The sequence below is a fragment of the Drosophila melanogaster genome, chromosome 3L (assembly GCF_000001215.4).
Source record: "Drosophila melanogaster chromosome 3L".
NCBI classification, from domain to species: Eukaryota; Metazoa; Arthropoda; class Insecta; order Diptera; family Drosophilidae; genus Drosophila; species Drosophila melanogaster.
In genome coordinates this window covers 23,129,014-23,193,133 of record NT_037436.4, presented here as the reverse complement: position 1 = coordinate 23,193,133, position 64,120 = coordinate 23,129,014, and the positions used below count along the sequence as shown (strand labels likewise).

At 36.7% G+C, this 64,120-nt stretch overlaps 3 protein-coding genes, 2 long non-coding RNA genes, 1 other non-coding gene and 1 pseudogene across 6 annotated transcripts in view, besides 42 other annotated features; 2 read left to right on the top strand and 5 right to left on the bottom strand.

Moving 5' to 3' along the window:
* Nucleotides 1-1,117: part of a mobile genetic element that runs on past the window's edge.
* Nucleotides 649-693: a mobile genetic element.
* A 196-nt stretch (nucleotides 1,118-1,313) lies between the features above and the next one.
* Nucleotides 1,314-1,796: a mobile genetic element.
* A 1,460-nt stretch (nucleotides 1,797-3,256) lies between these two features.
* Nucleotides 3,257-3,419: a mobile genetic element.
* An 822-nt stretch (nucleotides 3,420-4,241) lies between these two features.
* Nucleotides 4,242-5,031, bottom strand: lncRNA:CR45735 (long non-coding RNA:CR45735). Its single transcript, NR_125055.1, has one exon. It is a non-coding gene; the product is annotated as a long non-coding RNA:CR45735 (long non-coding RNA).
* A 138-nt stretch (nucleotides 5,032-5,169) lies between these two features.
* Nucleotides 5,170-5,627: a mobile genetic element.
* A 694-nt stretch (nucleotides 5,628-6,321) lies between these two features.
* Nucleotides 6,322-6,497: a mobile genetic element.
* A 26-nt stretch (nucleotides 6,498-6,523) lies between these two features.
* Nucleotides 6,524-6,638: a mobile genetic element.
* Nucleotides 6,639-6,755: 117 nt separating this feature from the next.
* Nucleotides 6,756-6,818: a mobile genetic element.
* A 145-nt stretch (nucleotides 6,819-6,963) lies between these two features.
* Nucleotides 6,964-7,046: a mobile genetic element.
* Nucleotides 7,047-7,383: 337 nt separating this feature from the next.
* On the bottom strand, nucleotides 7,384-18,688 carry CG34031 (uncharacterized protein). Its single transcript, NM_001259965.2, has 3 exons — nucleotides 18,493-18,688; nucleotides 7,803-7,997; nucleotides 7,384-7,732 (listed from the first exon to the last, which is right to left on the bottom strand). The coding sequence occupies exons 1-3, from the start codon at nucleotides 18,665-18,667 to the stop codon at nucleotides 7,443-7,445; spliced, it is 660 nt and encodes a 219-aa protein (NP_001246894.1). The 5' UTR covers nucleotides 18,668-18,688; the 3' UTR covers nucleotides 7,384-7,442.
* Nucleotides 8,716-8,790: a mobile genetic element.
* lncRNA:CR43967 (long non-coding RNA:CR43967) lies at nucleotides 9,221-9,535 on the top strand. Its single transcript, NR_073974.1, has 2 exons — nucleotides 9,221-9,250; nucleotides 9,321-9,535. It is a non-coding gene; the product is annotated as a long non-coding RNA:CR43967 (long non-coding RNA).
* Nucleotides 11,467-13,995: a mobile genetic element.
* Nucleotides 12,492-13,919: a mobile genetic element.
* Nucleotides 14,011-16,728: a mobile genetic element.
* Nucleotides 14,182-16,518: a mobile genetic element.
* Nucleotides 17,433-17,680: a mobile genetic element.
* Nucleotides 17,786-18,109: a mobile genetic element.
* Nucleotides 18,689-19,040: 352 nt separating the features above from the next.
* Nucleotides 19,041-19,114: a mobile genetic element.
* Nucleotides 19,115-19,782: 668 nt separating this feature from the next.
* Nucleotides 19,783-27,169: a mobile genetic element.
* Nucleotides 27,170-27,265: 96 nt separating this feature from the next.
* Nucleotides 27,266-28,416: a mobile genetic element.
* Nucleotides 28,417-28,443: 27 nt separating this feature from the next.
* Nucleotides 28,444-28,544: a mobile genetic element.
* A 6-nt stretch (nucleotides 28,545-28,550) lies between these two features.
* Nucleotides 28,551-35,937: a mobile genetic element.
* A 565-nt stretch (nucleotides 35,938-36,502) lies between these two features.
* Nucleotides 36,503-37,279: a mobile genetic element.
* Nucleotides 37,280-37,816: 537 nt separating this feature from the next.
* Nucleotides 37,817-42,024: a mobile genetic element.
* Nucleotides 39,952-40,417: a mobile genetic element.
* Nucleotides 40,418-40,622: a mobile genetic element.
* Nucleotides 42,025-42,465: 441 nt separating the features above from the next.
* asRNA:CR45164 (antisense RNA:CR45164) lies at nucleotides 42,466-43,604 on the bottom strand. The gene is made up of 3 exons (NR_125054.1): nucleotides 42,930-43,604; nucleotides 42,805-42,870; nucleotides 42,466-42,681 (listed from the first exon to the last, which is right to left on the bottom strand).
* Vps11 (Vacuolar protein sorting 11) lies at nucleotides 42,635-45,478 on the top strand. Its single transcript, NM_168987.2, has one exon. It carries the CDS (start codon nucleotides 42,747-42,749, stop codon nucleotides 45,237-45,239), a length of 2,493 nt encoding a protein of 830 aa, NP_730776.1. The 5' UTR covers nucleotides 42,635-42,746; the 3' UTR covers nucleotides 45,240-45,478.
* A 71-nt stretch (nucleotides 45,479-45,549) lies between these two features.
* Nucleotides 45,550-46,585: a mobile genetic element.
* A 1,006-nt stretch (nucleotides 46,586-47,591) lies between these two features.
* Nucleotides 47,592-48,123: a mobile genetic element.
* Nucleotides 48,124-48,646: 523 nt separating this feature from the next.
* Nucleotides 48,647-48,719: a mobile genetic element.
* A 1,103-nt stretch (nucleotides 48,720-49,822) lies between these two features.
* Nucleotides 49,823-50,250: a mobile genetic element.
* A 336-nt stretch (nucleotides 50,251-50,586) lies between these two features.
* Nucleotides 50,587-51,692: a mobile genetic element.
* A 494-nt stretch (nucleotides 51,693-52,186) lies between these two features.
* Nucleotides 52,187-52,314: a mobile genetic element.
* Nucleotides 52,315-52,550: 236 nt separating this feature from the next.
* Nucleotides 52,551-52,958: a mobile genetic element.
* Nucleotides 52,959-53,542: 584 nt separating this feature from the next.
* Nucleotides 53,543-54,652: a mobile genetic element.
* Nucleotides 54,653-54,862: 210 nt separating this feature from the next.
* On the bottom strand, nucleotides 54,863-56,511 carry CR41454 (annotated as a pseudogene).
* Nucleotides 56,512-56,629: 118 nt separating this feature from the next.
* Nucleotides 56,630-56,662: a mobile genetic element.
* A 5-nt stretch (nucleotides 56,663-56,667) lies between these two features.
* Nucleotides 56,668-57,793: a mobile genetic element.
* Nucleotides 57,794-58,287: 494 nt separating this feature from the next.
* Nucleotides 58,288-58,415: a mobile genetic element.
* Nucleotides 58,416-58,651: 236 nt separating this feature from the next.
* Nucleotides 58,652-59,059: a mobile genetic element.
* A 584-nt stretch (nucleotides 59,060-59,643) lies between these two features.
* Nucleotides 59,644-60,753: a mobile genetic element.
* Nucleotides 60,754-60,924: 171 nt separating this feature from the next.
* CG33217 (uncharacterized protein) overlaps nucleotides 60,925-64,120 on the bottom strand; it is a 6,185-nt gene continuing 2,989 nt past the window's right edge. Inside the window, 3 exon segments of the mRNA NM_206425.3 lie at nucleotides 60,925-61,726; nucleotides 61,784-61,945; nucleotides 62,480-62,624. Of these exon segments, the coding sequence (NP_996147.1) occupies nucleotides 60,950-61,726; nucleotides 61,784-61,945; nucleotides 62,480-62,624 (1,084 nt within the window). The 3' untranslated portion in view covers nucleotides 60,925-60,949.
* Nucleotides 62,731-62,763: a mobile genetic element.
* Nucleotides 62,769-63,032: a mobile genetic element.
* Nucleotides 63,407-63,547: a mobile genetic element.
* Nucleotides 63,551-64,120: part of a mobile genetic element that runs on past the window's edge.

The following is a 64,120-nucleotide window of genomic DNA, read 5'->3' as shown; positions in this document are numbered from 1 at the left end:
AATTGTAAATGACGAAGTACGAGAAATGTCTACAAGAAAATGTAAAAAAAAATTATAGCAAGAATTCTCGACTTAGGTCACTTCTTTCAAAGGCATGAAAAATATGCCAGTATATGAGTATTAGTATATCAGCAAGCTCAAATTGGCATCGAGTGAAAAGATTTTTGACACCATAACATATTTCTCAAGCCAGTCCCCTTATTAAATAATAAAAAGGGTAAAGAAGCAATACTCTTTACATAGTAACGAACTATTTTCAAGTTGCAACGCCTAGCTCAGAGAGTTTGTGTGTTCGTCCCACAAAATTTATGATTTGTATGATTGCCTGACCAAGGAGAAGACAGAGGTTTTGGTTGAAGTCGCTTTATTGTAGTATTTTATAGCTGACTCCTCCGGTGATCGCCTTCTGCTGCGCGGCGTTGCTCCTGCGACGCCTTGACTTCTTTGTCGTGTGTGTCCTTGACAACGGACCACTTGCTCGAATGGGACTAGGATGTTATGAGGGCAGGGTGGCCACGTGTTAAGGCAACGCTTGGCCGAGGACCCCTTTGCCAACTACTGACTCCACTGTCCCTTTTAAGCATGCCATGTCCTTGTCGTCTCCAAGAAGAAGACAGAGTTTCAGAACAAAGTCGCTTTATTGTAGTATTTTATAGCTGAGATCCCGTAATTTCCTCTTTTGCGCACGGCCCGTACTACTACTAGTACGGTTCAACGAAGACGTTCATCACGGATATGGGAACAGAACACAAAAATTCAATCTTTGAAGATTTATATAAAAACTTGAATATACAATAAACACAACATCTACTGCACACCATCACCAGACCTTAGAACTGTAGAAAGTCCTGTATTTCAATAGACAAAACCGACTGGGACACTTGATTCCATATTTCACATACTGTTTCACAAGTACGCCCTCTATAGCTAGTATTCGGTAAAGCATTGAGTATATATATAATAGAATCCCTTACCATGTGGATGACTACACTGAGAATTCAAAGTACAGGTTAGAACTAGCTTATAAAAGAGCTAGGATAATGATAGAAGATAATAAAGTAAAAAATAAGGAATTATATGATAGAACTAAAAATAGGAGACCAAGTCTTACTAAAAATCCATTTACTCTACGAATAACGGGTATTAAAATAGGAAATTTAGATAGGTGGAAACTAATCCAAAAGATGCAACAAAATTTTTGGGTTAAATGTAAAGAGGAGGCCAGTGGCCTATAGGGAAGGTGCGACAAATCCACAAAGGCAGAAATAAAAAAAATTGAAAATTCGTCCTCTACGCAAAAAATTTAAAGAGTATTTTATAGTGTGGGCTTGGCGGCTTTAGGCGTAAGAGTGGGCGTGGCAAAAAGTTTTTCGGCAAATCAATAGAAATATAAGCGACTAATAAAAGTATGAAAAATATTCAAAAATTTTTCAAAAGTGTTGGTGTGGCAGTTTTGGGACGTTGTAGGGCGTTAGAGAGATCGTGGCAATAATTTACAAGACTAATGAAGCTGTGAAAAAATATCTAATAGTTTTTCAAAAATGTTGGCGGTTTTAGGGCGTTAAAGTGGGTCAACAAACTTGAGCTGCGTCTATGTCTCTAGAATCTGCATGCTGAATCTCAACCCTTCAGCTTTTATAGTTCTTGAGATCTTGATGTTCATACGGACAGACAGATAAACGGACAGACGGACATGGATAGATCGACTCGGCTCTTGATCCTGATCAAGAATATATTTACTTCGTATAGTCGGAATAGTCTTTCTGCCTGTTACATACTTTTCAAAGAATCTAGTATACCCTTATACCCTTCGATTAACGGGTATAATTATATATATTTTTAAGATATTAGATACCTAAAATTTCGTTATCCTTTAGATTGTGCACGGGAATTTGGAACAACAAAGTAATTCGTAGTGTTTACAATTAAAAGTGACTCAATCGGTATCCGCCCAAGAACCTGTGCGTCCTTATAATATTAAATACCTTAATTAAAATCCCGCTTCGCAAAGTGAGACCGCGACTTAGGTGTACGATAAAATATCAAAGTGCACAGTGTAGTTTACCTAAAACATACGACTCTACATAAACAATAACAGTAACCTGCTTAAACAAATACAAGAGTGACCGTTACATAACCAACTCCCTGATAGATTTTTCATGACCTTAGCAAGGCATAACTTTTCAACTGTTCAAAAATTAAGACAAATTGCCCAGCAGAAGGGGTTTATAAAGACCCAATTTCCAAAAAATCAGATATTCCAAAGCTATATACGAACTCACTAAACTCATATACTAATACAAATAAAAACAAAACTCTTACCCAATCATAAATTCGTAACCCCTTTAATCCTTTCATAAGTCCCATGCAGATTCAAGGGTCAAATATAAGCAACCCTTATAAACAAATATTTCCGTCCAGACAACAGAAATTCAATCAAAACAGATTATATTTGTATAATGAATTCAGAACAGGCTTAAAGCGCAACCGACAAAACGACACCCGAAACTATTATCAAACCCCTCAGCAACCAAGAGTGCCGACTAAGCGTTTTAAAGAAGACAGCGGACAAACACGTATGCAGAAGAAAGTCACCATTAAGATTACAATAACATAGCTGACCAAGACATCGAGAATTACATTATAAACAAAACTAGACGTATACAAATAAGCAGGTTCACCATGCTGAAAATTTTCCAATACCAGCCTGGTAAACCACCATCACAAATACCGAAAAATTATGAACTCAAACTTTTTCATTTTTCCAGCTAAATCTTCCAGCTAATGGGATATTTCAACATACGCAGAAATTCTATACTCCTTCGTTTTCACCATTTTATGATATTGTATTAGGAAGAAAAGTATTAATGGAAAATACATACAAATAAAAACTGTCCATAAAAATCCAGTATACAAAACACCCTTCTCATTTTAAATATACTTAGATGTCCATTTTATTTTAATTCGCATTCATCACCCTATTAAAACAGTTTTTCCTTCTTTTATACTATACTTTTTACGGCACTATTACCAAACAAAAAAAAAAAACTACTTAGATACTAAGAATATTATTAATTAATGAAGCCTCTTTATTTTTGTATGGTGTTAAGATGAAGTTAATGAAGATATTCATTTAAAAACAAGATACAAAATTCTGTATCAAGATGCCAGGAAAATATTCCATATGCACAGACTCCCTCTTCTCCTTCGGTAACGGTAAACGGTAAAAATTTACAAGACCAGATATAAATTTTAAAAAATATCAAAACATTTTTTAATAGTATTTGCTTGGCAGTTTCGTCCGGTTCGTGGGCGTTAGAGTGGGCGTGGCAACATTTAGAAAAATACTTGCGCTGCGTCAATGTCTCTAGCTGCATGCTTTATCTCAACATTCTAGCTTTTATAGACGGACAGACGGACGGACAGGGCCAGTCATGGTGAGTGGTGCTGCAAAGAAGACATACAAAAAATACACATAAATACTGGTCTTACTATTGAGGGTATTTAACTAAATATTCAAATCGTCATATAAATGTTCAATATTAACAAATCGTAAGTTTGTGAAGGTATTTATATAAGACTCAAAATTTTCAAAAAAAAAAAAACCAAATAAAGATTAACGCATTAAATAAAAATAGTCAAAATAGTGATTCAATAAATAAAAAATGTATTTTATAATTTTTAAAACTTTCCTTGGCAAAACCATGTATGTATCTAAAAAAAACAATTTTTTTTTTGCAAATACTATTAAACCCCTTTAATTTATTTCGAAAGGAAAACTGTTTATTTTACACAAATTTAATTAATTGTCTTTAATCAACAACTTTTTTTACTTCAAGAATCATTGCATTGCCCTTGCTTGCTAGGGGGTAAAACTTAAGTCACAGTTCATAACCGTTAAAAAGTATTTATACACTTTGCGAAGGTAATGTTAAATTTTGTTAGAAGACTTAAACGCAGTAAATGCGATAGCTTCGACCTCATAACGTAATTGTATTTCTGATCATCGTGAACACTGTAGTTGATTTACGCAACCCCGCCTCTATAAAGTATAAATACCCTTGATCACGATTAAAAGACGAGTCGATTTGCTTTAGTATTGCAGACATAAGATGCATTGGTTATACATAATGACATAAATACATAAATGAAATTTAAATTTAAATAAATTTGAGTGAGAAATTTTAAATCCTCAGTTCGTGTGGAGATTTCAAAGCGCGCCTCGCAAATGAATTCCAATTCAAGTTTTGTTGAAGGCATTTCTCCGTGTGATTGTGACCATCAAATTCGTTTTAGGCTATGCTAACTAGATGGACTTTAATTCCATGTTTCCGACGCTAATAGATAGATAGATTAGATAGATTAGATTAGATCGATTTTTTTTGTCACTGAGATTCTACTGCTAAGGGCAGTCCAGGATGCCAGGGTGGTGTGTTGCTCAAGTCAAGCTTCGGCCGGGATGGTCTCTAATTTAAAAAGACTCGCATAGGCTGGGTTGTTTCCGGAGGCTGCGGTCGCTCCAATGCCAAGGCTTTAATGAGAAAACCCAACTAAATCGTCTTGATGTGCTGCTTTGTCGGTGTTGTGGGGTGGGGGTTTCCCCGAGTCCTAACAGTATGCTCTGCGAGCATTCTTATCTCTTGAAAGAAAAAATTAGGGAATCGTCCAGCAGTCAGGGTTTAATACAAGGCTTTCATTAAGGAGTACGTGCAGACGGTACATATGTCAGAAGTTCCGATAGAAAAATCACCACTAAATTTCGTTCAAATGTACCAGCCGATTTGGTAGGATTTTCGGAAGATGATTTTTGAAGTTTGACGATGAAGGCGGTTTTACAAAAAGGTCTCGCCTGAAATCCGGTATCTGATCAGTGTTTTTCTCAATTTCAACCCTTCAGTCAACATCAAGGACTTGCAGGCGTTTAGTTTTATCCGCAATCCCACGGTTCCATGATCCTCTTGGTTTTGTTGGCCCAGTAATCACAAAGTCCAATTTTTTTCAGCCTTCCTTTACCGAAAAATAAAGAATGGCAAGATATCCTGTAGTTTTGCTCAAATTTGGATCTGATGGTTTTTGCCATGCCAGCATTAAAGCTTATGAAGCCTGTGTATATGTCGTTTTTAAGTGGCAATCGCACAGCAGCCACTTACTTTGTTCAAAGTACTTCAGCAGAAAGCCTGCCGATCTCAATTTTCTAACTTGAGAACATTTTTTAATTAGTGGCCCGGCTTTATAATTTATCGAGCCAGATGTGACAAACTTACACTTCATTCGCAAATCGATAGCTGCCGGCGCATCGCCTACCTGGCGCATCGCCTACCTGGCGCAGATTTCCCGGTCCTATGGAAGAAATAGTATTTAATCTAACTGCAGCAGCTAATGAAGTGGCGCACTCCCAAGCCTAGGTTAGTTGTGGTCCTCGGTAAGGATGAAAACTTGCCGCTCTTGAAGTGGCCGTTAGCGAGAGTCACTGAGCTGCTGCCTAGAAGAGATGGAGTCACCTGAGTTTTTGGACTGAGGAAACAAAAGGACTAACGAAGCGGGCGGTGAATAAGCTGTGTCTGCTTAAGGATGCTGTTTAAGGCCACGCTTCCCACGGGAGAAGTATGTCGGTCTCGCAGACTCCAGCAGCACCTTAAACTTATGTCTTCAATTATGGCCAATATGGAAGACACAAGGATGCGGCACCTTAGCTTTCTTTATGTATGCAGATCAGCTGCTTGAGTATCTAAGATCTTCCCTCTCGCGAGCTCTCTCTTGTATCCTCTATCCTACCCCTTTGGCTTAGCGTTCTGCTGTTCGCAATGCAATTATTCTATTTCAACTAAACAACGTTATAATTAATTTATGTTCCTGTAAATAATGTGCAGGTGTAAATATGTTGTCTTATCACAGATATCATCGAAGTCCTTTGAGAGTGTACACTAAAACATCTGCACAGCTTCACTTACAACGTACTGTAGTATAAATGCATACGAATCGAATTAAATGAAAAGAGTTTATTCTACAAAATGAAGCATAGTTGTAGAAGTAAGAGGGGTCTAAAGTTTTATGGAATAATATATTGATTAGAACTAGTAAACATAATCTATATATTCTTTCGTTTTGCGTATTCCTTTTTGACTTTTGATGCGAACGAACTAATTCGGACAAATAAAATCATATTTTGTTATTTGTTTTGATGGTGTTTTAGTGAACTCGTCCTTATACTGTGTATACTGCAATATAAATATATCAAGAATATTTATTCGGTTCGTTCTTATATTATTTTTTGTGACCTGTCCATTCCTTTTCATACCAATTACTCTTAGAGTAAAGGGTTTACCAGATTTGATAAAAAGTATGTAACAGGCAGAAGGAAGCGTTTCCGACCATATAAAGTATAAATATTCTTGATCAGGATCAAAAGCCAAATCGATCTGGCCATATCAAACAAACCGCCCAAAACTAACACGACCTCATTTTTGAAAAATTGTTGGATATTTTTCATAATTTTAAAAGTCTTGTAAATTTCTACCGATTTGCCCTAAAACCGTTAAAAACTGCCGCGCCACATTTTAGAAAAATGTTGGGATATTCTTCATAATTTTATTAGTCTTATCAGTCTAATTTTATTGGTCTCTGTATCGATTTGCCAAAAAACTTTTTGCCAATAAAATTCCATTTTTAAGCCCTGGTTATTACTCGTAAAGAATAAAGCTATACTAGTTTTGTTGAAAAGGATGTAACAGATAAATGGATGCTTTTCCGATCAACAGGATCAATAGCTTAGTCGATCTGGCCATGTCAAACCGTGTGAACGTTGAGATCTGAGGAACACTGCACAAGTTTGTATATTGATGTTATTACAACTGTGAGGGCGCACCGTGAACGTTTGTGGACCTTTGACCCGAGCGTAACAGGCGTCAACGAGAGGAGTCGGGGCAGCCAGGTCAAATAGGAAATAATGGACATTAAACCCGTGCAAAGCGGAGAGACCGTGAACTAAAAGTACCGCGGTGGACCTTGGACTCGAGCCGGCACAGGGGTCGAACGGTAATAGTGCGAACTTTGAACGAGCACAAAGGGAGCCCGGATAGATAAGGTGCCAGTGAGCGGGAAACGGTAGTATGTGGTTGATCACTGCAAGTGACAAGGACCTCGCGTTGAACGAAGGACGACAACGAAACGACGGCGCGCTGCAGACGGGGATGACCGTGGGAGTCCAGAGCGAGTATTCTAACAACAAAGCTGACTTTAACTTGAAACCCTGTCGGGCAATCACACGAATCAAACAAATTTGGTGGGACGAACTAATAAACCTCTCTGAGCTAGCCGTTGCAACGCATAGCGAGCAGAACCAAGAAAAACAGTTTGATACCACTATAAAAAGTAGATAACTATATGCTTAACTTGTTTTATTAATGATTTAATAATTTCTTAATGTGTTATTCAGTAGTATCTTATTTTGTATTTGGAATAATAGTTGTTATGGGAAGGGTAGGTATCCATAGTCCATGTCTGTGCGCTATTTTCAACCGCGAAGTCAACTGTTTCTTCCATTTCGTGCGACGATTTTGAAACCATGTTTTTACCTGAACTTCCGTCAGAGATAATGATTTTGACAGTTCAACACGCTTGCTAACGCTAAGATATTTGTCTAAATTAAACTCATTTTCAAGACGTTCCAGCTGTGAGGCACTATAGGCCTGACGAGGTTTTCTGTCAGTAAATCTCTTTCTCAGTTGTTTTTCTTGAAAACAAAAACGTTAGTTTCAATATTTAATTTTAGGATTTTAATTATTTAAATTGAAAAAAATTACCTTGTAAGTTTGTCGAGTTGGTTATATAAGAGGGAAGAATACTTTCTGTTCGCCATACAAAGCGTGAAACTGTGCTGCCATCAAATGTGATGGGTAACCGGCGGGGGTGTCCTTGACATAAATCAAAATTTGTAAGTGGGGTTTTATTATTTCCTTCCTGAGTAAAGCTAAATGCATACAGTTTTGAAATATCGCCTGAAATATACAAATTCGTTAGTATTTTTATTACTTATTAAGCATTTTTGTATTAATTTCACCGCCTAATTATCTTCGAAAGTATTGAGTTGTCCGATTCGGTGACAAGAAAGATGTTATTGACAGAAAGAGACCGCTTAATTACAACTCTTGACCTGTTAATGGATGATATGCCATTTGTTTAATACCTTGACGGGCAGACAGGAAAACTTCAACATCTCTTACTCCCATAGAATATTTATTAATTCAACCAATTATGGGTGCGTAATAAGGTAAAGATCTAAGATCCATATGTTTTATGATTGTCTTATCAAAACTCTTCCATTATTTTCTTTCAACCGGCACGATACGCTCTCACTGCTCTTACCATCTCACTCTACCTCAAGCGGTCCATCCGGTCTCTCACAGCTTATTCTTCCCGCTTTCTCTTAACTCTTGTCCGTATCCAAACTTTAGTACACCTTACAATCCAAAAAGGTTTTTAGGAAATCGATACAAATTTACAAGACTCATAAAATTTAGAAAAAAAATTAAATGTGTTTGCAAAAGTCGGCGTTCGAGTGCGCGTGGCAACATTTGGAAATAAACTTGCGTTGCACGATTTAGCTGCATGATTTCTCTCAGCAGTAATTTTGCAAAGAAGACATAAAAAATACAGAAAAATACAATTTATAAACGAGAAATACACACAAAAACTGGTCTTACTATTGATAAAACTCGAGTCGATCTGGATAAGTCCGTGTCCGTCGTGTCCGTATGAGAGCAGTGATTTCGGTAAATATGAAAGCCAAAATATTGATACTAAATGTGTAAATTCTTGAGACACCATGTTGGTCTGTTTATAAAGATTTCAAATAAAATACTAGCGTCGCAAAACTACCACGCCCACAAGTTTGAAAATGCCTCTAATTTGCATGGGAGTGTATATGACGTCCTGCTTTGAAAACAGAAGCAAGAAGAGGTGGTCCTACAATGTAATATTTTAGTATATATACCCTGTTAATATAACATCGCGTTGCACTTGAAATAGAAAGAAAAGATTTTATATTAATGATCGGTATGTACGCTGTCGCGGAACGGATACGTTGGCTATCGATAAGTAGTTAAGTAATTTGTCACCGATTGAGGGCACTCGGGCACATTAAATACTAAATGTATGCATTTTTATCGCTATGGTAATTGGTCACATCGATTTAACTAAGAATTAAGCTACTTCGTCTGACGATACCAAGAGTGAGGGAAGAGAAACTGCGGTACGTAAAATTCAGAATAGATATAAGGTCAAATTTGTAATGCCTTTCAAACTGTATTATTTCCCTATAGAATAAAACGATCTTCATTTGTCTAAGCCAATGAGCGTTGTTGTTTATGTTGTTTATGTACAAAGTAGCGCGCCCACTCAGTATCGACATCTGATCACCGATGGAAGATCGGCAGCCGAGTACTCAGCGCTCCAAGCGACTAATCACCGCGCAACAAGCAGCGGAGTATAATTACCTTCCCATCTTGTAACTAGTGCATATAATAAACCACCGATTAATATTAAAGCGTGGTAGAGTTAATATTGGCGACGCGGATGGGTTCATTAAAAATTAATGAAATTGACAAAGATCCCATCACATGGAAGATAAGGACAGCGATAACGTTTCGTGTGGATCGAGAAAGGAAGAGCACAAGTATACTGCGTCGGAAGCGATTAAAGACACTCGCAATTCTGAGCAATTATCACATAGGAAAAAAGTAAGCAGAAATCAAAAACTTACATGGACTTGAAAGTTTAGAAATTTTTGACTTGGCGTATCCAGACAAATGGACATCGTACTTAGAGCGATTAAACTTGTTACTGATAAAAAATAGGTAGGTTGAGGACGAAGGCGGCTTTCTTAACGCTAGCTGGCGCGCCGATATACGACTTATTAACATCATTGGCGTCACCAAGTATAGTGAGTGAGCTGAAGTTAAGCGCAATTCAAAAATTGCTGGCAGATCATTTCACCCCACGCACCTACGAAATTACCGCATTTTACTATGGCAGCACTGCGCACATTGGCACGGTTTCTATTTGCTACAATCAACAACATACCGGAAACATGCCAGTGGTTATTGTCTCAGGTGGGGGCTCAGATGTAACTGGCTTAAGGAACTCGGTATTCGAATCAAGGGAATATTCTCCATAACGAGCAATACAGACATTCAGCCAGTTCAAAGAACTTTTTAGCTCAGAATTAAGAAAACTTACTAGACCACCAGTTTCGTTACATGTAGACGGAATAATTAGACCCGTAATTGGACCTGAAACCGCCGACATCAGTAAGAGCCCTGAATGATCTAATTACTTCCGACCATCTGTTAGTCCACTATGATTGCCAGTTTCCGGTTATACTAGCATGTGACGCATCACCATAGGGCCTGGGAGCAGTTCTTAGCCACAGACTTCAAGACGGATCTGAAAAACCAATTGCCTTTTATTCACGAACGCTTTCAAAAGCAGAGCGAAACTATGCTCAATTCTACAGAGAAGCAGTCGCGCTAGCTGCCGGTTCCACAAAAATTTCTTAACTATGTGTATGGACGATTTTTCACGCTCGTCACCGATCATAGCCCGCTGTTGCGCATATTTACAACGGCAAAACCAGTACCAAACTATGCGACGTCGTTCCATATTCATTACTGCATATAACGTCGATACTGTTTACCTGAAGGGAACAAAACCGAGAAATGCTTACTTCCTGAGCCGCTGCCCAATAGCAGTCCTAATGATTGAATTAGCAGCCAAGTCTATTATCAGTGCTCAACTCATCGCATCACAAACTTCAAAGTTTTAAGGGGGTGGCCTGACATGACGATCAAAAGATCAAATATCCACACCTCTACACCAGAGGAGCCTTAGTCTGAGGTAACAGAGCAGTTATACCTCCAAGAGCGAGGACATCCATTTTAGTAGCGTTACATTCCGGAATTTGTAAAAATCAAGGATACAGCACGCAGCTATGTTTGGTGGCCCGATGCTATAATCGAGTAAACTACAAGAATTGTATATCATGCCAGGAAATCATGAATCAACCACCACAGGCAATACATCATTGGGAATCGTCAAGGTGCCCTTGTACGCGTTTGACTCTGCTATACCGTTTCAGGGTAGAACTTTCTTTTTGGTCGTTGACACATACTCTAAATGACTCGAAGTTGCGGAGTCCCCTCAACATCTGCGCACGGCGCAATTAAGTTTCTTCGTCAACTATTTGCCACGGCTTACCCGACGAACTTCTTTCCGATAATGGCACAGCGTTTACATCGGAAGCATTCGAATTGTTTATAAATAACAAACCCGTCTACAAACAGGCAAGCCTTTCTAAAGAAGTTTGACCGTAGTGCAGACATCAACCTGAACTTAGCCAGATACTTCTTATATACTACTACTTATTACTGCTAAATCGAGAACTAAAAACATATTTCGACAAGATTCAACCAAAGACACTAGAATAACAAGATGCGTAACGGCCATACATTGGTTTGGCACTATGCAGCCACTTTTTTGGTGACGGCCAAAATTACTCCCTTTCGGCTCACTCCCGCTGAGAGCGTAAGAAATCTAAAAATATAATTTGCTTGCTTGTGTGAGTAAAAACAATAGACGAGAACGCGTATAAGTGTGCGTGTTGTGCTAGAAGACGATTTTCGGGCCGAAATCAATTCTGATCGAAGAAACGAATTTACATGATACATATTAGGGTAGTTTTTGCCAATTTCGTAGCAATGTGATAAAATAAAATAATTATTAAAAATTCACGCCCTGACTATTATAATTTTAAAGCTTTTTAAATTTGTTTGTTAAAATCGCCGCTCGAATTAGCTACCGTTTACACATTTATATTTATGTTTAATTCTAATTTGTCTCTCATCTGACATTTTTTTAAAAGCGAAATATTTTTTTTGAAACACTTTTAATGTTAATGTTACATCATATTAAGTCAAATGACTTAATAAATATACTTAATAATTAAATATGATAACTGTTTATTGCAAAAGTAATATCAAAGACACTAGAATTATTCTAGTGTCTTTGTTTTGTTCATATCTTGAGGCACGAAGTGCGGACACAAGCACTCAACAATCATTGCCTTATTAATTTTTCACACGCCGCAAGATGAATACTCTAATGACAAATATTCTTATATAAAGTCATTTTTGAAATTTATTTTTGTGATAATATGTACATAGATTTGGCTATTTCTAATCTATTTTCAAATAATAATAACGTTAAGGCAATGCAAAACAAGAATTTTTCGCATGGTGCCAATTGATCAAAAATTATATAGATTGAAAGTCTAAGAACTTCTGAGGTGAAGGGCATATTTTGTCAAATTTACAATGCATGAGCATACGTGTGCACACATACTCCAGTTGTCTGCTATCACTTTGTGCGTTAAAAAGAGCTGTTCTCTGTAGCGCACTTCGCTCTCTCGCTCTCTAACAAAAATTCGAGAGAGCCTGCACTATGGGGCATTTGGCCTGTTTTTTTTTTACAAAAATTAATACCTCCTAAACTATTGGAGATATTTGGATGAATTTTTTTTTATGCGTTACACCAGGAATATTTTGGAAAAGTGGGCGTGCCCCAACTCCGCCCCAAATTTTTTTTTTTTCTTTTTAATAATATATTTTTAAGGTTTATTTTTGATTTCAATATTGTATAATTCATAACCGTCTTCCTCTTCACAATCAGTAGAGTCTGAAGAATTTTTATCAAGTTCAAATTCGCAAGCTAACATTTCAATGACTTCTGGTGGAAGAGATAGTCGCTTATGTTTTCGCCTCTTTAAATTTATTGATGATATTATGGGATCCGAAGTATCCATTGCTCTGTAAAAGACATCTGCGAAGCTACTAATATTTTTTGCCGTGGCTGGGTTCAACAAAAGAATTTTAAGTATGGCTGCAAGATCCCGCAGGCAGCACTTCCGTGCAGCTTGAACCAAAAGACGTTCGTTGTGATTCTGCGCCCTTACGACTTCATCTGCTTGCTGTCTTCGGCCACTCAAATTTTTTTAATAATATGACGTTTTCGGGAGTCCAACTAATTTCCTTTCCTATTTATTTTTCTCCTTTACCTTCAGGACTAGGTGTTCTTCTAACCAATTTGAAAAAAATTTTAAAAATTCATTTATTTTTCGATTGCATTTTCTCCAATTTCGCAAAAGATTGACTGAAATCATTCGTTATTATTATTATTAGTTAATCGTTTATTAAAGTCTAGCTTGCTATCAGAAAAATGCCCACTGATAAAAGTGCAAATAGAATTTTCCTTTTGACGAACACCCTTTTGCGTGCGCCACACTTCCAGCAGGGCAGCATTGGAAATCGAGATATTACTCCCTAAAAAATGAAAATTCTCAAAAAACCGCAAAAAACGCACATAGAGACTACCTGATATGAGTTAGGAATTGAACACACTACAACATGGATATAAACACATACTGAACAAATTTGAACAAATTGTTGTAGCTCTATTCAAAGTTGAAAATTTTTTCAAACAACTACATGTTGACACCACTTGCTAAATGTACAAATTGTTAGAAATAGGCGCACACAATAAACAATATATTAATAACAACACATAATAAGAACCTAAAGATTGATTATCCATTTTAAATTATACTCTCCTTCTTCTTCTTTTTAAATTTTAACACTTTGAAAGTTAAGCTAAATTTTGCGCGCAAAGCAGCCACGTGGTATATGCTCGCAACAGCCGACTTTAACAGCTGTTATTATTGCATTGTTATGCATTGTTAAATTAACTTATGCGGGCTATATCATAACAGTTTAACGTATTTCCAATGTATTACTACTAAAATACTTCAAATTTGCATACTTGTGAAAAACACATTATTGTAAAAAAAACAGGCCAAATGCCCCATAGTGGCCTGGAGCCACCTCTAGAGCCACGGCCAAAAAATCGTGTGCCAAAAAATCGTATCTTGTTATTCTAGGGTCTTTGATTCAACCCACCGCAATAACATATACATACATAACATAAACATAGGAATCAATAGCCGAGTCGATCTACCCATGTCCGTCTGTCCGTCGTCCGTATGAACGTCGAGATCTCAGGAATTATAAAAGCTAGAAGGAGAATATTTAGCATACAGATTATAGAGACAAAGAAGCAGCGCAACTTCGTCTATTAGCTTTTAAAGCGAACGGTTGTGTTTTTTTCTGCGCCCCGATTTTTATTTTGTGTTTGTCAAACCAGCCGTGGTTTTTAATAATCTTCTTTAATTATCATATATTTTAAACATAATTATTAAAGATCCGTTCGCTTCGCGAGTGGTTCTGTTGTGATTTGTGCAGTAGTTTAAACAAATCTACAAAGAATTTTGCATTTTTCGTCTTTGTGTTTTGTTTACTCTCCTTTTTGTGCAGACTGCTCTCGTGCGGTTCTTTTAACAGCTCGCTTGAAAGTTTTGATCTTGTGTTTTCGTGCACAGTGGTCTGATGTCAGATAAACATGGAAACCGTTTATGTTGTCTGCTTTTATAAAAATTGTTGCCAGGTTATAAAACCTGAGCAGCCAAAAAGGGTAAAAATCCAAATTACTTTTGTGATGCTTGGCTTGTGGTTGCGAACGAGATGAAATCGTTTATGCGCCAAACTAAAGGTGGCGTGAAAGAACTGATCAACAGTTTTGGCGCAAAAAAACCGCTGGTGGTAGGCTGTAAAGATCAACAGGACTCCACAACTGATCAGCTGTCAATCGCAGCACAGCCGCATATGTTTCTTAGATCGGCAGCTAAAAAAGATTCGGAGCAATCCGATCAATCCGCTGTGGAGGGACCCCACGCTGTGATTGCTAAAAATTCCGAATTGTCTGCACTGGTTTCTCAACCAGTGATTCCATCTGCCCCGATTAGTTTACCACCGCAAGGGAACATTGAACTACCGGCACAAGTTGGCACTTCAGAAATACAATCTGCAGGGCCAAGCCACAATTTGCAGGGACCAATTGGTAGTTCTAGGTGATTTAAATATACCTGGCACAACGTGGTCCCCAGAAGAACAATCGAATATCCTTCTCCCTTTAGCACAACATGACTTTATTGACGGTTTGCTCGACTTATCGTTGTCGCAAGTTAATTATACTCGAAACTCTCTTGGTCGACTGTTGGATCTATGTTTTGTAACAAGTCCTGAAAGTGTGTTTCTGTCCAGGGTAGCACCTCTTACTCAACCTGAAGATCCATATCATCCTACTTTCGAGGTGGCAATCGACATAGGTACTGTATTAAAAGTAAATTCAGAGAAGTCAACAAAGCGAATTCCCTGTTTTCGCAAGGCAAATTTTCGAAGGCTAAACAACTTTATAGCTGGCTTTAATTGGTCCGATCCTTACTCCTGCAACATAATGGCGGATGCAATTAATATGTTTTATACCGCAATTAAATCATTTTTGACTCTTGTGTTCCAATGTACTATCCGTCAATCTCTAAACCTCCTTGGTTTAATAAAGAGTTAACACACATAATAAAAAAGGTAGCAAACTGGATGCAATCAATTACAGAGGAATCTCTAAATTGTCGGCTATCCCAAAACTTTTTGAAAATGTTATAACTCCTCATTTGCAGCACCTTTGTAGATCAATCACCGTGTCAGCAGGGTTTTATGAAACGCAGATCAACAACCACTAACCTCTTGGAGCTAACTTCTTTCGTACTACAGTGTTTCAAAAATAATCTTTAAACAGATGTCATCTACACTGATTTTAATAAAGCATTTGACTCTGTTGACTCTCTTTGGACAGAATAACACGGGTTGATGATCTTGGTGTTCTTCTGGACCCTAAACTAAAATTTTCTGACCATATTCCGTCATTGTCAATAAGGCCAGGGGTGTGCTTTTTTTTATAAAAAGGTGGTCTAAGGAATTTGATGATCCTTACTTGACTAAAACCTTATTTATTTCGTTAGTCCGTCCGATTCTCGAGTACGGATCACCTGTTTGGAATCCACAATAAGTAGTCCACTCGGAATTGGGATGCAAACCGTATATAACCTCCTTATTCCAGTAGACTACTTGTAATTAATTTACCGTCCCTAGCTAACCGTAGAACTGTGCTTGGAACAGTCTTTATTTTTAAGCTTATTCGTGGTGCAGTTGAGAGTCCCGACTTGATTAGTCGGCTTAACTTCTCGGTTCCAAGTAGATTCACTAGAAACTATATACCCCTTCTCTTAAATCATTGTAGATCTAACTATGATTTGCATGACCCTTACAGAGTTTTATGTTCTGACTATAATAGACTTTATCCTATTATCTGTAATCTTGACTCTCTGCAGCTCTTAAAGCAATCGATTTTAACTTTTTTATTTAATATAGTTATTTTACATTATATTCATTTCTTCGTTCCTGTTCTCTTTTTTATATTGCGTCTATATCTTCTCGCGAATCGAGCCGTACGATACACGGCAGCGCCCCTCGGTTGGTTGGGCGGGAGGTGAGGCCGTGGGACCCGAGCCAAAAAAAAAACTTTGTTGAAAAGTGAGTTGACATTTTTCATATTTTTATTAGTCTTATAAATTTAAAAAAATAAAAATTTTGCCGCTCCCACTCTAACGCCCTAAAGCCGACGAACCGGTCACACCCACACTTTAGAACCATTTTTAATTTTTTTTTTGTATCTATCGATATCCCAGAAAAAAGATGAAATTTCGCGTTTGCCGGGTACCGGGTATCTTGCATTATTTATTATACCCGTTACTCGTAGAGTAGAGTTTAAGTGCTAGGAGGAACAGGTATAAGGAAGTGTGTTAAAAATAAAAAATTTGTATTCAAGATGTTTATGTTGAAAAATATGTAAAAGGCAGAAGGAAGCTTTTCCGACTATAGCGGATTCAAAATTCTCCTATAATTATTAATTAATTCTCCTAATTAATAATTGTTGTGTGGTCTGCCGCCCAGAAACAAGTGACCAGAATTCTTATTTCTCCCTTGCTAAAAACTATGTGACAAACTAAAACATGTCAATTTAATCTTATCTTCTCTCGCTGTAAATAATTATACCCGTTACTCGTAGAGTAAAAGCAAAGACCCTAGAATAAACTATTCAAATGAACTATTCTAATGCGAAAGGGCTCATAAGTCATTGCCAAGTCTCCTTCTCCAACCCACTTTCTTTCATAACTCTACCTATCTTTCTAATTTTTCATAGACCCTAACCTGCACCAATTTTAGAGCACTCATCAGATTATATTTGTTATATGAACAAACACCAAATGCACTTGATAATCTCGAAGAAAGAAAAGCAAAGAAAACGGGAAGAAAATAAACTCCCATAACAAACATTAGACATTTAATTTTGATGGTCTTATCAGAGGGGCAAGAAACTACTATATACCAAAGACCCTAGACCCTTATTCTAGTGTCTTTGGTAAAAGGGTATACTAGATTCGTTGAAAAGTATGAACAGTCAGAAGGACTATATAAAGTATAAATATTCTTGATCAGGATCAATATCCAAGTCAACCTGGCCAAGTCCGTCCGTCCGTCTGTCCGTATTATTTCTCATTTTATTATCCCCAATATCTATCGATATGCCAGGAAAAATTATGGAATTTTGCCTTCGCATTCACACTAATTGAGAAACGGGTATCTGATAGTCGGGTAACTCGACTGTAACATTCTCTCTTATTTTATTATCTGTTTGTACACATACTATATGCTATACATACTTCACGAAATCGTTACTCAGCTAGTTTGAATATATGATTAAGATATTTTAAATCTTATTTTTAAGTTTTGGCGGTTTTAGGGCGTCAGAATGGGCGTGCCAAAAAGTTTTTTGCACATCTATATAAATATACACGACCAATAAAGGTATGATAAAATATCAGCACATTTTTCAAAAGTGTGGGCGTGGCAGTTTTGTGCGGGTTGTGGGCGTGGCAACATGGGTCAACAAACTTGCGCTGCGTCTATGTTTCTAAAATCTGTTTGCTTAATATCAACCTTCTAGATTTTACAGTTCCTGAGATGTTCTTACGACCAGACGGACATGGCCAGATCGACTCTCGTTTTGATCCTGATCAAGTATATATATACTTTATATGGACGAAAACCCATTTATTCTTCGAGTAACTGGTATAAAAAGGTCGTATGTTGACATATACGACCTGTAACCAATAATAAGAGTTTTAAGGGGTCAAGCGGACGAACAGCTGTATAGAGGGATATGACTGAATCGTCTGAGCCGTTAATGAAGATTATGAGGCTAAAAATTTCCTTTTCACTGTACATCAATGTGTTAAAAATAAAAAAAATATTTATATCTATGATTTACTTATATAAGAATTTGGATGGCTTAAATTTTTTATGTTAGACACGTTTTTGTGAGTTATTTGTATTTTTGTACTCACACAAATAAAAAAATATTTAGCTTGAAACAATAAATGGCACAATATACTTCACTATAATGTTTCTATTGTCAACTTCGTTTTCTTACTTGATGTAACATTTGTATTGTCTTTGGGTAGACTATTTTGAGATGAGTGAGCCTCTGAAGTGCTCAAAATACTGTCAATGCTAAACGCTCCTAATTTTCCCTTTTTTTTTGTTTGTATACTTTTTTCAATACACGAATTTAATCGCGACTTATCTTGTTCGAGATGCGGATTCATCTTTATCTTCCGTGTGACTACAACTGGAGTTTAAAATGTTGACTGTAAAAATACAAATGCTCCTACATATACAATTAAGCTGTTTAAAGCTCGTGCCCCGCCCAGAATTCACACATCGTTATTTCATTCCTGAAATGTACTAATGAGAATTACCATCAAGATTGGCCAGTCAACAACCAATCAATATGCTTGCTTAGTATCTTGAAGTATGTATAGTGTCAATATATGCACATAAACACACAAAGTATAAATCCAATTTAAAATGTGTTAATTTATCACCTAATTTCTAATAAGGGAGAAATATGATCTAGGAAAGACACATCTTTTTCAATTACAATTGCTTACTACAACTGGCGTTGAAACTATTACAAAACAAACAGGAGAGATCGCTATAGTCGAGTTCTTCGACTATCCCGTTACCCGTTACTCAGCTAGTTGGAGTGCAAACGAGAAATTTTAGAAACTTGTTGTCATATCCAATAAAAAATTAAACAAAATACGCTGAGGACAAACAAAATAAGATCTGGGGAGTCAACGAATTTCGTCGCATTCCATAACTGATGGCATGCTTTATCAAAATAATTACTTGCCCGTTTAACCGGATATCCTTAATATGTACCGGATAAGTAAATTAAGGATATTTTATTTTCTTAGTTGACTAGTTGTTTCTCAGTCATTTTTTATAGCCGCTATTCGTAGAGTGAACGGGTATACTAGATTCGTTGAAATGTACGTAATAGGCAGAAGGAAGCGTTTCCGACCATATAAGTTATAAATATTTGTAAACTCTTGTTGTTTAATTAAAAAGGGGAATCCGTTAGAGGTTGGCTTGTATTTAGATTTATTCGTAAGAAACCCAAAACTGCCACGCCCACATATTTTACAAATATTTTTTATATTTTTATTTTTTGTTAGTTTAGTGAATTTCGATTTGCTTCTCCAAAAACCTTCTGCAACGCCCAAAGCAACCTAATACTGCCCACACTCTTGAAAATTGTTTTGATTGTAAAAAGTACATTTTTTATGACAATATTTTTATACTCATTACATTAGAACAAGTAGGTTTTCAATATTTAGAAAGAACCTTTTCCGACTATATAATAATATATATATATAGTAGCATATGTGCCATAGTATAAGACCACATATACTTACACACACACACACATACATAACCACATAGGAACAGCCATACACAAAATCATAGAATGCCTTAGGATATAAGTCATAAAATCATGTATCCAATAAGAACCCAAATTCTGGTGACAATAACAAATCCAGCCTACCCTAATGTAAACATTAACATCCGCTGCCGAATCAGTTATTCCCACCAAAGGGTCAAAACCGCTTACGCAGCTCAAGTTCTCGGCTGATCAGTACCCATGAGTGATCCACTCAAGAAGGCACCCAATCCAACAGACATAAACATCCGCAGCCGCATTCGCGACTCCCACCAGAGGGTCAAAACTGCTAACACAGCTTTAAGGGTCAAAACTTTCCACGTAGCTCAAACTCGGCTGATCTATATCCATGCGCAATCCACTCAAGAGAGCGCCTAATTAACGTAAACATAAATGAGAGCCTATGTACGCTCAATATGAAGAAGTAAATAAGCTCAGCCAAGGGTTTGCTAAGCGTTCGCTTTGCAAATTAGATTTAGATTTTATTCATACTTCAATTGTGTAAGACGTGAATTTGTCTCCGACATTCGCTTAAGTTTTTGATCAATAAAAATACTTTTTTTTATAAACCAACAAACCGCGAAGTTGTAATTGGCGCAGTCGGTAGGATCCGCGTGTGAACATAATCTCTTAGAGCTAATAGATTAGTTCGAGATTAATAAAGCGCAACTCGTGACGAACAAAGTTTCGCTTGTGCTTCAGTTCATACAAAGCAGATCCGCAAAAGAACTTATGTGACAAAATATTTGTGAACAGTTATCTAACTCTCGATGTTGGATACTATTAATACAAATATAAATTAAAAAACTGCAAGTGACCATTAAAGTGTGACCCACCAAAATAAAAGGTGTGACTGTTACCAGGTCAGTGTTGTGTAGCCCATCTAGCATTGATTGGACTGCTACAAAGGTGTGCGAATTTTAAATAAAAAAAAAAAAATAAATAAAATAAAACCCCGGTATCAATCTACCAAGTGATTCAAAGAAAAATCAACTATAGCCAACAACATGGCACAACCCAGCGAACAAATTATGATTCTATCTGAATTACATTTGAATCAGGCTTTGGGCCAGATTCGTCACATCTCAACATTTGACGGTTCCACAAGAGAACTGGCATCATTTGTGAGACGTGTGGACTTCGTGATGTCCCTATACCCGACAACAGACAAGAGGCAACATAGTGTACTCTACAGTGCCATCGAGAGGCAGCTGTCCCAACATGCACAAGAAGTATCCCAGCTACAACAGTGCAACACTTGGGCTGAACTACGATCAGTCCTCATTGATGAATTTAAAACCCAAATCCCATACGAAGAGTTGCTAAGAAGACTTTACAACACCTACTGGAGTGGTAGTATTCGTAAGTTTGTAGAAGAACTAGAAAATAAGATGTTCGAAATTTCAAGTAAATTATCATTAGAAAATAATTACACAAATACAACTCTTTATACCGCCGCAATGGCTAATACTATTAAAGATGTAATTTATAAAAGAATTCCAGACAGAATGTTCATGACATTAGCAAGATATGATATTACAACAACAACATTATTAAGACAAGTAGCACAAAGGGAAGGCCTTTACGATACAATTGTATTAAATACAGAAAAAGCTAAAGCCAAATTAAACAGTCCATCTACACTACAAAGCAGTAGTAAAAATAATGGTTCTCAGAAGAATAAAGGAAATAATAATGACCAAGGTATAAAACCTTATTATATTCAAGCACAGCAAAGTCAAAATCGAAATAATTATGCAAGTAATAATTCAAAAAAAGTTGAAAGCAACCAAGCGACATACAATGAGTTCAAACAAAAGTTAGAACAAGGTAGAGCGCAAAACGCTCTAAATTTTCAAAAACCCACATCTTATTCTACTACTAACCAGCCCCAAAAAAGGCAGCGTGAAAGTTCCAGTGGTCAGTCTAAAATGGATACCAGTGAAAATTTTCATCAACTTGCCTCGGGATCGGAATCAGAAGTAGAAGAAGAACATACCCCTTCATACAAATAACTATGAACGATATCAAACTTAAATGTTTGATTGACACAGGTTCATCAATAAATTTGATGAGCAAAAATTTTTTCAATTGTCCGATCAACTCAAAAGCTCCATTAGATGTACACACAATAAACGGTCAAATTATTTTAAAATCAAAAATTACATTAAAACCTAGTAAATTATGTCCGACAAAGCAAACATTTTATTTACATAAATTCTCAGAAAAATACGACATTTTGTTAGGCAGGGAATATTTGGAAGATTCCAAAGCAACTATATGCTATACATCCAATACAGTCACTTTAAATAAATACACATTTAAATTGCGACTTGAAGATATTAACGAAGAAGAGGAAACACCTAAAGAGAGTTTAAAAGAAAACTTATTAGATTCCCCAAATACTGAGTATGTCAATTATGTAATTGACAATGAACTCAATGAAACAAATGAATTTCGGCTTGATCATCTAAACGATGAAGAGAGGAAAGCCCTCACCAGTGTCTTATACGAGTTTAGTGACATACAGTACAAAGAAGGTGAAAATTTGACCTTCACAAGTACAACTAAACATGTCATAACAACTAAACACGAAGACCCAATTTACAGACGTCCATATAAATACCCACAAAGCTTCGACGAAGAAGTCGAAAACCAAATGAAAGACATGATTCGACAAGGAATCATAAGAAAATCGAATTCTCCATATTGCTCTCCTGTTTGGGTAGTACCCAAAAAGCCAGATGCATCGGGAAAATCGAAATTTCGCATAGTCATTGACTATCGCAACCTCAACGAAATAACCGTTGATGACAAATACCCAATACCAGTAATGGATGAAATATTGGATAAGCTTGGAAATTGCCAATACTTTACAACCATTGACCTCGCAAAAGGTTTTCATCAAATACAAATGGATGAAAATTCTATAGCGAAGACAGCTTTTTCAACCAAAAATGGTCATTTTGAATATACTCGAATGCCATTTGGTTTAAAAAATGCACCCGCAACTTTTCAACGTTGCATGAATAATCTCTTAGCAGATTTAATATACAAAAACTGTCTCGTATATATGGATGACATAATTGTGTATTCCACTTCATTGGAAGAACACATAATGTCTTTGCGAAAGGTATTCTTAAAGCTCAGAGAAGCAAATTTAAAATTACAGCTAGATAAATGCGAATTCCTAAAAAAGGAAACTGAATTCCTAGGGCACATAATTACAACAGATGGTATTAAACCAAATCCCGCAAAAATTAAAGCCGTAGTGAATTTCCCTATACCAAAGTCCACTAAGGAAATAAAATCATTTCTTGGTCTTTGCGGTTTTTACCGCAAATTTATTCCAAACTTCGCTAAAATAGCAAAACCAATGACATTACGACTAAAAAAGGGCTCAATTATAAATATCAAAGATTCAGACTATTACTTAGCTTTTGAAAAATTAAAAGTGTTAATAACGTCCGATCCCATATTAATACACCCAGATTTTAAAAAGTCTTTTTCACTAACTACTGATGCTAGCAATTTTGCTATAGGCGCGGTATTATCGCAAGAGCATAAACCTATATGCTATGCTAGCAGAACTCTGAACGAACATGAAGTTAATTATTCCGCAATAGAAAAGGAACTCCTTGCTATTGTTTGGGCCACTAAATACTTCAGGTCCTATTTATTTGGTAGAAAATTCGAGATCCATAGTGATCACAGGCCATTAGTTTGGCTTGATTCAATTAAAGAGCCAAACATGAAACTTCAGAGATGGAAAATCAAATTAAATGAATTTGACTATCATATCAAATATCTCCCTGGTAAAGAAAACCATGTAGCAGATGCTCTATCGAGAGTAAAAATTGAAGAAAACTTCCTAGGAGAAACCTCCAGTAACATTTCGTTACCAACACAAGCTACTATTCACAGTGCTCAAGAAGATAACCAATCTTATATTTCCTTAACGGAAAGACCAATTAATTACTACAACAGGCAGATAGAATTTATAAAAGACGATAATAATAACGTAGAAACTAAAAGATACTTTCATAAAACAAAAATTAAAATTCATTACATAGAAATGACAAATGTCCATGCCAAGGAATTAATTAAAGAATACTTATGTACCAAAAGAAGCGTAATTTTCTTTCATAACGAAATAGATTTCCTTACATTTCAAAACGCTTACATAGAAATTGTCAGTCCGAATAACATAACTAAAGTTATGAAATCAAACATCAAATTAAAAGACATTGAAACATATTCCGAATTTAAAGAAATAATTATAAAAAGTCACAGAGAACTTTTACACCCAGGAATAGAGAAACAAACTAACCTTTTTAAAGAAAAATATTATTACCCAGACTACCAAAAGTTAATACAGAACATTATTAATGAATGCGAAGTATGTAACATATCCAAAACAGAACATAGAGATACTAAACTAAGATATGAGTTAACACCAGAAACTTTTAATCCCAGAGAAAAATATGTTATAGATTTTTATTTAATCAATAATAAAACGTTCCTGTCATGCATTGACATTTATTCAAAATATGCCGCTTTGATTGAAGTCAGTAGTAGAGACTGGCTGGAAGCAAAAAGAGCTCTTCTTAAAATTTTCAATGAAATGGGAAAACCGTCCGAAATAAAGGCCGATAAAGATTCAGCTTTTATATGTTCCGCGTTACATTTATGGCTTAGGTCCGAGAATGTGAATATAAATATCACAACAAGTAAAAATGGAATTTCTGACATTGAAAGATTCCATAAAACAGTCAATGAAAAGTTAAGAATCATTAATAGTGAGTCCGACCCAGAAAATAAGATAACACAATTCGAAACTATTCTCTATGTATATAACCACAAAACTAAACACAATACAACTGGGAGAACACCAGCTGATATTTTCCTTTACGCAGGAACACCTGCATATGACACCCAAAAAGAGAAACAATCAAAAATAGATAAGTTGAATAAAGATAGACATAGCTATGAAGTAGATACTAGATATAAACAAGCACCATTGGTAAAAAGTAAAACAACTAACCCATTTAAGAAAACAGGACACGTAGAACAAATAGATGAGAAACATTACGAAGAAACAAATAGAGGAAGAAAAGTTGAACATTATAAATCTAAATTTAAAAAACAAAAAAGAATTAATAAAAGTAAATACAATTCCAGCTCAACTCCCGAAAATCAAGTGGGGTCCGATTAAACAGTTATTCATAATAACACTTATAATATGTTTCATCCGTGCCGTCCGTGGTCAAAGCCTAGAGGTGAACCCGATACAAGCTAAAAATGGATATCTTATATTTAAAACAGGATCAATTAATATACCTATAAACTATGAATATCACTATTTGTCCGTAAACTTAACAAAGACCGAACAAACTTTTGCAAATTTAATTAAACAAGCTGAAGAATATGGTACTATAGCCCAAATCCAATATTTAACTGAAAAATTAGACAGAGAAATGAATGGAATAAGAATAATAAAACGCAATAAACGTGGTTTAATAAATATTATAGGTACCGCATATAAATACCTTTTTGGCACTTTAGATCAAAATGACAAAGAAGAATTAGAACAAAAAATATACGATCTTTCTCAACATAGTATTCAAATTAATGAATTGAATGAAGTTATAGAAGTAGTCAATAGAGGCATTGAAGTAATCAACCATTTAAGCGCAATAAGTGAAGGTGACAGAAGACTAGAACTTTTAGTATTTAACTTACAACAGTTTACCGAATACATTGAAGATATAGAACTTGGTATGCAATTAACAAGACTTGGTATTTTTAATCCCAAATTATTAAGACATGATCCATTATCACATGTAAATTCCGAAAAATTGCTAAATATAAAAACTTCTACTTGGTTAAAATCAGATGCAAATGAAATACTTATTATTTCCCATATTCCTAGAGACATTATAAAAACTGCACTTTTTAACATCGTACCATATCCAGACAAAGATAATAATATACTTATAGAAAATGTAAATGATAAATATTATATTCAAGATAATCAAGTTTACAAACAAAACTCAGGAAAACCAATAATAAACAAATGTATTACAGGAATATTAAATCAAATACCAACAGAATGCAGATATTCAAAAACACATAACAATATTGGAATAACTTATGTAGAACCAAACATAATTTTAACTTGGAAATTATCAAAAATTGTATTAAATCAAAACTGTATAATTAATAGAGAAATTATAATAGAAGGAGACAATATAATAAAAGCTTTTAATTGTTCTGTTCAAATAGAAAACATATTAATTACAAGCACAACACTAGACTACACACAAACGGTCTATATCAATAACAATGTAACAAAATTAGAACCATTATCATATCTAAATGCTAAAGAAATAATTAAAGAACACACTAATACATACAACACATTACAAATTATTACATTAACTATACTTGCTATTATAATACTTACACTTATACTATATTTTATTTATAAATATAAAGGCATTCCCAAAAAACTAATTGTTAAATATAAAAAAGAGAATCCACAACAAATAGAACAACAAAATAACACAACAACAGAAAATATAAATACAGTATTTGATACTAATCCTGTATTGTATCCTAGAATATCCGCCTGAGGACAGGCTAAATTTAAAGGATGGGGAAGTAGCATATGTGCCATAGTATAAGACCACATATACTTACACACACACACACATACATAACCACATAGGAACAGCCATACACAAAATCATAGAATGCCTTAGGATATAAGTCATAAAATCATGTATCCAATAAGAACCCAAATTCTGGTGACAATAACAAATCCAGCCTACCCTAATGTAAACATTAACATCCGCTGCCGAATCAGTTATTCCCACCAAAGGGTCAAAACCGCTTACGCAGCTCAAGTTCTCGGCTGATCAGTACCCATGAGTGATCCACTCAAGAAGGCACCCAATCCAACAGACATAAACATCCGCAGCCGCATTCGCGACTCCCACCAGAGGGTCAAAACTGCTAACACAGCTTTAAGGGTCAAAACTTTCCACGTAGCTCAAACTCGGCTGATCTATATCCATGCGCAATCCACTCAAGAGAGCGCCTAATTAACGTAAACATAAATGAGAGCCTATGTACGCTCAATATGAAGAAGTAAATAAGCTCAGCCAAGGGTTTGCTAAGCGTTCGCTTTGCAAATTAGATTTAGATTTTATTCATACTTCAATTGTGTAAGACGTGAATTTGTCTCCGACATTCGCTTAAGTTTTTGATCAATAAAAATACTTTTTTTTATAAACCAACAAACCGCGAAGTTGTAATTATATATATATTCTTGATCAGGAATAATAGTCGAGTTTGCCATCAATACCACCATTAACCAGAGAACAACCAACATGCTGGATAAGTTTCGTGAAGAAAAGAACTGCACCACGCCACTGGCACTCTAAGTACACCCGCTAAACACTGGCACCCTAGGCACCCATGTGTTTTTTGCTACTATATCCTAAAATATCCGAGTGTTTTGCGAACGTGGTGTTATTGGTATGAGTAAAATACCCACACGGTGCCTGCTGTGCAATAACGTTTTTGGGTGGGTGACGCACAAGCAACGATCGGCCGCAGGTAATTTTTTGTACTCATAAAATTTGAATGGTGAAAGGGAACACGCAAAAAAAGGTCATGCACAAGTTTTTGCTTTTTGATGTACTCAATTGGTGCCACCCATTTCGAACACAAAAAGTATTTGAAATTAAATACGGCATTTGATGATTTTTTAATAAAAACAAAGTGGGCTTAAAAAGTATATATCAAATATTCTAAAACGCATTAAAAAGGAAATTCATTTTTCTCACATTATTAGGATTTTGCAACCTTTGCATCTAATGTCTTAACAAATAACAATCTTATATTTTATACTATATTTATTTTTATACTTATACTTAATTATTTAATCGTTTTTTTGCTTGCTTTTTTTATTATTTTAAAAATAAAAATTATACATTTATAAAAAAAAAAAAAAAAAAAAAAAGGAAGCAAATTTTAAGAACTAATAATATAACATTTATAAGAAGGAAAGTCTGTTGCGAGTTGTTTAGTAAAAATCAAAGAAGACGCAATTAACAGCCGAGACACTCGACCACAGACACAAGCACTCAACAATAACAAAAAAAAGATTGGCGTTACGCTTCTTGACTTTGACACGACTGTCTACGAGACACCCAAGTATTTTTTGCAGCACTCATGTGTTTAACGGGAAACCAATGAGTGTTTTGCCACTCATCCCTTTTTAGGCACATGCCTTTTTGTGATTCTTTGTCTTCTCTATCCTCCGTTATGGGTGCCGAGTGTGATCGGCACCGGCGACGCAGAGTGGTGAGTATGATCGGCACCCGCGACGCAGAGTGCCGTATTGATTCGGATGCGCGCACAACCGGGTGCTTGCCTGCACATGCATGTTTTTTACTGGGTGTTTGTAAGTACCCGCAATGTGAGTGGTGAGTGGCAACTCCACTCAAAATTGTTGAGTGTGAGTCCAGTGGCATAAAATGCCACCCTTGCAGTTCTCTGGTATGTATAGTATTGTATGTGTAATAAAAAAAGAGAGAATGTTATAGTCGAGTTCTCCGACTATCAGATACCCGTTACTCAGCTAGTGTGAATGTTAAGGCAAAGTTCCATAATTTCTTCTGGGATATATATATAGTAGCATATGTGCCATAGTATAAGACCACATATACTTACACACACACACACATACATAACCACATAGGAACAGCCATACACAAAATCATAGAATGCCTTAGGATATAAGTCATAAAACCATGTATCCAATAAGAACCCAAATTCTGGTGACAATAACAAATCCAGCCTACCCTAATGTAAACATTAACATCCGCTGCCGAATCAGTTATTCCCACCAAAGGGTCAAAACCGCTTACGCAGCTCAAGTTCTCGGCTGATCAGTACCCATGAGTGATCCACTCAAGAAGGCACCCAATCCAACAGACATAAACATCCGCAGCCGCATTCGCGACTCCCACCAGAGGGTCAAAACTGCTAACACAGCTTTAAGGGTCAAAACTTTCCACGTAGCTCAAACTCGGCTGATCTATATCCATGCGCAATCCACTCAAGAGAGCGCCTAATTAACGTAAACATAAATGAGAGCCTATGTACGCTCAATATGAAGAAGTAAATAAGCTCAGCCAAGGGTTTGCTAAGCGTTCGCTTTGCAAATTAGATTTAGATTTTATTCATACTTCAATTGTGTAAGACGTGAATTTGTCTCCGACATTCGCTTAAGTTTTTGATCAATAAAAATACTTTTTTTTATAAACCAACAAACCGCGAAGTTGTAATTGGCGCAGTCGGTAGGATCCGCGTGTGAACATAATCTCTTAGAGCTAATAGATTAGTTCGAGATTAATAAAGCGCAACTCGTGACGAACAAAGTTTCGCTTGTGCTTCAGTTCATACAAAGCAGATCCGCAAAAGAACTTATGTGACAAAATATTTGTGAACAGTTATCTAACTCTCGATGTTGGATACTATTAATACAAATATAAATTAAAAAACTGCAAGTGACCATTAAAGTGTGACCCACCAAAATAAAAGGTGTGACTGTTACCAGGTCAGTGTTGTGTAGCCCATCTAGCATTGATTGGACTGCTACAAAGGTGTGCGAATTTTAAATAAAAAAAAAAAAATAAATAAAATAAAACCCCGGTATCAATCTACCAAGTGATTCAAAGAAAAATCAACTATAGCCAACAACATGGCACAACCCAGCGAACAAATTATGATTCTATCTGAATTACATTTGAATCAGGCTTTGGGCCAGATTCGTCACATCTCAACATTTGACGGTTCCACAAGAGAACTGGCATCATTTGTGAGACGTGTGGACTTCGTGATGTCCCTATACCCGACAACAGACAAGAGGCAACATAGTGTACTCTACAGTGCCATCGAGAGGCAGCTGTCCCAACATGCACAAGAAGTATCCCAGCTACAACAGTGCAACACTTGGGCTGAACTACGATCAGTCCTCATTGATGAATTTAAAACCCAAATCCCATACGAAGAGTTGCTAAGAAGACTTTACAACACCTACTGGAGTGGTAGTATTCGTAAGTTTGTAGAAGAACTAGAAAATAAGATGTTCGAAATTTCAAGTAAATTATCATTAGAAAATAATTACACAAATACAACTCTTTATACCGCCGCAATGGCTAATACTATTAAAGATGTAATTTATAAAAGAATTCCAGACAGAATGTTCATGACATTAGCAAGATATGATATTACAACAACAACATTATTAAGACAAGTAGCACAAAGGGAAGGCCTTTACGATACAATTGTATTAAATACAGAAAAAGCTAAAGCCAAATTAAACAGTCCATCTACACTACAAAGCAGTAGTAAAAATAATGGTTCTCAGAAGAATAAAGGAAATAATAATGACCAAGGTATAAAACCTTATTATATTCAAGCACAGCAAAGTCAAAATCGAAATAATTATGCAAGTAATAATTCAAAAAAAGTTGAAAGCAACCAAGCGACATACAATGAGTTCAAACAAAAGTTAGAACAAGGTAGAGCGCAAAACGCTCTAAATTTTCAAAAACCCACATCTTATTCTACTACTAACCAGCCCCAAAAAAGGCAGCGTGAAAGTTCCAGTGGTCAGTCTAAAATGGATACCAGTGAAAATTTTCATCAACTTGCCTCGGGATCGGAATCAGAAGTAGAAGAAGAACATACCCCTTCATACAAATAACTATGAACGATATCAAACTTAAATGTTTGATTGACACAGGTTCATCAATAAATTTGATGAGCAAAAATTTTTTCAATTGTCCGATCAACTCAAAAGCTCCATTAGATGTACACACAATAAACGGTCAAATTATTTTAAAATCAAAAATTACATTAAAACCTAGTAAATTATGTCCGACAAAGCAAACATTTTATTTACATAAATTCTCAGAAAAATACGACATTTTGTTAGGCAGGGAATATTTGGAAGATTCCAAAGCAACTATATGCTATACATCCAATACAGTCACTTTAAATAAATACACATTTAAATTGCGACTTGAAGATATTAACGAAGAAGAGGAAACACCTAAAGAGAGTTTAAAAGAAAACTTATTAGATTCCCCAAATACTGAGTATGTCAATTATGTAATTGACAATGAACTCAATGAAACAAATGAATTTCGGCTTGATCATCTAAACGATGAAGAGAGGAAAGCCCTCACCAGTGTCTTATACGAGTTTAGTGACATACAGTACAAAGAAGGTGAAAATTTGACCTTCACAAGTACAACTAAACATGTCATAACAACTAAACACGAAGACCCAATTTACAGACGTCCATATAAATACCCACAAAGCTTCGACGAAGAAGTCGAAAACCAAATGAAAGACATGATTCGACAAGGAATCATAAGAAAATCGAATTCTCCATATTGCTCTCCTGTTTGGGTAGTACCCAAAAAGCCAGATGCATCGGGAAAATCGAAATTTCGCATAGTCATTGACTATCGCAACCTCAACGAAATAACCGTTGATGACAAATACCCAATACCAGTAATGGATGAAATATTGGATAAGCTTGGAAATTGCCAATACTTTACAACCATTGACCTCGCAAAAGGTTTTCATCAAATACAAATGGATGAAAATTCTATAGCGAAGACAGCTTTTTCAACCAAAAATGGTCATTTTGAATATACTCGAATGCCATTTGGTTTAAAAAATGCACCCGCAACTTTTCAACGTTGCATGAATAATCTCTTAGCAGATTTAATATACAAAAACTGTCTCGTATATATGGATGACATAATTGTGTATTCCACTTCATTGGAAGAACACATAATGTCTTTGCGAAAGGTATTCTTAAAGCTCAGAGAAGCAAATTTAAAATTACAGCTAGATAAATGCGAATTCCTAAAAAAGGAAACTGAATTCCTAGGGCACATAATTACAACAGATGGTATTAAACCAAATCCCGCAAAAATTAAAGCCGTAGTGAATTTCCCTATACCAAAGTCCACTAAGGAAATAAAATCATTTCTTGGTCTTTGCGGTTTTTACCGCAAATTTATTCCAAACTTCGCTAAAATAGCAAAACCAATGACATTACGACTAAAAAAGGGCTCAATTATAAATATCAAAGATTCAGACTATTACTTAGCTTTTGAAAAATTAAAAGTGTTAATAACGTCCGATCCCATATTAATACACCCAGATTTTAAAAAGTCTTTTTCACTAACTACTGATGCTAGCAATTTTGCTATAGGCGCGGTATTATCGCAAGAGCATAAACCTATATGCTATGCTAGCAGAACTCTGAACGAACATGAAGTTAATTATTCCGCAATAGAAAAGGAACTCCTTGCTATTGTTTGGGCCACTAAATACTTCAGGTCCTATTTATTTGGTAGAAAATTCGAGATCCATAGTGATCACAGGCCATTAGTTTGGCTTGATTCAATTAAAGAGCCAAACATGAAACTTCAGAGATGGAAAATCAAATTAAATGAATTTGACTATCATATCAAATATCTCCCTGGTAAAGAAAACCATGTAGCAGATGCTCTATCGAGAGTAAAAATTGAAGAAAACTTCCTAGGAGAAACCTCCAGTAACATTTCGTTACCAACACAAGCTACTATTCACAGTGCTCAAGAAGATAACCAATCTTATATTTCCTTAACGGAAAGACCAATTAATTACTACAACAGGCAGATAGAATTTATAAAAGACGATAATAATAACGTAGAAACTAAAAGATACTTTCATAAAACAAAAATTAAAATTCATTACATAGAAATGACAAATGTCCATGCCAAGGAATTAATTAAAGAATACTTATGTACCAAAAGAAGCGTAATTTTCTTTCATAACGAAATAGATTTCCTTACATTTCAAAACGCTTACATAGAAATTGTCAGTCCGAATAACATAACTAAAGTTATGAAATCAAACATCAAATTAAAAGACATTGAAACATATTCCGAATTTAAAGAAATAATTATAAAAAGTCACAGAGAACTTTTACACCCAGGAATAGAGAAACAAACTAACCTTTTTAAAGAAAAATATTATTACCCAGACTACCAAAAGTTAATACAGAACATTATTAATGAATGCGAAGTATGTAACATATCCAAAACAGAACATAGAGATACTAAACTAAGATATGAGTTAACACCAGAAACTTTTAATCCCAGAGAAAAATATGTTATAGATTTTTATTTAATCAATAATAAAACGTTCCTGTCATGCATTGACATTTATTCAAAATATGCCGCTTTGATTGAAGTCAGTAGTAGAGACTGGCTGGAAGCAAAAAGAGCTCTTCTTAAAATTTTCAATGAAATGGGAAAACCGTCCGAAATAAAGGCCGATAAAGATTCAGCTTTTATATGTTCCGCGTTACATTTATGGCTTAGGTCCGAGAATGTGAATATAAATATCACAACAAGTAAAAATGGAATTTCTGACATTGAAAGATTCCATAAAACAGTCAATGAAAAGTTAAGAATCATTAATAGTGAGTCCGACCCAGAAAATAAGATAACACAATTCGAAACTATTCTCTATGTATATAACCACAAAACTAAACACAATACAACTGGGAGAACACCAGCTGATATTTTCCTTTACGCAGGAACACCTGCATATGACACCCAAAAAGAGAAACAATCAAAAATAGATAAGTTGAATAAAGATAGACATAGCTATGAAGTAGATACTAGATATAAACAAGCACCATTGGTAAAAAGTAAAACAACTAACCCATTTAAGAAAACAGGACACGTAGAACAAATAGATGAGAAACATTACGAAGAAACAAATAGAGGAAGAAAAGTTGAACATTATAAATCTAAATTTAAAAAACAAAAAAGAATTAATAAAAGTAAATACAATTCCAGCTCAACTCCCGAAAATCAAGTGGGGTCCGATTAAACAGTTATTCATAATAACACTTATAATATGTTTCATCCGTGCCGTCCGTGGTCAAAGCCTAGAGGTGAACCCGATACAAGCTAAAAATGGATATCTTATATTTAAAACAGGATCAATTAATATACCTATAAACTATGAATATCACTATTTGTCCGTAAACTTAACAAAGACCGAACAAACTTTTGCAAATTTAATTAAACAAGCTGAAGAATATGGTACTATAGCCCAAATCCAATATTTAACTGAAAAATTAGACAGAGAAATGAATGGAATAAGAATAATAAAACGCAATAAACGTGGTTTAATAAATATTATAGGTACCGCATATAAATACCTTTTTGGCACTTTAGATCAAAATGACAAAGAAGAATTAGAACAAAAAATATACGATCTTTCTCAACATAGTATTCAAATTAATGAATTGAATGAAGTTATAGAAGTAGTCAATAGAGGCATTGAAGTAATCAACCATTTAAGCGCAATAAGTGAAGGTGACAGAAGACTAGAACTTTTAGTATTTAACTTACAACAGTTTACCGAATACATTGAAGATATAGAACTTGGTATGCAATTAACAAGACTTGGTATTTTTAATCCCAAATTATTAAGACATGATCCATTATCACATGTAAATTCCGAAAAATTGCTAAATATAAAAACTTCTACTTGGTTAAAATCAGATGCAAATGAAATACTTATTATTTCCCATATTCCTAGAGACATTATAAAAACTGCACTTTTTAACATCGTACCATATCCAGACAAAGATAATAATATACTTATAGAAAATGTAAATGATAAATATTATATTCAAGATAATCAAGTTTACAAACAAAACTCAGGAAAACCAATAATAAACAAATGTATTACAGGAATATTAAATCAAATACCAACAGAATGCAGATATTCAAAAACACATAACAATATTGGAATAACTTATGTAGAACCAAACATAATTTTAACTTGGAAATTATCAAAAATTGTATTAAATCAAAACTGTATAATTAATAGAGAAATTATAATAGAAGGAGACAATATAATAAAAGCTTTTAATTGTTCTGTTCAAATAGAAAACATATTAATTACAAGCACAACACTAGACTACACACAAACGGTCTATATCAATAACAATGTAACAAAATTAGAACCATTATCATATCTAAATGCTAAAGAAATAATTAAAGAACACACTAATACATACAACACATTACAAATTATTACATTAACTATACTTGCTATTATAATACTTACACTTATACTATATTTTATTTATAAATATAAAGGCATTCCCAAAAAACTAATTGTTAAATATAAAAAAGAGAATCCACAACAAATAGAACAACAAAATAACACAACAACAGAAAATATAAATACAGTATTTGATACTAATCCTGTATTGTATCCTAGAATATCCGCCTGAGGACAGGCTAAATTTAAAGGATGGGGAAGTAGCATATGTGCCATAGTATAAGACCACATATACTTACACACACACACACATACATAACCACATAGGAACAGCCATACACAAAATCATAGAATGCCTTAGGATATAAGTCATAAAATCATGTATCCAATAAGAACCCAAATTCTGGTGACAATAACAAATCCAGCCTACCCTAATGTAAACATTAACATCCGCTGCCGAATCAGTTATTCCCACCAAAGGGTCAAAACCGCTTACGCAGCTCAAGTTCTCGGCTGATCAGTACCCATGAGTGATCCACTCAAGAAGGCACCCAATCCAACAGACATAAACATCCGCAGCCGCATTCGCGACTCCCACCAGAGGGTCAAAACTGCTAACACAGCTTTAAGGGTCAAAACTTTCCACGTAGCTCAAACTCGGCTGATCTATATCCATGCGCAATCCACTCAAGAGAGCGCCTAATTAACGTAAACATAAATGAGAGCCTATGTACGCTCAATATGAAGAAGTAAATAAGCTCAGCCAAGGGTTTGCTAAGCGTTCGCTTTGCAAATTAGATTTAGATTTTATTCATACTTCAATTGTGTAAGACGTGAATTTGTCTCCGACATTCGCTTAAGTTTTTGATCAATAAAAATACTTTTTTTTATAAACCAACAAACCGCGAAGTTGTAATTATATATATATTGGGGATAATAAAATAAGAGAAAATTTAAAAATTGTTCCAAAGTGTGGGTGTGACCGGTTCGTCGGCTTAAGGGCGTTAGGCTGGGCGTGGCAAAAAGGATTTTTTACTTTATATGGTCCTTCTGCCTTTTGCATACTTTTTAACGAATCTAGTATACCCTTTTACTCTACGAGTAACGGGTATAATTATTTACAGCGTGAGAAGTTAAGATTAAATTGACATGTTTCAGTTTGTCACATAGTTTTTAGCAAGGGAGAAATAAGAATTCTGGTCACTATCCACTATCTGCTAGAACCGCCGCAGAGTGGCGACTTATGCCTGCATGAACCTCCTCGCATCCTCCGGGTCCTCGGTCGGCTACAAGACTCCCCTGTCCCTGGGTCGCCCACCACACCCTGCGGCACACCATCCGGGCTTTGGTCACCCGCACGGCCTCGTCCTCGTCCGAAGACACCTCCGGGGTGACCGTCTCACCCCCGTCGTCCTCCTCACTCTACGAAGAGAGTGTGACAACCTCGACCACGCCTTCGGTCTCCATTACCGGTTCTTTGACATCCGGAATCTCCTCTGGGTCCTCGACATTCCCCGGGGATAGTGATCGCGATACCAGGGGTGACGCCAGGAGCTGGAGATTGGAATCGGAGTCTCTGCTCCATATCGCTCTGGGCTATTCCCCGACGACGGTCTCTCGAACCTCGTCGACGTTAAAGATGCGTGCTTTCTGTTCCTTGTGCCGGTATTCCGTGGGCCCGTACCGGTAACGGGGCTTTTCCTGACCGCGTACTCGCCTCCCACGGAATTCGCAGCTATGAGTGTGTGTTAACCGTTAACGGTTCTTGGCTGCTTGCCCTTTCTGTCCCGATGTGTGCCGTCTTCACTCTGCTGGTTGCGTTGTGCTCTAGGATGCAGATAACCGGTGATGTGAAATTTCTTAATTGTGAACGGCCTTCAGCTGCCTTCGACAGGTGGTGCTTTTTGGCCCATACTGTGTCCCCCACCCTGGGTTTCCGCGGCCGTCTGCGGAGACACTAGAGTATAGATTATAGTGTCTGCTCGTCGAATACTGCGTTCGGCAGCCTCGGCTCTCTTCCCTGAGTTATGAATGCCAGCGAGTCTCTGGTGGTCTCCGAAACACTTGAGTTCATCGACAACTCCGGCTAGTTCTCGTCCCATGTCCTCTAATCGGCACCTGTGAACTGCGCGATCATTGTTTTGACGGTCCCGTTGGCCCTGCCCGTGAGGTTCTGTTGCGGGGTATGTAAAGCCTTGATCTGGTGGCGCACCCCCAGCTCCCCCAGATACCTCATGAACGCCCTGCTTGTGAACTGCACACCGTTGTCCGTTATCATCACCTTGGGCACCCCGTCTTATGGTTAGTGCAAATAGGTATAGTTAAATTCCAATATTGTAAGGGATCTATATTTTCATCCGAAGTCTTTAAAGTAATACTGTATCAAATTTTTCTTATAGAACATACATACGTCCTCTACTGTAGCTTTTAATTGTTCATTACTCATTGGCACGTTGATAGCTCTTCATTTTAGGATTTATATGGTAGATCCTCTTGTTCCTTTTTTTATTTATATTTTTATATTTTTGACTTTATAAGAATTTTTCTATGCTACTAGTGCCTATAGTTTTCCAGTATACACACACTATTTTTTGATTCACTTCTGTAATTCAAATATGATTTCTTATGACATACATTTGTAGTAACCGTCGAATTGCAGACGAGACCATAACTGTTGTCGCCGACTCGAGCTGACTCAGCATCACCCAGGGAAGTTGACTTTGCATTTCTGACCCGCTAACGAGGCACGATCGTTTTGGCAACTAGAACAGTTGGCTCAGTGTATGAAACATAATATCAAAGTGCTGAACCAGCATTGGGAAACCCGTGCGCAGCCAGCAAGCACATCATATTTGCGTGGCCGCTTCGAGTCTTTGTTAGCTATAAGAATCATTTTTAAGTTTCAGTTTGAATTTGCATTAACCATATTAAGAAGCGGCAGCTTGTCAACTCCGACTAAGCGTTGTAAAACATATTTCTATTACTTACTCTGCCAGACCAAAAGGCTGGGAAAGTTCCTCTCAACGTAAATAATAATCTTTTGCTCCCCGGACTCCCCGAAGCAGCCAGCAAGGAAGCCCTTCACCTCTGGAGGAATCCTGACGACGACAGTATCGCAAGACGGTGCGATCATCAATCTTTATATAATTGGCGCTCAACTAGTGGTAAAAACAACCAGCCACCACCACCAACACAGCCCACACAGCTTATAAATTTGCGGCAAAGCAGAAGACAGCGGCGCGGGAAAAGTGAAGGGAATAAGTGACGAAATAACACACACACCGAAAAAAATTATGTGAGTGAATACCTATGCTAAACGCATTTTAAGTCTGTTAATATCTTATGTACCACAAACCGCTAAACAGAAGTTAAAAAAATACATTGTTAATCAACGCCAATGTTACAGTGAAAAAAATTATTTTAAACAAAAAATGAATTCTCGGGGTCACAGGAATCATATGTTTCGTGGCGACAAGCGGCGATAGCCCCATATCGCATATTTCAAAATTTCAACGGCACCTCTCGCCATTACAAGGCAGTGACAATTATATAAACAAAGTTAGGGGCGCGGCCGATCCCCGTTTGGCACTGTACTGAATTTTGATGCCATTATAAATCGGCTCGATTTCACTTGCAGTGACAAGCGTACATGCATGTCATTGAAAAAGACATGAGCACTTAAAGACAGGAACACAATATGACCCTGTTACAATATTATGATGAGGTCGAAAAAAAACTCACCTTAATCACAAATAAAGCTCATATGTCTCACAAGCGAAGGACGGCAAAAATATTGTGCGAAAAATTTAGAGAGGACGCCTTGCGTATTTTCATCTCGGAACTTCAACGCAACCTTACTGAAGTGCTTTTCGCGGCTAAGCCGAAAGACATGCCGTCAGCTCTGGCTTTAGCGCAAGAAATGGAAAGTTTTGCAAAAAGTCAGAAAGACAAAAATCGCAAACCTACTGCAAAAGAGCAGGGTCGTCAACTTGACAAGTATGATCACAATGACCCTCAACCTAATAATACGTATACGTATAATAAATACGCAGCATAAGGCACAGGCTCACGCCGACCCGCAAAATGACAAAAATTACAAAAACAACGGCACACCAGAGCCTATGGAGGTCGATCCCTCATTTTCTAAATTGCTGCAGCCGACCCATGCAAATGGCTACCAGAATAGAAGACCAGCCACCTCTGAGCGCGGTGAGGAAACAGCAAAAAATTAACTTCATTACGCAGAATGCGGAAGAAAAGACAGGATGATTCTGACTTCGTCAATTTTTTAGGGGAAAATCCCTGTTACCCGTCATCAGACGAAGAGTAGCCGGGGTACCAATGAATTTCCTTCTAGACACCGGCGCGTCAAAAAATTTCATCCGACCTCGCAAAGAGCTAAAGGGTATCCGCCCGGTGGACTCTCCTTTCGAAATTCACTCAAGTTATGGCGCCACCACTGTTACAAAAAAATGCTTAGTTTCGATTTTTAATTTGAAATCGACTTTTTTCTATCTACCAGATTTTACAATATTCGACGGGATAATCGGGGACGATCTGTTAACACAGGCCGGCGCATCACTTTGCCTCGCTTCCGCCCAACTAAAATGGGTTAAAGAGGTTGAGAAGATTTCATTCCATAAATGCACTGACGTCAACTTCACTAACGTGGAGTGCGCAGATGCACCACCTTTGGTGAAAAAGGCATTTCTGGGGATGATCAAAAGCCGAAAAAACGGCTTCGCAGATCCCAACGAGGCCCTGCCATATAACACAGCGGTAGTGGCCACGATTAGAACGACTAGCGAAGAGACCGTTTACGCCAAATTATATCCATACCTCATGGGGGCAGCAGATTTCGTCAACAACGAGATCCAAGACCTGCTTAAAAATGGTATAATTCAGAAGTCGGTGTCTCCTTATAACAACAACGGCAATCAAAATAGACGATTAGTCATAGACTTTCGTAAGCTAAACGAAATGACTATCCCGGACAAATACCCGATGCCAGATATCTCCATGATACTGGGCAAGTTGGACAAGGCCAAATTCTTTACGACACTGGACCTCAAGTCCGGGTATCACCAGATCGTCTTAGCGGAAAATAACCTCGAAAAAACGTACTTCTCCGTAATCAGAGAGAAGTATGAATTCAAGAGGCTTCCCTTTGGCTTGAGAAATGCTGCCAGCATCTTCCAGAGAGCCATTGATGACATTCTCAAGACTTGCAAGACTCAACAAGACTTGCTATGTCTACGTTGATGATGTAATAATCTCCTTAGAAAATGAGAATGCTCATATCAAGCAGGTGAATTGGGTTTTAAAACCATAAGCGATGCATATATGAGAGTCTCAGTAAAAAAAAATAAAGTTTTTTCAAAAAAAGCGTTAACTTTCTTTCTAGGCGCAAAAAATTCTTTCGAGAAACTGCGCAACATTTTGGCATCCGAAGATGTTATGCTCAGATACCCGGATTACAAGAAGCCATTCCATCTAACGACGGATGATTCAGCCTACGGTATTGGAGCAGTGCTTTCACAAGAGAACCGTCTTATTACAATGATCTCGAGGACATTAAAGAATAGGGAAATGAACTACGCCACGCAGAATCATGTGTTGCGACCATTCACAATGAGATTTCTCTCACCCACACCATAGAATCAACGGATAAGCCCCTAAACTCCTTCCAGAACCAACTAATTCTAGAAGAGGCCCGCTTTCCGCTCTTTCGTTCTCTTTAAAAATAAGAAACGACACGCAATCAATTTCACCGACAAGGAGTCATTACTCCATAACCTTGCGGATGCAATAGTCCCCAAGGGCGTAAACGCCCTCCATTGCGATTTTACACTTTAGCAACGGTGCAGGACGACTGAGTGCGGAGATTCCCGACTACAAAATTCTGGCACTGCAAAAACCGGGTTACAGACATTTTTGGGCCCACTGGGCCCATAGGGCCCACCGGTCAGCCCAAGAAAATGTGAAACTACTTCCCAAAAATGGCCATACCGACGATCTAGAAAGAGTTAGATTCACATAGTGGCAGTTGACACAGTCAAACAATAGGCAAATCTAAATTAATACTATAATACTATAAAATTCCCCAAAATAAAATTATCTTGAAAGAAGGTCACTATCTTGTCCCAGTCTCTTGCAAAGGGGTTATGCTGCGAACAACCGACAACATGTTAGCAAAGCGTAGAGAAGAAGTCCATACAATCTAAACCTCCACCCCAACACCGGGAGCTACCTTTTGCCAACTATCAACGGAAAGATCATGCGCCAGGGAACTACACGCAGGCGTTCTAGGGCATTGCGAGTCACAACCAAGCGACCTACACCCGCTTACCCGCGTGGATGAGGAAATCATCATCATCAATGACCGGCCAGCCAGCCACAGACAGGCAATGGAACAGATGTCTATCTACGTGGCACACATCCCATTACCTTCAACGATCGCGTCGTGATAAATGACACCACCTTTATAAATCACGACAAGGCCCAAATACGAGCTCCAGGGGTAGCTAGTTCCGCATCATTGAATATCACCGCCAACAAAGATATTCTGAGTCTCCCCTGTCTTCACCAGCTGAGTGAACGTAACTTGGAGTTCATCAAAGAGTTCGGGAGAGAAATTGATACTAATCATTCATAATAATATTTATATATTATAATATTCGCATAATATTTATCGCAGCAGCGGTTTGTTTACGGTTCATCGGAGCGCGGAGATCTACAATCCAATTAAACGGGATGATCGCCGAATTAGGACCAGCCGAGGACGGCCGTAATCTTAAAGGGGGAGTCGTTAACACAAGCCAACCAACTAGAACAGTTGGTTTAGTGTATTAAACATAATATCAAAGTGCTGACCCAGCATTGGGCCGGAAACCCGTGCGCAGCCGGCAAGCACATCATATTTGCGTGGCCGCTTCGAGTCTTTGTTAGCTATAAGAATCATTTTTAAGTTTCAGTTTGAATTTGCATTTACCATATTAAAGAGCGACAGCTCGTCAACTCCGACTAAGCGTTCTAAAACATATTTTTATTACTTACTCTGCCAGACCACAAGGCTGGCAGTTAAAAGAGGAAAGTTCCTCTCAACGTAAATAATAATCTTCTGCTCCCCGGAGTAGCCATCGACGGAAGCCCTTCACCTCTGGAGGAATCCTGACGACGACAGTATCGCAAGACGGTGCGATCAATCTTTATATAATTTATATATTCTTTATCAGTATCAACAGCCGAGTCGATAAAGACACGCCGGTATGTTCGGTCGACCGTTTCTATGTAAGCAAGGCCTTAGTTTTAAAGCCATCTCCATGAAAATATCCCAAACATGTGATTTCTATTGCTGGAACGGGCCGATAAATGCCATGTAGATACGTGTTTGTTTTTTTTTTTTGCGTCATAATGTGTTGTTTTATTCGGTTTACACCAATTTTTACAGTGTCAGAAATCCGAGCTTCGTTTTTTTCAATAATTTCTTAAAGATTAATTACTACATAGCTTATTTTAATAATTATATTATATATCCACATCTAAGATTAAAATCATAACAATTGGATGTGCTTAGTGTAATTTGCTTATAAAAACTACTTTATATTTTCATATTGCACTGTTTCATTTTGTTGGCCAACCCGTAACGTCACACATGTTCCACTATAAGAATAAATATACACATTAATAATAGTATCATCGCATAATTATATGAAACTATTGACAGAATGGATATAAGTGTCTTTGAATGGAAGAAAGTGGATCTTTTCAATATAATCGTCGTACCATTTGTAAAAATTCCGAACACGGCAGAAATATCGTGCTACTGCTTTCCCGAATCAAAATCAAGCACTGAGGAAAGAAATATAAAATTAGTAATTTGTGATAAGAACAGAAATATTCTTATTTACCTTTCAAATTGGGAGTGTATTACCTTCAAATCTCCATCCACGCGGAAAGCTATTGCTCTTTGTTCCCTTACCAGCAATAACAGCCTTGCGACTGTCACACCGGATATCAATAATGGTATTCACATTGATATATTTGACCTTAATAGATTAACAAAAAAGCAAGCAGCTCCAATAATTGCATCTGCATATACTCAGCCTTCAAGTACGCCCTTATGCCTCAACGCAGACGTCATTGACGATAAATTGTTTGCGTTGGCGATAGGATTGGGAAATGGTGATATTCTTTTGCATTATGGAAAAATCACAAAAAATTTTTCTGCAAATATTCGCCAACATACTGTTTCTGGAAACGCAGTCAATGGAATACATTTTGATTTCAAAACACAACCTTTAGATACAACTCAAATAATGTTTGTGACATGTGTTCAAGGAGTTTATTGTTTTATGTTAAAAGAGAAATGCATAATGGATACAAAATTTGTACTTGATAATGATAAAGGTAATCTTAATTACCGCAGTATAATGTGCAAGGCTGGAGGTGGCGAAATAAATGATTCAATGTTGGTTGTGGGACGGGCAGACGCTGTTTATTGCTACACTCCTGAGGGAAGGGGTCCTTGTTTTGCTATCGAAGGAGCAAAGGAATGCCTGGCTTGGGTAGGCCATTACCTAATCGTCGGCGTCAAAAATTCAAACTTAAAGCAGAATGCAACGACACTAATTGTTTTAGATACGGAAAACAAAATAATAGTTTTTCAAAGGCAATTTCAGGAATTGTTTTATGTAATCAGTGAAAACAATTTTTGTTATATTGTTACGAATTCTGGCGACACGGATGCTTGCAACATGTTAATGTTAGAAAAAAACAGCATAGATGTTAATATACGTCTCTTAGTTGAAAAACATATGTATAACATTGCATTGAGATTGTTGCATCGAGAAGGCTATACTTCATCGCCAGAAACTGCATTGGTACGATTTCAGTACGGAAATCACTTACTTCAAAAAGGCGACTTCAGTAGAGCTACTCAAGAATTTATTAAAACCATCGGTTTTATTAAACCGTATGCTGTCATTTCGAAGCTTTTATATTCCAGATACAATACTTATTTACTAAATTACTTGACTGAATGGAAAAAAAAGAATGAGAGTTCAAGCTGTCATACAAGACTTATTGAATGCTGTATTAAGCGTGATCAAATTGAACATGAAATGCAGCAAGATGATTTCAAGCACTATAAAAGCCCTGCGAAAATAAAACATCTTGCAACCCTATCAAAAATGTATTTCGCATGTACCCCGTCCAATCAGGTCCCAGTTGAAGAAGAGCATTTATTACATCAATTGCTAGAATATGGACCTGCATCTCTAGCAGTTGATCTCACTACTTATTTAAATAATATAACATTTGAAAATGTAAAAGAATCAAAAAATATTCTTTCGTTTTGTTCCATTTTAGCAGATCATAACGATTATTGCGCTAAAATGTTAGCTAAAATCATAGAAGCTTTTCCAGTCTGTGACGAAAAACTATTGTTTTATTTGCTGGTCTTTTATTTCAAACTCTGGAGATTAGATAAAGTAACTTCAAGTTTTGTCTCAGATTTTATAAAGACACATAGCTTGCGGATGGACAAAACTATCATTGTAAGTAGGCTTTATACATTTTTTAATGTTACACAAAGAATACACGGCCATCAAAAAAATACAGGCACATTGCATAACGAAACAATAGACAAGTGCATTGAAAACCTAATAAAAAATAATCCCGATGTGGCTTTAAATGAAAATTTAAGTAAAAGATCATTTCTCATGATGTTAAAAAGTTCTTGCTCTACTGAAGAAATAAAAGCAATAAAGATAAAACCAATATTTAAGGATCGATTATTGCGAAGTATAGTTGATTCTGCAAATGAATTAAAGTTAGTTGAGAATTTCAACGAAAAGATTAAGAGGTCGAGATCCATGCTGTCTCTCTATACAAACAATCCAATCGAGTTTCGTAATGATAAATGTGACATCTGTCGTGAAATGTTAAGTATGCAGTCCATTTATTTTCTTTGTCAACATTCCTTTCATGAAGAATGCCTCAATTACAAATCGACCAAACGCCAAGAAAAGTTTTTATGTATTATATGTAAAACAAGAAATTTGTTAAGTCCAAAACATTCTTCCAATTTTTCCTGTGATTCTTCAGATACTATTGCAGTACTTGCAAAAATAGTTTCTATAGGAAATAAGTTAGAAACTAAACTTATGATAAGAGGACGGCAAAAAAGCGATGGCGTTACTTGTAACCCTTTTAATTAAAATATAAATATTATATTATAAATTTTATATTTATATAAAAAAGCTATATCTGAAATTATTTTCTTTAATTTTCAATGTATTATTCGTTAAAATAAATAAATGTACATAAATCGATACATTATATGGCACTGCCAAGCCACCAATTTTCTATTTTAAATGTGAGGTCTTTCTTAGAAATTAAAAAAAAAAACAATGTAATAGCAAAACTAAAAACAAAAATAATAAATTTTCTGGCAAGCATTTTGGCAAATCCAGTTTTTTACCTGTCCAAGAAATGTATTTTCTTTGATATCCCACTGTTACCACTGTTAGATGCGAAACGGCCATAATTTGGTTTGGCACTATGCAGCCACTTTTTTCGTGACGGCCGAAATTGGCCTCTGTCCGCTCGCTTACGCTGAGAGCGTAAGAAATCTAAAAATATAATTTGCTTGCTTGTGTGAGTAAAAACAAGAGACGAGAACGCGTATCTGTGTGCGTGCTGTGCTAGACGATTTTTGGGCCGAAATCAATTCTGATCGAAGAAACGAATTTACATATTTGGGGAGTTTTTGCCAATTTCGTAGCAAATGATGAAATTGAGCGCTGTTAAAAAATATCAAATTGGAATATAAAAAAACTGAATATGAAAAACAACTGATCCTAATGTGCATTTTAAATAATAAAATTAGATTGTTTACATACATCATATTAAGTCAAATGACTTTATAAATATACTAAACAATTAAAGCAAATACAACGGAAATTATTATAACTACTGTAATTTAAAACGTAAATTTTCCAAAAAGAAGACATTACATTGAGAAATAAATATTTCATAAAAATAATACGAAGTAGAAAATATAAATTTATAAAACAAAAAAAAAATATGAAAACTGTTTATTGCAAAAGTCATATCAAAGACACTAGAATTATTATAGTGCCTTTGCTTTAGTCATATCTTGAGGCACGAAGTGCGGACACATGCGCGCAACAATTATTGCCTTGTTGATTTCTTACACGCCGCAAGCTGAATACTCTAATGACAAATATTCTAATATTAAGTCATTTTTGAAATTTATTTTGTGTTATTATGATTCGGCTATTACTATTTCTAAGCTATATTTAAATAATAATAACGTTAAGGCAATGCAAAACAAGAATTTTTCGCATGGTGCCAATTGATCAAAAATAATATAGATTTAAAGTCAAAGAACTTCTAGGGTGAAGGGCATATTTTGTCACATTTACAATGCATGAGCATACGTGTGCACACATACAGTTGTTAGCTGTAGCGCTCTTCGCTCTCTCGCTCTCTAACAAAAATTCGAGAGAGCCTGGAGCCACCTCTAGAGCCACGGCGAAAAGTGTAGTGTCTTTGATTCTGCCAACCTGACTACAGATCGACCACATTCTTTTTGAACCAGGGCTTAATTCTAGCTTAAGTAATTTGTACCAGTCGGACTGACCGACTAACGCATTGGCGTTAACACCCGGTTTATACGCTCCACCTGGACATTTGCCTGAGATGTGGTGGTGATTTCAAGTGACGGTAAGCAAGTACCGCGATCCGATATAATCATACTTGGTATTTTTTAACTCATCTTTCTATTTTTGTACTTGTGGTATTAACAGAAAAGCGTTTGAGTAATTTGGAAAGCGTAAGCACCAAGATGAACCAGGAAATGCTTTTTCTTTGAAATTATAAACGATAAGGGACCTACGTGGTCTATATGGAGTGTATGAAACGGGATACAAGGAATATGAACCATTCTATTATTAATAGAACTCCGCAAAATGGCAGAAAGACACATTTTGATAAGGGTCTCAAATTCATAACGCACTTATCTGCTGGTGCACACAAAAAATAAGATTCGTCCCCGACGTTCTTTCGACATACTAGTCCAGCCCTTAACTCAAAGTTAAACACGTTTCCTCCCTTAAGTTTCTCTCCTAAATGAACTATATTAGGTGTTCCACCTGTAACCCCAACCACGGTATAGATTTACAGAAGCGTCCTCACCAAACTCCAATTTATCATCTGCTTAGACCCTAATACTACCGTTCATGTAATTCCTTGCAGATCTTTCACAATTTATTCCACAATTCTCATCCTCTTCGTCGAAGGGTTTCTTCCAATATAACAAAATCAATTGACATTCTATTACTATGGGTAACTCTAAAAGGCTTTCAATAATGCTATTTATACTGCTCCCATTACAGTCGTCTCCAGAGTTTGCTAAGCTTTAATATTAATTTGTGGTTTAATTATACACTAGTTACAAGATGGTAAGGAAAGTGTATTGTTGCGCGGTGGTGAGTCGCCTGGCGCGTCTCCGAGCCCATAATATAAAAATGAAAAAATTTTACTTTTCATCTTTCAAGATATTCGACCACATGTTCTAGTGATTTTGGACGGATAGTATGGATAAGATAAGATTAAAATATGAAAAAAGGGCTCCTGGGAATTGAACTCCCCCACGCGGCCAGGCCACTGCCCCATCCTCATTTTCCTCTTATTCAAAAAACTAACATCTAGTCTTACTATTTCCTATCAAAATGCTAACTAAATTGTATTTTGGAATCATTTTTTGGATCCCATATATGTGGGTTTGCAGAGAATTGGTTAAGGCCGAAATATTACAATATACAATACACAATATACAGGTATGATTGTCCCTCCAGAAGGGGAGGTGGTATCTTAATTGACGAGTCCCGTAACGTAAAATTCATATGCGGTAAGCTGTCATTTTCCTATAGCTTATTTCATATATACGTGGTCTTACATTCAGCCGCCTTCTGAATTCCGATCCGTCTTGAATAGACTGTCCGGTAGGGACCAATTGGTAGAAATATATACCTGATTTTAATATACCTGGTACTACGTGGTCCCAGAAGAATAATCTGTAACGAACTGTTTTTCCTATTTCTGCTCACTACGAATTGCAACGGCTAACTAAGAGAGTCGGCCACTGACTCCAAATAGACCTTTTGGTCAGCTAAATATAATTTCACCTTTCACTGTACAAATTTATTTAGTAATTATAATACTTTTAGAATCGAAGTTCAAAATGAAACAATTCGCCGCTCTCTTACCTTAGGGTCACTACGGAAAGTACACATGTAGGGAGTAGTCGGGTAGGTAAATAGATCAAAAATGGTCAATCGCCACCTCTAGAAGGACAGGGTTCTTACTCCCTAAAAAATAATGAACTTTTGTCCTTTTAAATGAAATTTTGGACCTGGGAGTTGTTTAAGATAGAAAATTCCGCTTCCCATTCTGCCAATTTGAATTAAATTCTTCCGAAGACGTATGCAATGTTTGGGTTTGTTAGGCGAAATATATTGCAGTTTAGGGATCCGTATCCTGAGAGCTGTACTGTTTGTTCATGTATATTGAACGGAAACATTGAAAGGTCCTATCTTTTGGGGTGAATAAAGTTCACACCGGAAAGGCGCGAAGTTCTGACCGGCAGTGTGAGCGGACAGCGCTTGCACGCGGCAAGATTACCACTCCGGTCCCGCGTCACTCTTTTTGTTAGGTTTAAGGCCGTATTATTTGACATTATCTGCCCCCTTCCATTTCGCGCGGCAGATCGCAAATCCATAAGTCAAATACCTTTCAATTCCGACGACTCCTCCTCCAAAATTTGTGAAAAACCCGAGCAAATCTTCGAGCGTGCCTGAGTTTTGCTCGAGTTCATGTGACCTGGTCTAAGGCATTGTGTCGTATTTTCGGACGAGAAGAAAGTTAATCTGGACGAACCAAACGGCTATAGTCATTACCATCATGATTTGCGTAAAGAGGAACACATTTTTGATCTCTTTCGCAGTAGGGTTGGAGGGGGCTCCGTATTCTATTATGGTCTCTGTGAATCGCAGTTTTTGACACTAACAATGAACGCAAAAGATTATAATTGTGTATTAATAAAAATGTTATTAAGTAGGGAAATCATTTTCAGCATGACAATGCCCTAATTAACACTGCACGTTCGGTAAAAACATGGATTCAAAGCGAAAATAAAAAAGTTCTGGAATGGCCACCATACTCCCAGGACCTTAATACAATAGAAAACGTGTGGGGATGGTGGGATGGGAAGGTATACGAGGGTGGAACAATATGTCACTCAAGAGGATTCGATCACCGAAATAAAATTCGGTTGGTGTACAATTACTTTGGATTACCTACAAAAAATATATGATTCACTTCCCAGACGAATGTGTCAAGTCCTTGAAAACAAAGGAGAATCAACTCATTATTAATTTCGTCTAAAATTATTTTAATTTAAATATTTAAGTGTTAATCATCTCATTTTTTTCGAAATGAATTAAATAAACTTAAATTAACGTAGGAGACCCTATCCTGATGACTCAATTTTGTTTTATCCTTTTATGGATTGTGCTTCTTTTTTATTTAAAATCTATTAACAACAAACTGCATCCCATATAAACTTTTCATTTACAGAATTGTTCAACTTTTAAGGGAAACAAATTTCCAAAGCTCTCGCTTAAACATCTCTCGCAAAATATCTCACATCAATGATTTTTGCTTAAGGGGCGCTAACCTGGTGACGCGCAGTGTATATATTAAGATGTATATGTATATGTCGAAGAGTCATCAGGACGCTCTTCTTCCTCTTCACTATTTTCGTTGTCTGTATAACGTTCTCTGGCACGTGAGCGAGGCATGTCTGTTCTGCTCAACGACCGATCACTAACTGACCCAATCTCTCTTCACAAAATCCGAATTACGCGTAGTTCTTAACTCTACACGCATTGCCAACACATTTTGGAGACCCACTCCAGTCCACACACATCAATACTAATGCACACCGCATTTTTCTGTACGTTTCCGTTATTCCTGCAGACATCTACTTCCCCCCGCTCCTACCCGCGACCAGACTACGTTCGGGAGAAACTCTAGCGGTTCTCTGCCGCGCATCAAAAGAATAGAAAAGGCGCCTGGGTGGCGCGTGCCAAGCAGAAACGCACAATTACTAAAAATGTCGTTACATTTAAATGATCTGCGACATATGTATATATCAATATCCATAGCGGAATATTGCAAGAACTTAGTATAGCGTACGTTTTCCTCCGAGATATTCTTTTTTTTTGTGCTCAACCGATTAGAAACTGATTTACAGACAAGGCTTCATTGACTACCCGTGCTCAGAAAGGCGTTGTATGACTTGTCTCGTATTATGATAGTTTTTGCGGCATTAGGCACTGACTCAATATATGCTCCAACTCATGCCAGTTGTAGCATTTAAACTCTTTTTGGTCGTTTAACTCGTCTGTTTCATTATTCGTTTTAGCTTCCTGACCCCCACGTTTTAGAACCGAATCGTCGGTGACGTTACCTCAATGCCAAAGACACTAGAATAACAAGATGCGTAACGGCCATACATTGGTTTGGCACTATGCAGCCACTTTTTTGGTGACGGCCAAAATTACTCTCTTTCGGCTCACTCCCGCTGAGAGCGTAAGAAATCTAAAAATATAATTTGCTTGCTTGTGTGAGTAAAAACAAGAGACGAGAACGCGTATAAGTGTGCGTGTTGTGCTAGAAGACGATTTTCGGGCCGAAATCAATTCTGATCGAAGAAACGAATTTACATGGTACATATTAGGGTAGTTTTTGCCAATTTCCTAGCAATATGATAAAATAAAAAAATTTTTTAAAATTCGCGCCCTGACTATTATAATTTTAAAGCTTTTTTAAATTTGTTTGTTAAAATCGCCGCTCGAATTAGCTACCGTTTACACATTTATATTTATGTTTAATTCTAATTTGTCTCTCATCTGACAATTTTTTAAAAGCGAAATATTTTTTTTGAAACACTTTTAATGTTAATGTTACATCATATTAAGTCAAATGATTTAATAAATATACTAAATAATTAAATATGATAACTGTTTATTGCAAAAGTAATATCAAAGACACTAGAATTATTCTAGTGTCTTTGCTTTGTTCATATCTTGAGGCACGAAGTGCGGACACAAGCACTCAACAATTATTGCCTTATTAATTTTTCACACGCCGCAAGATGAATACTCTAATGACAAATATTCTTATATAAAGTCATTTTTGAAATTTATTTTTGTGATATTATGTACATAGATTTGAGTATTTCTAATCTATTTTCAAATAATAATAACGTTAAGGCAATGCAAAACAAGAATTTTTCGCATGGTGCCAATTGATCAAAAATAATATAGATTTAAAGCCAAAGAACTTCTAAGGTGAAGGGCATATTTTGTCAAATTTACAATGCATGTGAATACGTGTGCACACATACAGATGTCTGCTATCACTTTGTGCGTTGAAAAGAGCTGTTCGCTGTAGCGCTCTTCGCTCTCTCGCTCTCTAACAAAAATTCGAGAGAGCCTGGAGCCACCTCTAGAGCCACGGCCAAAAAATCGTGTGCCAAAAAATCGTATGGCGTTACGCATCTTGTTATTCTAGGGTCTTTGTCAATGCATAGAGTAGCTTCCCATGGCAGAGCGCAATTGCTTCATGGTCGGAAAAGAATTGCAGCAATGCTTGTTTAAATTCCGCGATGCCTCAAAGTAGCTTAAATTACAATACATCAAGTTCCGAGCTCAGAAATGCGAAAACAATTATCCTTGATTAACTCCATTGAACGGAGCCTAGTGGCCTCCGGCTTGATCGGAGGTCGAAACAAATTTAAATGCTGCGTTAAATTGGCTTGATTTCCAGTTGTAATTGCACCACAGTTACAAACCACGCCAAGTTTCCTTGATGAAAAAGGGTGTGGTGCCTCTATCCGCATGCACGGCCATTGGTGGAGTTGCACTGCCTCACTTGATGCCCAATCTATGCAAAGTGCGAGGCTTTTTAGTACTCTGAATCGATAAACTGGGGTCAGGATTTTATAGCTCTGGCAACAATATCTTGAGTGCCCAGAATTTTTACAGAAGTCTTCGCCATGGATTCCCACGTTGCAATTGAATCCTCCAAATGCTCCTCTCATTTCGCCTGACTAGACGTATCCAGCTTTTGGTACTTGGGCGATAATGCGATTTGTTTTGTTGAGCCCATTAGGTTTATATCGCGAATACGAGCGTTAAATTTTGAAATCCCCCCAAGCCAAGGTTTTTAGAGTCCTAAGGCTGTCATAAAATTTCACACTCAAATCACTTTCGATTTTCTCAAAATGTAAGATCTTCGAGCTCGTTGAGAATTTTCCTTATTGTTTGTTGTATTGTAGTTCATCAATTAGCTCCAACCTCACATGAAGAACGGTATCGTCAAACGAAGTTAACGCAGAACTTCACGAAGAATTCGCTATCGATTCACTCTATTATATAAGTTAACAACTAAGAGCACAGACATTCATGTCAACAATACATAAACACTAAGTTACCACATATAAGCAATGCTGACGCGCCCCAACGGAGTTCAGCGCTCTGCGCTACGAACGGTCAGCAACAGCAATTGGACACCCCTTATCCGGGGTACCAAGCTATGTTGCATAAATGCTGAGTCGGCTTGCCGACCATGGGTTTATGGCGTGATACATTGGAGCCAGGGTAGATCCACACTTTTCATATTCTTTTGTATTCAGTTCTAAGCTTGCACTTTAACAATAAAGATCAGCTACTCCGGCACTTGGCCGTAAAATACCAATTGTTTTAATTGAACATTCTCGTTGAGCCAAAAGGCCATCGAAAGACCACGGGGGCAAAGTCACGCCCTCCATCCTAATCTTCCTAAGACGTCTTCACCTCTGGCATTATAGCCGGACTTACTGAGGACTCAGGAGAGTCGACGTTGCGCCTGGATAACACCCAGCCCAAGGAGACGACGCACATCAACCCTATACCACGGAGCCATCTGTAAAAGAGGACCACCGGACTATAGGACTTATTAAGTTATATTGCATCCGCCTTGCGCTTTATAAAAGTCACTCTGTTTGCATCACCGGCAGGCAACGTATCCAGAATTTCTAGCAGCCATGGCAACAGTAACCACAACGAAACGGGAGAAACAGCGACGGATATAGTCGACTCTTTCGGGCGGTTGCCCGAATCGTTCGTGTTGGAATTTCGCCAGGCGGTCCATCCAGGACAGCGCAAACGAAGTTGCAAGCAACCCACATCCCGCACCAGTTTGAGGAAAGTCTAGGGTGGAATGTGTTGATACTGATACCGAGTTACCGGGTGATCACGTCTGATATCAATTTGGTAGGACGAACATACGAAATCTGAGCTATCCGCACGTACTTATTAGCGAGCACACCAAATAAATCAGTTCGTGCGTTTCACAATCATAATATATATGATTTAATAATATATGATAAAGGGTGCGGCAGCATAATTTCCTTTTTTCAGAATGCAATGAAAACTATTGTGGGTAAATATTAATTAATTCATTTTTTTATATTGCAGGTACATGTCTAAAGTTTTTATTTATATTTTTTTGAAGATGAAATCTGATAGGTGACGTCCAGCATTCTCCATACAGTGCGCAATAAGATTTCTTGCGTTTGTTGTTATGTATTTCTTCTTGAATGTTGGTTTTCAAATCCTGTAGGTTTCTTGGACGGCTCATATAAACACGGGTTTTTAAAAAACCCCATCGAAAAAAATCACAAGGGAGAGATCGGGAGAGCGTGCCGGCCATTCCAAATCGCCTCTAGTTAAGATGAAGCGCTCTGGAAAGTGTTCCTGCTCTAAAAAGTTGCTCTAGAAAGTGTGTGCCCACAACCAACTCTTCTAGCCGTGGGAATAAAAAAATTTGTAGCATGTTTACATACCGGTCCAAATTCACTATCCTCAAAAAACCAGGGACCAATAATTCCATCTGAGGAAATTGCACAACACACTGTGACCTTTGGGAAATGCAAAGGCCTTTCATGCAACTTTTGTGGGTTTGTGTCAGCCAAGTAGCGCATGTTTCGTTTGTTAACCGACCCACATAAATGAAAATGGTCTTCATCACTAAAAAAAAAACAATAGCACCCTTTGGGAATGACATCAAGAAGAAGCTCACACGCGTTCATCCGAGAATTGAAGTAACGTTCTGAAAGTTCCTGCACTATCGCCATCTTATACGAATGAAATTGAAGATCATCATGAAGAATTCTGCTCACAGAACGATCGGATACTCCAAGGGCAGATGCGTGTTTTCGCACAGAAGGCCGTGGAGATCGCTTTCACTGCTTCAATGTTCTCAGGTGATCTAACGGGTCGAGGGACTTCAGTTCTTCGTTTTGTCGCACTTGCAGTTTGCCTGAATGTAGTAACCCATGTAACAATTGATTTGCGGTCTGGGATGGGAGCCAACTGGGCTAAATAAAAGCGATTCCAAAATGCACGCTGTGTTTTAATAACCGAACATCCGCTCCGCACTATTCCTCCTCACTATTCCAACGCATGGTGGCAACTGAACCGTGTCGGAAGCTGTGCAGCTTTCTATGACTTCTTCATTGGGGAAAATATGCCGTCGAAAAATTTAATTTTTTTGGCTGTCAAAGCTGAATCCAGGTAGCTAAGAACTCGACATACGGAGTCAGTAAAATGAGTAATTTTCTATTTTGAAGTATTGTTCAGCGAATAAAAAAAAACAAAACAAAACAATTAAGCACACCAAACTAGTTTTTATTTTTATTTAAGTTCACCAACGAATGTTGCTTCCAAGTCGGCTATCATTTTAGCATCATCTAATTTTTCCAAGTTCGAAGGAAACATTTTTACAGATTCTTCAGCACTGCAACAGGATGATATTAAATTAGAGTTCACATTATTGCCATTCAAAATTTCTAGGGGTTGTCCTTGTAAACTCTCTGAACTGTTGATTTTTGATGAGAGCAAAGGGCCATCTGGTATCTCATTAATATTTTTTGGTGTATCTTCAGCAATTAAATCTTTTGAGTCATTTTTACAAACTACTTCAAAAGGTTTCTTTTTATTCAACGAATTATTGTCGTAGCCAGGGTTTTTTTGATTATCCTTATTATTTGCAATGGTTTCAATGGCCGATATCAGTGGACTTTCATTATTACATAATTGGTCTTCGGGACTCTTGATAGTTTGTAACAAATCGTGTCTATTTTCCGTTTTATTTGTTGAAAAGGCGATTGTTTTCTTTAAATTGTCAACACTTTTAAAGTTAATATCCGCCTTTTGAGGATGAAGCATCGTTTCCAAGTTAGAACTATGACTTTGCTTAAGTGCAATGTTATTATTAAATAATCGGGATTCGTGCAAAAGATTCCAAATTATTTCAGAAGGCGTAGGACATCCATAGTTTCGTAATTTCAATAGAACTGTGAAAGACTTATAAACTTCCAAGCGCCCGTCCCAAATATCCCACAAGTCTGGTTCTTTGCTAGACTGAGAATGCATTTGAACACAAATTCCCAATAAGGTGTGGTGCACCGCCTGTAATAATAAAGTTATAGACTAGATACCTTATTACCTCTTGCAAATTATACTTTCCTTTAAAAGTTGATGCTTTATCAAATGACCAGAAGATAACAAAAACTGTTGTAGGCAAGAGTGTGCTTGTTGACTAAGCATACGATAGTCTTCATTACTTAATGAACATTTCAACATCGAAAATAGAGTTTCAGGTGAAAGTTTCATGTATGGTGCGTTTACCTGCATTGAATTTAAAAAATGTGTTAAAATATATTGTGAATTCGTTATACTGTTACGTCGATACACATTGCAAAGCTCATTTATATATTATTTATGTATATAAATAATGTTAATATAAGCAAAGAAGAAATTTAATGAGCACTAAAAGATACGAATTTAGGCCTTATTTCAGTTATAGATAATAAAATAAGCGAAATTGAAATTTCAGTAGTTTAATGTCGATGAAGCCTTCTCAAAAGATAAATACATATACAAAAAAAATAATCAGGGTATCTATTACTCCAGTCACTCGAGCCAGGATTGTTGGTTGTACAATGTATTGATTGGCAGAATTTATTTGCGACTGACTCTAATTAAGGAAGAAAGGAAAATTGGTATACATATTCGTATGACTGACATCACTTTATACCCCGAGTACAGAGTATAGTAATACAGGGTTCTTATTTTCAAAACAATGTACTATATAAAAAACAAAAAAAATGAACTCCGCAACGTGTTGTCATAGCCGTATTTCAGTTTTAAAACTATATTTACACTTTTTTTAGTAGTTGGGCTTCGCGTTAATATATCATCAAACACTTCTTTGATAAGAGTATCCGCAATAATTTCGCAATGGCTTCCTTCTTGTAGAGTAGAGCACCATAAAGATATTACTCTGTACACAACTAGGCGCATATTCCTTAAAATATCAATATTAGTAACATTTGTATTTGTTGCTCCCTTAAAAACAAAATTAGCTTGTCTATGGGAATCTCTTTGGGGATATTAATTGCAGGAGTAAAAAAAGTCGAGTTCTTCGACTATCAGATACCCGTTACCAAAGACAATATGCGTAACGGCCATACATTGGTTTGGCACGATGCAGCCACTTTTTTTGGAGACGACCAAAATTGATCTCTTTCCGCTCGCTTACACTGAGAGCGTAAGAAACCTAAAAATAGAATTTGCTTCCTTGTGTGAGTAGAAACAAGAGACGAGAACGCGTATATGTGTGCGTGTTGTGCTAGAAGACGATTTTCGGGTCAAAATCAATTCTGATCGAAGAAACGAATTTACATATTTGGGGAGTTTTGCCAATTTCGTAGCATGAAATTGTGCGCTGTTTAAAAATATCAAATTGGAATATAAAAAGAATGAATATGAAAAACAACTGAATCTAATGTGCATTTTAAATAATAAAATTGAATCATTTACATACATCACATTAAGTCAAATGACTTAATAAATATACTTAATAATTAAAACAAATACAAAGAACATTGTTATAACTACTGTATCTGTAAAACATAAATTTTCCAAAAAGAAGACATTACATTGAGAAATAAATATTTCATAAAAATAATACGAAGTAGAAAATAAAAATTTATAAAATAAAAAAAATATATAAACTGTTTATTGCAAAAGTCATATCAAAGACACTAGAATTATTATAGTGCCTTTGCTTTAGTCATATCTTGAGGCACGAAGTGCGGACACATGCGCGCAACAATTATTGCCTTGTTGATTTCTTACACGCCGCAAGCTGAATACTCTAATGACAAATATTCTTATATAAAGTCATTTTTGAAATTTATTTTTGTGATATTATGTACATAGATTTGAGTATTTCTAATCTATTTTCAAATAATAATAACGTTAAGGCAATGCAAAACAAGAATTTTTCGCATGGTGCCAATTGATCAAAAATAATATAGATTTAAAGCCAAAGAACTTCTAAGGTGAAGGGCATATTTTGTCAAATTTACAATGCATGTGAATACGTGTGCACACATACAGATGTCTGCTATCACTTTGTGCGTTGAAAAGAGCTGTTCGCTGTAGCGCTCTTCGCTCTCTCGCTCTCTAACAAAAATTCGAGAGAGCCTGGAGCCACCTCTAGAGCCACGGCCAAAAAATCGTGTGCCAAAAAATCGTATGGCGTTACGCATCTTGTTATTCTAGGGTCTTTGTCAATGCATAGAGTAGCTTCCCATGGCAGAGCGCAATTGCTTCATGGTCGGAAAAGAATTGCAGCAATGCTTGTTTAAATTCCGCGATGCCTCAAAGTAGCTTAAATTACAATACATCAAGTTCCGAGCTCAGAAATGCGAAAACAATTATCCTTGATTAACTCCATTGAACGGAGCCTAGTGGCCTCCGGCTTGATCGGAGGTCGAAACAAATTTAAATGCTGCGTTAAATTGGCTTGATTTCCAGTTGTAATTGCACCACAGTTACAAACCACGCCAAGTTTCCTTGATGAAAAAGGGTGTGGTGCCTCTATCCGCATGCACGGCCATTGGTGGAGTTGCACTGCCTCACTTGATGCCCAATCTATGCAAAGTGCGAGGCTTTTTAGTACTCTGAATCGATAAACTGGGGTCAGGATTTTATAGCTCTGGCAACAATATCTTGAGTGCCCAGAATTTTTACAGAAGTCTTCGCCATGGATTCCCACGTTGCAATTGAATCCTCCAAATGCTCCTCTCATTTCGCCTGACTAGACGTATCCAGCTTTTGGTACTTGGGCGATAATGCGATTTGTTTTGTTGAGCCCATTAGGTTTATATCGCGAATACGAGCGTTAAATTTTGAAATCCCCCCAAGCCAAGGTTTTTAGAGTCCTAAGGCTGTCATAAAATTTCACACTCAAATCACTTTCGATTTTCTCAAAATGTAAGATCTTCGAGCTCGTTGAGAATTTTCCTTATTGTTTGTTGTATTGTAGTTCATCAATTAGCTCCAACCTCACATGAAGAACGGTATCGTCAAACGAAGTTAACGCAGAACTTCACGAAGAATTCGCTATCGATTCACTCTATTATATAAGTTAACAACTAAGAGCACAGACATTCATGTCAACAATACATAAACACTAAGTTACCACATATAAGCAATGCTGACGCGCCCCAACGGAGTTCAGCGCTCTGCGCTACGAACGGTCAGCAACAGCAATTGGACACCCCTTATCCGGGGTACCAAGCTATGTTGCATAAATGCTGAGTCGGCTTGCCGACCATGGGTTTATGGCGTGATACATTGGAGCCAGGGTAGATCCACACTTTTCATATTCTTTTGTATTCAGTTCTAAGCTTGCACTTTAACAATAAAGATCAGCTACTCCGGCACTTGGCCGTAAAATACCAATTGTTTTAATTGAACATTCTCGTTGAGCCAAAAGGCCATCGAAAGACCACGGGGGCAAAGTCACGCCCTCCATCCTAATCTTCCTAAGACGTCTTCACCTCTGGCATTATAGCCGGACTTACTGAGGACTCAGGAGAGTCGACGTTGCGCCTGGATAACACCCAGCCCAAGGAGACGACGCACATCAACCCTATACCACGGAGCCATCTGTAAAAGAGGACCACCGGACTATAGGACTTATTAAGTTATATTGCATCCGCCTTGCGCTTTATAAAAGTCACTCTGTTTGCATCACCGGCAGGCAACGTATCCAGAATTTCTAGCAGCCATGGCAACAGTAACCACAACGAAACGGGAGAAACAGCGACGGATATAGTCGACTCTTTCGGGCGGTTGCCCGAATCGTTCGTGTTGGAATTTCGCCAGGCGGTCCATCCAGGACAGCGCAAACGAAGTTGCAAGCAACCCACATCCCGCACCAGTTTGAGGAAAGTCTAGGGTGGAATGTGTTGATACTGATACCGAGTTACCGGGTGATCACGTCTGATATCAATTTGGTAGGACGAACATACGAAATCTGAGCTATCCGCACGTACTTATTAGCGAGCACACCAAATAAATCAGTTCGTGCGTTTCACAATCATAATATATATGATTTAATAATATATGATAAAGGGTGCGGCAGCATAATTTCCTTTTTTCAGAATGCAATGAAAACTATTGTGGGTAAATATTAATTAATTCATTTTTTTATATTGCAGGTACATGTCTAAAGTTTTTATTTATATTTTTTTGAAGATGAAATCTGATAGGTGACGTCCAGCATTCTCCATACAGTGCGCAATAAGATTTCTTGCGTTTGTTGTTATGTATTTCTTCTTGAATGTTGGTTTTCAAATCCTGTAGGTTTCTTGGACGGCTCATATAAACACGGGTTTTTAAAAAACCCCATCGAAAAAAATCACAAGGGAGAGATCGGGAGAGCGTGCCGGCCATTCCAAATCGCCTCTAGTTAAGATGAAGCGCTCTGGAAAGTGTTCCTGCTCTAAAAAGTTGCTCTAGAAAGTGTGTGCCCACAACCAACTCTTCTAGCCGTGGGAATAAAAAAATTTGTAGCATGTTTACATACCGGTCCAAATTCACTATCCTCAAAAAACCAGGGACCAATAATTCCATCTGAGGAAATTGCACAACACACTGTGACCTTTGGGAAATGCAAAGGCCTTTCATGCAACTTTTGTGGGTTTGTGTCAGCCAAGTAGCGCATGTTTCGTTTGTTAACCGACCCACATAAATGAAAATGGTCTTCATCACTAAAAAAAAAACAATAGCACCCTTTGGGAATGACATCAAGAAGAAGCTCACACGCGTTCATCCGAGAATTGAAGTAACGTTCTGAAAGTTCCTGCACTATCGCCATCTTATACGAATGAAATTGAAGATCATCATGAAGAATTCTGCTCACAGAACGATCGGATACTCCAAGGGCAGATGCGTGTTTTCGCACAGAAGGCCGTGGAGATCGCTTTCACTGCTTCAATGTTCTCAGGTGATCTAACGGGTCGAGGGACTTCAGTTCTTCGTTTTGTCGCACTTGCAGTTTGCCTGAATGTAGTAACCCATGTAACAATTGATTTGCGGTCTGGGATGGGAGCCAACTGGGCTAAATAAAAGCGATTCCAAAATGCACGCTGTGTTTTAATAACCGAACATCCGCTCCGCACTATTCCTCCTCACTATTCCAACGCATGGTGGCAACTGAACCGTGTCGGAAGCTGTGCAGCTTTCTATGACTTCTTCATTGGGGAAAATATGCCGTCGAAAAATTTAATTTTTTTGGCTGTCAAAGCTGAATCCAGGTAGCTAAGAACTCGACATACGGAGTCAGTAAAATGAGTAATTTTCTATTTTGAAGTATTGTTCAGCGAATAAAAAAAAACAAAACAAAACAATTAAGCACACCAAACTAGTTTTTATTTTTATTTAAGTTCACCAACGAATGTTGCTTCCAAGTCGGCTATCATTTTAGCATCATCTAATTTTTCCAAGTTCGAAGGAAACATTTTTACAGATTCTTCAGCACTGCAACAGGATGATATTAAATTAGAGTTCACATTATTGCCATTCAAAATTTCTAGGGGTTGTCCTTGTAAACTCTCTGAACTGTTGATTTTTGATGAGAGCAAAGGGCCATCTGGTATCTCATTAATATTTTTTGGTGTATCTTCAGCAATTAAATCTTTTGAGTCATTTTTACAAACTACTTCAAAAGGTTTCTTTTTATTCAACGAATTATTGTCGTAGCCAGGGTTTTTTTGATTATCCTTATTATTTGCAATGGTTTCAATGGCCGATATCAGTGGACTTTCATTATTACATAATTGGTCTTCGGGACTCTTGATAGTTTGTAACAAATCGTGTCTATTTTCCGTTTTATTTGTTGAAAAGGCGATTGTTTTCTTTAAATTGTCAACACTTTTAAAGTTAATATCCGCCTTTTGAGGATGAAGCATCGTTTCCAAGTTAGAACTATGACTTTGCTTAAGTGCAATGTTATTATTAAATAATCGGGATTCGTGCAAAAGATTCCAAATTATTTCAGAAGGCGTAGGACATCCATAGTTTCGTAATTTCAATAGAACTGTGAAAGACTTATAAACTTCCAAGCGCCCGTCCCAAATATCCCACAAGTCTGGTTCTTTGCTAGACTGAGAATGCATTTGAACACAAATTCCCAATAAGGTGTGGTGCACCGCCTGTAATAATAAAGTTATAGACTAGATACCTTATTACCTCTTGCAAATTATACTTTCCTTTAAAAGTTGATGCTTTATCAAATGACCAGAAGATAACAAAAACTGTTGTAGGCAAGAGTGTGCTTGTTGACTAAGCATACGATAGTCTTCATTACTTAATGAACATTTCAACATCGAAAATAGAGTTTCAGGTGAAAGTTTCATGTATGGTGCGTTTACCTGCATTGAATTTAAAAAATGTGTTAAAATATATTGTGAATTCGTTATACTGTTACGTCGATACACATTGCAAAGCTCATTTATATATTATTTATGTATATAAATAATGTTAATATAAGCAAAGAAGAAATTTAATGAGCACTAAAAGATACGAATTTAGGCCTTATTTCAGTTATAGATAATAAAATAAGCGAAATTGAAATTTCAGTAGTTTAATGTCGATGAAGCCTTCTCAAAAGATAAATACATATACAAAAAAAATAATCAGGGTATCTATTACTCCAGTCACTCGAGCCAGGATTGTTGGTTGTACAATGTATTGATTGGCAGAATTTATTTGCGACTGACTCTAATTAAGGAAGAAAGGAAAATTGGTATACATATTCGTATGACTGACATCACTTTATACCCCGAGTACAGAGTATAGTAATACAGGGTTCTTATTTTCAAAACAATGTACTATATAAAAAACAAAAAAAATGAACTCCGCAACGTGTTGTCATAGCCGTATTTCAGTTTTAAAACTATATTTACACTTTTTTTAGTAGTTGGGCTTCGCGTTAATATATCATCAAACACTTCTTTGATAAGAGTATCCGCAATAATTTCGCAATGGCTTCCTTCTTGTAGAGTAGAGCACCATAAAGATATTACTCTGTACACAACTAGGCGCATATTCCTTAAAATATCAATATTAGTAACATTTGTATTTGTTGCTCCCTTAAAAACAAAATTAGCTTGTCTATGGGAATCTCTTTGGGGATATTAATTGCAGGAGTAAAAAAAGTCGAGTTCTTCGACTATCAGATACCCGTTACCAAAGACAATATGCGTAACGGCCATACATTGGTTTGGCACGATGCAGCCACTTTTTTTGGAGACGACCAAAATTGATCTCTTTCCGCTCGCTTACACTGAGAGCGTAAGAAACCTAAAAATAGAATTTGCTTCCTTGTGTGAGTAGAAACAAGAGACGAGAACGCGTATATGTGTGCGTGTTGTGCTAGAAGACGATTTTCGGGTCAAAATCAATTCTGATCGAAGAAACGAATTTACATATTTGGGGAGTTTTGCCAATTTCGTAGCATGAAATTGTGCGCTGTTTAAAAATATCAAATTGGAATATAAAAAGAATGAATATGAAAAACAACTGAATCTAATGTGCATTTTAAATAATAAAATTGAATCATTTACATACATCACATTAAGTCAAATGACTTAATAAATATACTTAATAATTAAAACAAATACAAAGAACATTGTTATAACTACTGTATCTGTAAAACATAAATTTTCCAAAAAGAAGACATTACATTGAGAAATAAATATTTCATAAAAATAATACGAAGTAGAAAATAAAAATTTATAAAATAAAAAAAATATATAAACTGTTTATTGCAAAAGAATATTCTAGTTTCGTCTTTGCTTTGCGCGTGGCATCATGGGTCAATAAACTTGCGCTGCGTCTATGTCTCTAGAATCTGTATGCTGCATCTCAACCTTCTACAATAGCTTTTATAGTTTCTGAGACCTCGACGTTCATACGGACAGACGGACTTGGCTAGATCGAGTCGGCTGTTGATCCTGATCAATAATATATATAGTTACAGCTGTGTTCATAAAAATAGCAATGCTTGGAACCTGTGTAATTTATATAAAAAATCCTATGATTTATAATTTTAATGGGCAAATTTTTTATATAATATCATTAGGTACTTAATTTCAAACAATTCAACAGAAATCTAACATGCAGAAATTCTATGAAAAATAGTAACAAATTCAACTTGACTTAGAACGAACTTAGTTTTTCTTTTTAATGTGTTAATTAGGGTCTAATACTTGGTTGGATAGACTTTGTTAGCCAGCACAGCCTTACACCTACGCGGCATGGAGTCCACCAGGTCCTGACAACGTTTGGGGGCAACTTTTGACCATGCATCCTGCACAATTGCCTAAGCTGAGCGTTAGACGTCGGGGAGTTCTCCGACACATATCGTTTAATGTTCCCCACAGGTTTTCAATCGAGTTTTAATCGGAAGATGGTACCGGCCATGTCATTATCTCAATTTTATTTTGGTTGAAAAAATTCTTAGCCGATTTGCTTTTGTGTTTCGGATCATTATCCTGTTGGAATGTCAATTTTAAGGGCATATTCCACCTAGCATATGACAGTAA

Bases quoted from the DNA above. Each gene is read 5' to 3' on its own strand.
- CG34031 (NM_001259965.2), bottom strand. From the start codon at position 18,667: ATGAATCCGCATCTCGAACAAGATAAGTCGCGATTAAATTCGTGTATT. The intron at 7,998-18,492 runs GTAAGAAAACGA...TGTATATTTCAG, and splicing joins CAATACAAATGTTACATCAA to GCGATATTTCAAAACTGTAT. The intron at 7,733-7,802 runs GTAATTTTTTTC...TTTGTTTTCAAG, and splicing joins CAACTCGACAAACTTACAAG to AAAAACAACTGAGAAAGAGA.
- Vps11 (NM_168987.2), top strand. From the start codon at position 42,747: ATGGATATAAGTGTCTTTGAATGGAAGAAAGTGGATCTTTTCAATATA.